The sequence below is a fragment of the Hippichthys cyanospilos genome, chromosome 9 (assembly GCF_059441005.1).
Source record: "Hippichthys cyanospilos isolate Australia breed blue-spotted pipefish chromosome 9, RoL_Hcya_1.0, whole genome shotgun sequence".
In the NCBI taxonomy this organism is placed as follows: domain Eukaryota; kingdom Metazoa; phylum Chordata; class Actinopteri; order Syngnathiformes; family Syngnathidae; genus Hippichthys; species Hippichthys cyanospilos.
Genome location: NC_142377.1, coordinates 9,775,477 through 9,839,261, shown reverse-complemented (window position 1 = coordinate 9,839,261; position 63,785 = coordinate 9,775,477). Strand labels below are relative to the sequence as shown.

The 63,785-nt window shown below is 39.0% G+C and overlaps 1 protein-coding gene and 1 long non-coding RNA gene across 2 annotated transcripts; both read right to left on the bottom strand.

Annotated features, from left to right (window-relative positions):
* Window positions 1–3,513: 3,513 nt before the first annotated feature.
* Window positions 3,514–24,301, bottom strand: wnt4 (wingless-type MMTV integration site family, member 4). The gene is made up of 6 exons (XM_088422897.1): window positions 24,063–24,301; window positions 10,142–10,223; window positions 9,537–9,690; window positions 9,043–9,174; window positions 8,478–8,620; window positions 3,514–7,477 (listed from the first exon to the last, which is right to left on the bottom strand). The coding sequence occupies exons 1-6, from the start codon at window positions 24,137–24,139 to the stop codon at window positions 7,007–7,009; spliced, it is 1,059 nt and encodes a 352-aa protein (XP_088279023.1). The 5' UTR covers window positions 24,140–24,301; the 3' UTR covers window positions 3,514–7,006.
* A 14,263-nt stretch (window positions 24,302–38,564) lies between these two features.
* Window positions 38,565–62,779, bottom strand: LOC148418766 (uncharacterized). The gene is made up of 3 exons (XR_015866665.1): window positions 62,679–62,779; window positions 49,703–49,758; window positions 38,565–40,377 (listed from the first exon to the last, which is right to left on the bottom strand). It is a non-coding gene; the product is annotated as an uncharacterized LOC148418766 (long non-coding RNA).
* Window positions 62,780–63,785: the final 1,006 nt, after the last annotated feature.

The following is a 63,785-nucleotide window of genomic DNA, read 5'->3' as shown; positions in this document are numbered from 1 at the left end:
CGTGGGGGTCTGTTTGCGTGGGGATGGTGTCTTCAAAAGTCTTTGTTCTGCCGGCCATTCTTTGAAGCGGGAGGAAGTCTGAGCACCATAAAACCCTGACTGATATCTTCTCTTGAAGGCCACACCTAGCCTTTTGTTAAAGTTGGTTGGGGGATGCCATCTGTTCCTTTTGGAGGTGCCAACTTGTCCCCACTTCCCCTGGGCCAGGACCATATCTGCTTTATACTGACATTACATCGTCTCAATCTTTATTAGAATAATACAGTTCCATGTACACACTATTTTATTGATATATTGAATTTGAAAAATATGAATTTCCTTCATATTATAATTATTTTCCAATTAATTTTCTCTTTATTTGAAAAGAAAAACGTGATGTTACTGTCATGACAGCAAAAAGCATTCATATAAATTTGCTGCTACCTTCAGAAAGCCTGTTTGGATCTCGCGTACCCCCAAAGGTGGGTTCTTATTTAAGAACCGTAATGCAAGATATTATCAACTGTGCTCACTTTGAATTTTTTTTAGCTATATGCAGTCAAAACCTGGCCTGTGTTTTTGAAAGAAAATATAGGATGATATGAATGTCTCTTTTTGTGAGAGTTATATGTATGAAATGCGTGATATAAACAAAGCTGTCTTTCTCGTCTGTATTTCCATCCGAATCTAGTTTTCTCAGTCTAGTTTCTAGGTCTAAGTCAGAGTCTGATTTTATGAGTCTAGTATTTAAGGTCTAGTTTTGCATGCTCACTGTGGTCACTTTTGATTTCTGTGTTTAAAGACTCTATTTTGCTCACTGTGCTTAGGATATTTTTGTATTGAGATTAATGCTCTACTTTTCTACTCCCGTGTTTTGAATGTTTAAGAGTCCAAATTCTGCTCCACATGGAACAGCCCTACCCATCCGAGTGAAAATATAGAATGTGAAAAAACAAAAGGTGAAACTAATGAAAATCGTTTTTGGCAATCGGCCGTCACCATTTGTCAAAAAAGAAAAATTTACAATATAAGAGTGATTCACGTTATGTTTTTTACTTAGACAAATGCTGATTAACTCGACAAAACCATCAGGCCTCTGACATTCTTATTTGCTCAGCTGCATTTACCTCAGTAAAAATATGAAGGCCCACCCTCTATCTCCACCCATCTTGCTGTGAACTATTGATGCTCTCACTTTTAAATTACCCAAGTGTGTATTTTGCGCAGCTCATCGCCTTCGACAGCCAGGTGGCCATCATGTGACACTTTTACCGGTCACTGCGAGGATCATTTTGACACGGTCGATTGCTGTTGACTTAACGATACATGTAACACACACACGCACACACTCTGCTTCTCTTTTCACCTGTAGCCACGCATGTCTTCTGGTGTAGAGCACATTTTGTCTCCAGGTGTGAAGGGAAGGTTCTTTGTAGTTCATCTGAAATCTCGGTGGTGACGGACACACGGCGATAGCATAAGTAGGGTGTGTGTTTGCAGGGTTGAAGTTAGGGCAGGTAAAACCCACATCAACATTCTCCATCAATCCTAATCTGGGCCCAAAAAGCCCAGAGATGAGTGCTAAAAAAAATTGATTTGCGTATTGAACTGAAAAGGCTGAAAGGGGGATTTGGACGGGTGCAATATACAGACCTGTTTGGAATTCACATTTTGGGGGAACTGAGTGCAGGCTTTGTTTGACTTTTGACTCGGGTCCAGTTCAAGTCTGCTATTATTCCCGACTAATCAAAATCTGGCGTATTTATGAGAACAGAGGGTCTGTTTTCACAAAATGCAATTGCATTTGAATAACATGAGAGGCAAGATTTCATCATCACATCGTCGCCAAATTGTACTTGTCAATATGTGTGCGGATCAATGCATGTGCAGCATGCAGCAGACGCAAAAATAATGTCAGCCCCCAAAGTCATTAACTTTGGAGAACATTTGAGGATAGAGAGTTGTGTCTGAAATAGGGGCCCGACCTGGAATTTTTTTGTGACGGATTTAATTTTTGGCAGAAAAAAAATAAAGATGACCAATTAATCAGATGAGGTCAATAAAACAACATTTTATATATATATATATATATATATATATATATATATATATATATATATATATATATATATATATATATATATATATATATAAAAAGCAAAGACATCTGCAGAAAAAAAAATGCTGAGAGGAATACGACAGAGGGTGCAGGGGGGAGAAAGAGGGTTGGAGGTGGGAGAGCTGGAGGAGAAACTAGTGCAACTGTCATCACAAACAAGAACCATCTGTCTCATTTGTGTAACTTGTTTTCTTTTAATATGAGAACTATGCCTGAGAAGATCTAGGAGTTTGAGAGGGGCCAAGGAGAAGGCTGCTTTAAAGCCAGTCTTCTTCTGGAGTCTGAGCGAGTGGATGGCATTAATATCCAGCCAACCTGTACTGTTAACCCTTCAAATGCAACTGGGCTTGCTTAGGATTTAGCTTTCTGTCTCATTGCCCCCATGGCTGGGTTGTCAGTGGGCTTCCGCAGCACAAAAGCATAGTGAGTGCAGAAATTCCAAAGTTACTTGATTAAGACTTGATTTCTTTCCATATATATTGACAAAGCACAATTACTCAATTACGTAAAAGGATTTGCATGTGTATTTTTTGCCTGCAAAAGTCAAAGAGTAGCTGCCTTAAACACATACATATTTGGCTTTGGATGGTATGTTCAACGAGAATAGCAAAGGTCTTGGTACACTGCCAAGAGGGCCTTCATGCCCATTATTAGGAGGAGGACAATTTATTATGTCTAATACACCTGTCATGCATGTTTTTGGAATGTGGGAGGAAACCAGAGGGCCCAGAGAAAACCCACATGGGCTCGGGGAGAACATGCAAACTCCACACAGGAAGGCTGGAGCGAGGTGGATTTTAATTTGGGTCCCAGAACCGTGAGGCGGACGTCCTACCCACTGCTCCACCAAGGCGCCTATATATGTTTATGTAGCTGTGTTCACACCCACAACGCTGCAATCTTCCCATTATCTTGCATGAACGCATGTTCTCAATCAGCTCATATAGGCCATCTTGGTGGCTTAATGAAGGCCAGATCCCAGTTGTTACAGACACACTTTCCGCAGTGGGGGACCGCAATGGAACCAAATGCAATTTCAAGTTATTGCGGAATATCGTGTGCGATATGGAAGGGGACAGAAGCAAAAAAAGCTTGTGCCATGTGGTCTGCATTTTGCTGAAATCCCTGTCTATCCCAGTGTTCCTGCCTCCGTACTTTCATGAATCTCAAGCAGAGCAGACAGTTGAGAGGCTGCCCTGATTCTTCCAAATCCCACTTATCTATGTGTGCTTTTGTGGTAGTACACAGTATTTTGGTGGCAATAACATTTTTTTACTCGAGTAAATGATTCATGTGTTGTTCCATAGCCTGGACAACCACAGCAATGCAAAATAAATAAAAACAAAATTGGAAGATGTTTCCAAACTTTTGACTATTTTTTTTTTCGACGACACACACGCAGTGGAAAAGAGCAGTCATTGACAACATATGTATTTGACACAGCATATATTCAACATGAACATACATTCATAGGCAGTATAATCTTCAGTGTATAAGTCTTTACAGATATACATTATGATTATTATAATGGTAGCACATTATTATATGCAAGCGTGGGTTTTGGGAGGTACAAATTGGCCATATGTGGTGACATGATAGCAGATGCACAGGGTGAGGGCTTTATGTGCGGTTGGAGAGAAAGTGCTTCAGTCATCATGCATGGTGAACATGCTCGGCAGACCCCATCATGTTTTTATTATCTTACTGTTTGAATTGTGGTTCATACACATGTTTTTTGTCTTCTTTTTCTCTGTGTGTGGTTATTATTTTGGGGTCAAACTATGAAATACAAAAGGAGATCGATATCCACCTTTTCAGATGTTGTTGATTTCCAGTTCCTTAATCTGGTGCCCATTTTTATGTAGTGTGGGATGAATGCATCCCACTAGTGCAGTGATTCTCAATTGGAGGGTACTAAAGGCACTTGGTGAGACTTTAGCAGGGTTTCTGCAGGTATCAAATCTAATTTAAGGCTTGTACAGAAACAGTACCTGTCTTTTCAAAATAAGAGTAAATGAACTGGAACACGAAGTAACCACTTGTAAAACATTGTATGCCTTTATGAAGTTTTAAATGGACGTGGATTATCATGAAGTCATGTCATTTTTGATGATGCTACAATTAATTAAATGCAATATCACATTCATCAGAAACAGAGCACATACAATGGGAGTAATTCTGCATAAACAGCTTAGATGACATCAATTTTTATTTGGATCTATTTTTCATACAAGAAAAATCATAGGTGCACATGATTTAGGTTTGTAATTTCTTTCCAAGCGGTGTGTGATATATTATGGTGGTTCTCAAAATGGGCCACTAGTACCCCTGTAGGGAACGGGAAAGCACTTCATGGGGTTACACGAGTTTTTATCATAGTTTAAGCAAGTGCCAACAAATCTAATTTATCACTTTGTTTTCTTTTCAAATTAAGAGCAAATTAATTGGAACACGAAGCAGCTTCTTGCTAGTTTGTGTTAAAATAACTCCTTTGCAAACCGTTGCAAAATTTTGTTAAGTTTTTATACTGATGCATATCCAAAATTCATAATTTGATGGCAGACGAATAATTTAAATAAAAGCAGATGAATAATACTGTCTATTTTTTGGAAATGCTGACTGAAACAGCCCATGTTTTTTCTCTTTCTGTTTGACTTTTGATTAGGCCTCATTCAGTCACGGATTAAAGGTACTTTACTCATGGTAAGTTTTTCTGGTGATTTTGTTGTCAAATTTTGGAAAGTTCTAAGTTCAAAAATGAAATGACTGCTTCGTATTTAACAGCAGTGCCTCTGCTCACCCAACGGATCTGGTATTTTACGATTCAGTTGTTTCAGGTACCCAGCATAAATTTTTACAATGGAAAAACTTCATTTTATACGATCTGAACCAAACCATGCCGCTCGCTGTGAACAGAGTTGAGGTGTTTTGGAGAAATATTTTCCGAGTGTTTTTTGTTTGTTTTTTTTTAAACATTTAGTGTCAGTTTTTAAAAAAATCGAGGAAGGAGATGATAGTGGCTTTCACTCGTCATCCATCTTATCTCAGTGCAGCCATGCACACACAGAAAGCAAATCAAATAAAATCCACGTACACTGTAAAAAATGTGGCGTAAAATTTACTTTTAAAAAAAACTAGGAAAGGTTTTTGACTCAGATATTCTAAGTGTTTTTTTCAAGGACAGTTTTGGTAAACTTTACAGTTAAAACACAGTTCATCTGTCATTCCCGAAGATGTATTTTTACGTCTTTTTCGAACATGTCCAAAATATTTGTGTGGCAAGAAAAAACATTAAACCTGTTGGCAAATGTTTGTCAACTGTTTGGCGAACATTTGAGATCTTGAACGACCATGTTTTTAAAAGTTTTAACTGCACATAAAACTGAATTAAAGCCACTGTCCCACTGAAGGGCCAACGTTCATGAATGTCAGCAATGGTGGCGTCTCTTCTGATCTCGGTCACACTAAAACGTGGCGAACGTTTGGCGAACGTTTGGCGAACGTTTGGCGAACGTTTGGCGAACGTTTGGCGAACGTTTGGCGAACGTTTGCGACCTTGAACAAACACTGACGAACCCCTGACGGGTATGTGAATTTGCCGCCTTCGCCAACCCTCGCAACGCTCAGTGGGATAGGGACAAAAAGAGTTCTTTTATTTTCATCTGAAAAGCAGGTCCTCCAAATCAAATGACTATAGTCAGAAATATCCACTTACAGGTGGGAAAGCATTTATTTGAAGGTACCGAAGGTAAATCATGACCGTAATGGGTTAAAACATTTTACGCTTACTATTGGTTAAGGTTAGGGTTGGGATTTGGAGAAGGACAGTCTCCGACAATTTGGTTTTTAAGGAAATATTTGGCAGACGTCTGCCATTACCTATAAGGCCAACAGGACTCCCGTACATTTCAAACGTAACGATCGGTGCAATTTTGCGAATGTAAAATGACCTATAACATAAGTGGACTATCCCTTGATCTCGTTCAATGCTAGTTATGACCAGACACTCGTTTAGTATCTGAAAAATATAACGATTCTGTAAATAAGTACCGCATTTTTCGCCCAAAAGGTACGTAAAAGCCTTTTTTCTGAATAATCAGCAGTGCGGCCTACAATCCAGTCCAAAATCAAAATCTTACCAAGCGACTTTGATAAGCCCTTTGTTTGATTGATTATCAGTTGGACTTGCACAGGTACGTGAAGAGAAGGAACACGCACAGTATGTACGCGATAAACCAATTAGAGAACATTACGTAATACGTAATACGGCGGCAGTGATGAAGGAATCGGTGAACGTTACGTAATCTGTGTGATACGTACGCTGGCAGCGATAAACCGTTCAGAGAACATTAAGCCTTTTGATAATATTGCGTCTTGCGTTTGAGTTAAGTACGGAAATAGACCCCATTATCGAGACTGAATCTAATATGGTGCGGAAAATCCGGTATGATACGGTATGAACCTTTAAGAAAACTCAAAAACTCTCCTTGCAAAATCTATTTAGAATTCCCAAGTGAAAAATCCTTCCTAGGTTGTTTTGAGCAGATGTTAGCCGAAATTTGTTACAGTTCCGACCGGTTCAGTCTTTGCAGTGTCTTTGTATTGACGTGCAGCTCTCTGACATGAGTCCCAGAAGCAGCAGCAGCAAGGACGGTGGGTCAGCAAATATCGTGGAGACCCAAACCCCCTTCATCCCAGTCATCCATGGGTGCTGTTTGTCCCACCTTATCTCCACCAGACTGCCCTCGCCTTCTTAGTCAATTCCAGATAAGCTCCTCAGTCTCAACAAATAAGTTAAAGATTACAAGAAGGCTTGAGGGGAATCGAGAAGACACAAAGCGGGCCTGTTCCCATTTACAAGTCGTAGAAGCTTTGGTCCTAGCGTGCGCGCACCGCGGGAGACGTTCATCATCGACATGTGTGCATCTCCTCCATTTTGCGGCACTGCTTGCATTTGACGTAGCAGCACCAGTGGAACTTACAGCTGCACCGGTCCACGACCTCAACTTGCTGCGTCTGAAAACCGCGCCCGCAGCACATCAGCTCGCAGCCGTCGATGGCCTTCGAGGTTCTGTTACACTGGCGCCCCACCGTGCCCAGCATGCCCGGCGTGCGGGGGTCATGGTCGCAAAAATCCGGACTGGGTTCCAAGTAGACCAGATCTTCATCGGTGTGAGGTTTGAACTGGGAGTTGCGAGGCACCAGGACTTTGGCCGTGCCCATTTTACGCTGCTCCACCTCGGTGGCGCCGTCAAACTTCTCCTTGATGACGTTGCCCACCTTGCGAAAAGGCGGCATGGCCTTCCAGCAGGTTTTTACCTCACAGGAACCTGACACGCCGTGACATTTGCACTCCACGCGCATGTGAGCCAGAATGGCCTGAAAAGATTACATAAACTCCATTAGCTGGCAGAATTATTATGTTAAAAAACGATTTCACTATATATCCTTCTGAGACACACTCTATTCATTTTTGTGTCCACGGCATTTTAGATCTTTTGATGAAGATTCCTTAATAAGTTCTCGTGTCCTCATTAAAAGACAACTTGCCCTTTCCAGACATGTCTCACAAATTTGGGTGGGATGAATTTCACTTTGCTGTCTTGCTGAGACAAAATGGACACAGCAGTGGACACAAATGAAAAGCTTGGGTCTCAGGAGAAACTGACATAAACTGATTACCGTATTTTGCCGTGTTTTTTGTTTTTCATGCAGGTTTTTTTTTTATTATTTTAACATATTTTCATTTACTGTTTTTGTCATTTATTATGATTTTGCCTTTATTATAGGTTTTTGTTTGATTTTTGTTTAACAGATATGCTTTTTCAAATGTATTATGCTGTTTTCATATCTTCTTTTTTGCTTATAATATAGTTTTTCTTTTATTTTACTGTCTTTTCATGTAGTAGTTTTTTTTCTTTTATTGTGTTTTTTATCCGTTTTTGTTTTCGTTTACAAACTTTTTTTCATTTATTATACTGTATTTTTATTTATTGTTTTATTTTTCATTTCTTATATCTGTTTTGGGGGGTTTAAATCCACTCTCCACATGACACACTTTTCTCAAGAAGTCATTACAAGTTCTTTGTACACGTTTTTTGTTTGCCAGCAGTGTAGGCAAAAATCATAAGTGACCACTGTACCTCAAAATTGATATAAGCCACAAGATGAAAGTGTTTGGGGTGACTTTTTTTTTCACAGAAGAAATATAAATTATTCTCAAGAAATCTTCCGCTAACTTTGAGATTTCTGTTCAACAGCAAAACAAAACAAAAAAACAACAACAAAACTTGCTATTAAGCAACGTGGACTAATTTTGCGCAAACGAGACAATGAAAAGCTAGACTTTGCACGGCCCGCAAATGGAGCCCCGAGTCACCTTCCTGCCGGCCTCATTGTTGTGCAGGTTCATGAGAGCCCGACTGGAGGACTGGCCTTTACTCCTCTCTCTCACATCCACAAAGGATTGCGAAAAAGCCACTCCGTAGGCAATGTTGTCACTGCAGCCCGACCACTGGAATCCTGCGACAAGACATTAGAATATCATTGAAACACACCACCCCCTTCCCCCAAAAATATACCGTATCAAATGTCTGAGGTGATCCTCATAGTGTTGAACCAGCAAAGCGTGAGCCACAAGTCAGCAGCTTTGCATTTGACTTATAAGAGGTCTCATTGTTTTGCTGTGTGGCTGCAACCGCAGTCTGACACCAGCACAACACTGACTCAGTGATAATAGGCCAACGATAATCACACAAGCACCACTTTTACTTAATACACATTTTTTTTCGACTTAAGTTGTTACTTTTACATAGCTACGGTTTTATGATGGAAGAATGAAACCACCTAGTGTATTTTCTGACCTTATTTTTTCATCAGAATGATATAGAGATTGATATGTTTTTGTATGTGTGTATTTGCGAGCAGGAGAGAGTGATACACACCCTCTGGACTGATTCCATGTACATTGTGGTCACAGCCGCATTTTTCGAGCTCGCCGCTGCTGCAGGCCCTTGTGACCGCAAACGCCACACTGGCTGCTGAGATGGCATACACAAAGGCCGCCTCGCGGGTGCCTAAAACACACAAATGCAGTCACGCCATTATCCAAAGAACCAACAATGAATGTGTTGAAGAAGAGTTCAAATTAATATCGACTGAAGGATGAGCAATAGATATGCTCAAGAAAACAAATCCATATAATAGATGTAGATTTTTTTATAATTTTTTATAATTAAATTTACTATTTTTTTTTGTTTACTGATCTGCCTTAAAAGGAAGAAAATGATTTAAAAAAAACGGTGCTGTAAAGCTTCCATGGAAAAAATAAGGTCATAAATGAAAATCCACCTCGATGAAGCCACAAGAATCGAACCGCAATTAATTATATAGCATAATTAAGGCGTGGCGTTACTGTGCTCTTTTATGGTAAACATACCCTGTGTGACCACTTTGCCAAACACAGGCATGCTCTCGAGAGTGGAGCAATTCCACCGACGGTTACGGAACTGGAACTGACACTCGTCAATGGCCAGCTGAGCGCCACGGCGCACGGCGTCCATCACCTCCACGCTGCGCTTACAGATCTGAACCTGCAAAACAGTTGGTTCATGTAATTGAGCTATGTGTATATTTGAAGACACTTCTGGGGATGCGAGAGACTTTGACAGAGTTACTTCTGGTATCATGATGCAGTTTTTTGATGCAGTGGTCGAGGAGAACTTGGTTGAACATAAGTGTAAAAATTAATTTTAATATTAAATTGAGTCATACTTTTCTTATTTCCTATTAATAAAGCTTGACTGGCTTTTCTGATTGTTTTGTTGACATTTCCTTTAGCACAGTTCCATCTAGTGGATGCATAAGGCAACCCCAGCCACCACTGTAGCTTCTATTCTAAGCACCTTATAAATGAAAGCAGTTTAAAAAAAAACATTCATTGAAGTTGCGCCTTATAGTGGAAAAAATGCGGTAGTAAGAATATCTCATTTTATCAAATTGCGAGTGTGTACAAATATAACGTAGCCTCATCAGTGAACGCACCTGTCGCTGAATGAGGCCTCGTAATCTCTCACACGTCTCTTCATCCCGGATGCTTCCGACTGACGATAGCTTGGCCAGGTATCTGATGGAAGAGAAAATAGAATATATGGAAATGTTTGGATTCATTGACAGCCAACAGCTATTCATGATGCAAAAGTTATTGCATGTCATTTTTGTTTGCAGTTGAAAAAAAACGTTGCTGAAAACCGCCATTGAGTTTCTGGCGGGCGGGCGGGCGGGCTCAGTTCCCATGTTGTTGTGAGAATGTTTTGGATGAAGGTCTTCTTGTGAGTACACAGTAAGGAGGGAAAGTGCTTTATCGCAGAAAGCACCTCTAGGCCAGACAGGTCAGAAAGATATACTACAGACACACACACAAACACAATTGTAGACGTGTGAGAAAATGACATCGCTCCTGACCCCCTACATGCACACACAAGCGCCCCAACGCACTTCACTCTCATATCTCCGGGCCCAGCTGTGCTTTACAGAAATAGGCTTCCACAATTTCCGACACTAAATCCCCCTTTGAGGTCGGAGCCTTGATGATGTACCGTCTAAACTGCTCAGAAGGTTCCGACATGTCATGTCTGATTGCTTGTTGAGTCTGAAATCCAGTCTACTGCTCTTTTTTTTCTTTTTTAATGTCCCGAAGCACCACTTTGTATCACCGCAAAACTATGACAGCCAACAGTGATTTACGTATTATCAAGTTGTTGTTTTTTTTTTTAATTCTATGATTAAAGCTAATAATACATTTATTAGAAACAGCATGTGCAGTGGGAGAAATTCAAAAATTCAAAGCAAAAAAATGAAAAAACCAGAAACAAAATACACACCAAAAACATCGAACTTGGACTAAACAAAAACCAGGAGACTAAATACAATCCAGCAAAGGAGACAACGAGGAACTCCTGGAAAGGCAAGAGTGTCCAAGTGAGCTGATTGGAAGACACGCGGGGTCCGGTTTACGAGCACAGGCTTCAAGTTTTGGAAGGAGAAGGCGAACAAATGGCCCTCCATCTGACTTGAATGCTGTTATTTTGTTTCGGCATACGGGGTTTTCCTTAGGGGTTCTGAAGCCCGTTTTATGAGTTCCCAAGACCACACATACTTCTGCAAAGCCCTCTTGGGGCCTTTTCCATGGAATGGAGTGGCACATGTCCAATGATTGGGGAATTATGCAGAAATTTGCGGGATACTCCAAGAAACTAAGAATTTCCATTTTCACAGTTGGTAAAATAAAAATAAAATAATAATAAACACAAAAAGCCTTTATACATTATGGGTGTAGAATATAAATAAATGAGTTATGAATCATCACTATTCAAGTCAACAACAAAAGAGAGGCTAAAAAAATCCCTATTGAGACAGTTTACAAAAAACATAAAATTACCCCCCAAAATTTACAAAGAACAAAATGTTTTTAAAAACTAACAATTTATGTAATAAATAATGTAATAAATGTCATATTTATAAATATAATAATATAACTTTATATAATAATAATATTAATATAACTACATATTACAACAATAATGAACAATTTATAAGATAACTAAAATAATAACTATAGTAATAATCATATAAATATATAAAATAAATGTATATAAATATATAATTTATAATTATATAAATATAACTAATGTAAACTACAAATATGTTTTTAATAACTTATAAAGACTGTGAACAATTTACTAAGCTTAAAATTTTAATGTATTATTTGAATAATAAATCAATGTAACATTCATAAATATAAAATATATAATAATAAATATATAATATATATAAATTCATAAGACACATATAATATAAATATTAGGAATAATAATATAACTATACTATATTACAACAATAATGAACACTGTACAAAATAACTAAATACAAATAATTTAATTATAACTACAGTAACAATCACATAGATATATAAAATATATAATTATATAAATATAACTATGTTAACAAAATAGAAGTTACTTATAAAATTAGTAATCAATTTACTAAGCTTAATTTATGTTGCTTGATCTATAGTACCATCTTGAGCTTGTCATAGTTTAACGGAATAGGAGACTAAAAATGACCACTGTTTGTCCTCTGAAAATGGGTGGGGCTACTAAGCACAGCATGTGTGTAAGTGATAACACCATTTTTCCTTCACTTCCACTTTTCCTCCGACTGAAATAATTTCTATGTATATTTGTTGTTGAGAGCGGGCAATGTCCTTCCAGACGTCTGGAAAGCCAGCCACCTCTTTCTTTGCAGGTGCCCTGTCAACACCGCAGATAATGTTCCTCCGGCTGCCTCTTTGAAGGCCGCGCTCCCACCGAGCAGACAATGTCAGCAATGGGCACTCATCACTTGCGATAACGCCGCTCCCCGCCACTCCGCGCCATCTCAGCCGTATCCACCGACATCCACCGGCAGGTCACCTCGCTTGATAGAAATGTACTTAGAAGCTCTTCATCATTAAGTTTCCATGATGGGAGCCTGTTATGCAGCCACACAAACTATGCGTCTCCGTGTATGAAAATGAGTCCATTTTGACCCCGGGATACATAGCATCGTACATTGCGTATTGTTTGATGTAAATGGGGTGCGATGATGGATCCGTTAACTCATTGACTGTCATTGACGGTAATTGATGTCAAAATTTACTGGGCTGGCAGTGAATGAGTTCATTAGTCAACTTCTCACGATACGTCGAATAAACACAGTCATTGTGTTTTTTCTGTCTTCTATCAAAGCAGAGTGAGTATTGTCATCATTGGGTTTGGTTTAAAAAAAATGCACATATCTCTTTTTACGTTGGAAAAAGATGCTTAACATTTTAGACCATTTTCTGACAAACCAGCTAACCCTAACATGAAAAACCTAACATGAAAAAAAAAAGTGTTTGCATTGTCAATTTGAAAACATGTCCTATTTCCTCAATAAAAGGAAGGAACTTATAAAATTCTATTTTCGTTCATATTAACTTTTTTTTAATTCAAATATAAAAATTATGTTCAGCTTGATTACAATCTTGAACAAACGTTTGTGAGGTCTGATTTCTATACATGTGTATATACATGTATATATATATATATATATATATATATATATATATATATATATATATATATATATATATATATATATATATATATATATATATATATATATATATATATATATACTGTATATATATATATATAGAGAGAGAGAGAGAGAGAGAGAGAGAGAGAGAGATATGATTGTATAATCGTAGATATGTATGATTGTATATTTGTGTTTCTCATGTTTTGTTTTAAAAAAAGGTTTAAAAATTAATATATAAAAACAAATTAATACTTCCATATACAATATTCTTGCATAAATATCTGTTGACCTACGGCTTCTGCCAAAATTGTTTTTGTGTCGCAAATTTTTTGCTGCTGCAGCTTGTATACCAGTGCGGCTTCTAGTCTGAAAAATACAGTACGTATTTGACAAGAACTCTAAAACTTTTAATTTTTATGACTCTTTTAAAAGACGAGAATTCCCCTCCATGGCACAGAAAGAGTTAAATGTAGCTCCGTGAAACCGAAGCCTCATGAACCACCTGTAATAAATCTTTACTCCTCAAGATGGTGCTATAGGCACAATATCAATAAAACTAAAGGCCTCACTGTCCCAATAGTTTTACATAGGATTTAGATCGATGTTCTTCATGTGATTTTTGGGATGGGTGGGGGGAGTGATGTAAAATCATGGGAAAAAAGCAGACAGACCTTGAGCGAGCACGATTCATTTTCAGCCCTCCATCCTCTTATCTGCTCATTGTGCGCCGTATACCCTTGCTTCCCTCAGACGAGGTTAACAAAACACCTCAGCCAACAGGCAGAGGAGTCAACCCATAGAAGGACAGAGCAACACACACACACACACACACACAGCAGCGGTCTCTTCACCGTCCTTTCGGGCTGCGCAAATCCCCCGGGCCTAAACCCGGTGGAGCCGGCGCTTGCGCGAAGGCCGCGACGCCTAATGCAAGACAAACACACAAGCGGCCCGCGGATGCTCTTCGGTCCAGGTGGAATGAAGCAAGCCTCCCACATGGAACCCCCCACAGCCTTATGAAAATAACAGATAAATCCAAACAGGGGAGACTTTTATGACATATCTTGGGCAGAAAATACTGACGAGAATGAAAATTGTAGGACATCGTGAGAAAATATGTTTACCACTTACTAAAACAGGAAATTCATATTGGGCTTCTACAGTCCAAAAAACAGTATTTCCATGCATCCGTTTTGTAAATAATTTCTCCCATTCAGGGTCACACTCGGACTGGAGCTTATCTTGGCGGTTTTGGCCAAGATACCACCTTTTTGTGTAAACCGTGCAGGAATGTAATAGAGAAAGTTCCGTTGGGCAACTTTGCAGGGGAGACTTGTTTTTTTTCTGGAACTTTCTCCAATAGTTATAGAGCATCAATCCAGTTAAATCTGGATTTTCCATATTTTAGGATCCCAACAGCCAATTACAAGTCATATAAGAGCATAACAGATAAAAAAGAAACTAGTGATTTATCAAATGACGCTCAATTAATTCATGTTCCAATTAATATGCTCCTAATTTGCAAAGAAAAACACACTGTTCCTGTCAGGCCATTAAAAAGCATTTAATTAGATTCCTGCTGATACCTGCAGGAACCTTTTTAAAAAAATCTCACGTGAGAACCACTGTTTAAAGTCACTATTGTTTCCCATCTAAATGCTTTGTGCTGGTTTGGTGGTACTTGGCTGTAAAAATATGTCACATGGGGTACACCATTGAAAAACGCTGAAGAACCACTGCTATACAATTTCATCCGAGATAGTGTAGTGGTTAACACGAAAAATAATAGCCACCGGAAGAGGAATGAGCAAATATTTGTTTTGTTTACCATGAAAAAAAAATAATGACATGAATAATCTGCTGCATTTAACCTTTGACTGAAAGTGTGTGTCAAGCCGAAACTAACACGCATTTTCATTTATGAAGAATGAGTTTACTCGTCCTTTCTATCTTGGGTTCTGCAGATAATCAAACTTGAGACCGTTCCAATGAAGTTGTCAATCGTACGGAGCTGTACAGGCCTACGACAAGCTGGAACCTGTAGAGGGCAATATTCCACTAGTTTATTATGGGCTGCTCTTTCATCTGCCTTGATGAAATCCCTATTGCAGGAATAAAATTCTAAATGACCTTAGTGAAGGATGCATGAATAGCAAAAGTATGGGATGGAATAAAAAAGGACAAAATACATTTTACAGTCAGCTGTGGAAGTCAAGTGGGCGTGAACTAAACATGCGGAAAAATGTGAGGCAACCCCGATACTATGGTAATATGTTTGTTTGTTGGTGTGCTTACACGTGTCTGGGTGTATTTTTAATGCCGGTGGCTCCACGAGAGCTCATTGCCGCCTAAAAATAAACATGCTCTGCCAACACCACAAGCCTCACACGCACGCATAGACTGACACATCCACATATGCCACGTTTCATGCCAATTTGGGAAAAATAAATTCAAGACGGTCAAATCCTTGGACTAACCTCTCACCTGGTATCAGTGCCATTGCCCAAAAAGGCTTGGAATTATTGTGCAGGTGGCGTGTGTGTGTTTGAATGTAATCAGCCCCGTTTAAAGCCGGTATCCCTCTGAGGGGTGAACGCTGGTGAGTGTCCACGAATCTTTTGATCTCTCCAGCGTTAGTTCAAGGTCTCTGGAGGTCACTACAAGGTCGCCAGAGATCACCAGACATTGCCCTTTTCCATAGAAAAATCTTTAAAATGTCCCTGTGAAAAGAGCGACGTCTGTCAATCTCTGGCGAACTTGTGGTGACCTCCAGTGACCTTGAACGAACCTGGACACTTATTGCTCCACACTTTGGTTTTCCCTACTGCAAACATACACAGAAACGATTAAACTCTGATGAAATTTTTCAGTGAAGTAAACACTACATAATGTATCGCTTACCTCCATGCCGGCTTGACTGTATTCAGTAGCACCGCCCCGTTTCAGATAACAAACAGTCATCATATTTAGTCTCCTATTTCTAGCGACTCTTTAATATCCTCCGGGGTTCATTCAAGGTCGCCAGATGTTGCCAGAGGTCACCAGACTTTGCACTTGTCACAATGAACGTTTGAACAATCTGGTGACCTCTGGTGACCTTGAGAAGATCAAAAGTGAAGCTACCTTGCTCACTTGAGGGTTCGTTCAAGCCGCAAATGTTCTTAATATGTTCTTGAAAATCCCTGAAACTGTCTTAATTGTTTTGAAAAATTATTAAAGCCCTATCTCACTGAGGGGTGAATCCTGTCAAGGTAGCAGCACTTTTGATCACATCCAGGTTCATTCAAGGTCAACAGAAGTCGCCAAAACTGTTGGCGAACATTTGGCAACCATTTGGCGAAGTGACAGTTAGTCCATTCATATATATATACAGTAATTCTAAACTATAAGCCAATACTTTTTCTCCCTTCTTGAACCCTGAGGCTTACAGTCCAGTGCGACTTATCTGCCGTTTATTATGAGCCACCAGATGGCAATTTCCCAGAAAATAAAGGGAGACAGTTGAAGGCTATTGGAGAATTGAATTTGAGTTAGGACTGGTGTTTTACTCGCCACCAGGAGGCACTCTCCACTACGAAACACCATTAGGCACTTACTGTTGTGTTGGTACAGTATTCTGACAATCCGAGTGTGTCGTGTTATGTTGAAAATGTGTTGCTATTATCTCTAAATGCGCAGGTATGTTCACTAAATTGAAGGTGTGCTGGAGCATGCTAGCAAATAATTTTACACATGATATATTCATTTATGGTCAGACATAACATTTTAATTGTGTGGAATTGGTGAAAGAGTTTTTTTTTTTTTTTCAATTTAGAGGAGCTTTCCTACAACGTAAAAGGCTCACATTCATTCATTGGCAAGATGTGGAAATGCCCTCGCTTGTGGAATTGCGATCATTCATGCAAAGTGGGCAAGTTTGGACACGCACCATCCAGCGTTCTATTTACACAGTTATCGCACATGTGTAAACTATGTGTTGTACACACATATTTGTATGGATAAAGACGTATCTGTGTAGGAGGCTAGAATACATATTTGGTTCTCTCCTCATCACCGCTGAGTCTCCTTCTTTAAACTTTGCCTTTTCAATGTGGGATCAGGATGAAATGTGGATGGAGGTCAGAAAAGGGTCAGATGGGTTTACACACTAAGGCCAGTTCGTATCAGGAAACAACGTTGGCTAAAACATTACTCAACGCCATCTGTGTCAAAAATGTATTAAACTTTAGAAACACATTTGTAGTGGTATCTCTAGGCGCATTTTGTTCAGCTAGAGATCATGGGATATCATTTGCTTTATTTCTGGCTTGTCTGCCGGGAAATATCCCATCTAATGAGAGCGTGCATCCTAATATCTTACAAGGTAAAGGCGTATAAATTCTGCCATATATATATATATATATATATATATATATATATATATATATATATATATATATATATATATATATATATATATATATATACTGTATATTGGGACAAGAGCAAAACAAGCTTTAAAAAAAATCTGACCTAAATGAATCACTTGGTGCACGACAGTGGCCCTTAAAATATTAAATAAACAATAATATTAAAAACATAGATGCATAGATGCTTTAAAAGACACATTTCGAGCTTTGTCTTTATGCAAGCATGCAAGAGATGGAGCTGTGGGCATCTCCAATCAGCTGTTGACAGCCGTTGTACTCCCAGAGCGTTAGCGCCACCAAAGGGTGTGTTATGTCTCCCCAAAGCCCGCCGCACTTGAGCACAAAGTGCCACAATTATATCTCATCTTTCAGTGGGGCCGCCCGCTCTTCCCCTGTCGGTGCGATCTGCCCTCCACTAATCCTAGTCCTCATCTGCTCATCCATCTGATTCAAGTGTGCCATGATAATTGCACACCCAGTGGTGACAAGGGGACTTGAAATAACATGTCGCAAGCTCGTTGCAGTCATGTGAATGTGGACAAAGTGTGAGGCGCCAGCGTGTACTGCCAAGGTCTCGCCTTTCTCTGGTTACCCTGCCATCTCTTTAGCACCTCACCATGGTTATACCGGACATGCGCTTGACTGCTCACACGCACACTGGAGCCAACAGGGACATGTAAAACACCTTCACGCTACTAGTGAGGGGCATATTTCCGTCATATTGCGGTGTATTAATACCGATATCTGTCCATATAGTCATGTTGGAAGCCTGCTGACTTTTTCTCTTCACCGCGTTACATCTCAGCTACGATAAAATAGGACATCATTGTCATTTGTTAATAATACATAGGAATCAACGATAAATAGTTTCATTAACAATGAATACACTAACAATATTTCACATGAAAATACCTTAAGAAACGTCATTTAATACAGTGGTTCTCAAATGGGTGTTCGAGTACCCCTGGGGGTATGTGAAGGAACTTCAAGAGATTTTAAATAAAATTATAAATAAAATTCAGGAAAATATAAGTTCAAAAAACAAAGTTTATGTTCAGCAGGTTATTCAATTTCATTATTGTCAAAAGCCAGATCATCCCCCATACTAGAATGGTTCGACCCAACTTGTCATGTGCCACCTCTCGATACCTGTCAAGTTAATGATTTATTTTTGTGAACACATCTCTACCATGATCCCAAAAGCGGACACTTTGATTTGAATTTTTTTCTGTGTGCAAATATTTATTTATGATAAAAAAAAAAAAAACAACTTGATGTTACACGATCTATCTTCTAGAGCAGAGGTGTCAAACTCATTTTTGTCGCGGGCCATTTTGTAGCGAGAACTTCCTTCATTGGGCCGATAAGCTGAGAAAACCAAGACGATTTTAAATGGTCTCATAGTATAATTACTGTACACAGCAAATTGATGGCTTAGTTGTTTTGAAATCAGAAGTAAAGCAGTCGAGTTTGTTCATTTATTGTTTACATTACTGTAACAGAACAAACCAAAAAATCTCAACATTATTTTTCATTATACACAACAAGCGAACGTTTTGGAACAGAGTTTAGCAAGGGTAATGGAAACTTACATGATTTGCTTTCACGGGCCACATAAAATGACGTGGCAGGCCAGATTTGGCCCCCGGGCCTTGAGTTTGAAACCTGTTCTAGAGAAATATGCCTAGAGATATCATTACAAATTTGCTGATTAACATGCAGTATTTTGACAATTGTTGAGTCATTTTCTTCCACATCATTCTTTCAGTATTTCAGCTAAGGGATGGCACACCCCTGGTAGTGTGATAATTTTGCCATGTTGTCAACCATCTAGGTGAAATTTCAGCTCCCTAATGTTTCTAAAGAAACACAATTAATTACCATTGTACTTTCTTCAGTAGAAGACATTTCCAATGACGTCTTATGTGTTTGGGTGGGACGCAATTCACTTTTCTGTCTTGCTGAGACAAAATGGACACAGCAGTGGACACAAATGAATAAAATGACTCTCGGGGAATATAGACCTCCATAAAATGACTAGTAAAAGTCAATTTGAGAAAAAAAAGTGATGATGCATATGACAAGTTGCCATAAAATGGAGCTAAAGTTTTTATGGGTCACTTAAATCCCTGAAGTATTTATTAGCAGCAGGAAATGTTGTTCAATCTGCACTCTCCGTTTGGAGCAAGTGGCACCACATACATTTGTACATGAGTAATCCACTAGGCTGGGACCAGACAGCAGCAATTCATTCAAGGACATACTCCACCTTTTAACTCATTGTATTTTCTCCATCCCTCCCACAATTTTCAATCATATAAATCACCAGAGCATACAAAGTGTCCAAACACACGTTTATGGTTAGTTTAGTGATTTAGATTCAGACTACATCAACAGTCAAATTGGGGAATGAGTACCACTTTGGGCACATGAGGGCATATCAGGGGGTGTTTCAACAAGGTTTTTGCAGGTGTTGGCATATCAATTTTTTTGCAACTTAATGCCCTCCTTGTATGCATTCCATTCATCTGTTATATGGGGGGGGGGGGGGGGGTTCTCTGCATTGATGAGTCATCTTGTTTGATTTATTTTGTTTCCTTTATAATTGAGGACTCACTTGAAAACACGATGGCTCATTTCAAGGGGTTTATCCTCACGAAAAATGAAATGAAACGACTGACATAAACAGCATTTTTTTTTTAAATTAAGAGCAAATTTATTGCTAGAGAACGTTGTGGTGTCTTCTTTGCAAGATGGTAAATGCATTTATTTTGCATTTATTTTATGGGTGCGCATTGCTTTTAATGATAAAATTTTCCGGAAGATGAGCCAAAAATAAAACAAGCGGTGTTACACAATCTCGCTCCTTGGAGTTGTTCAATAAACCCCTGCAGGTACGTTAAGACACTTCAGGGGGTATGTCAGGTTTCTGCAGGTATCAGCAAATCGAATCAAAATAAGCCAAACATATGCCAGGGACGCCATAACCCGGGGGTCCACTGTATTGCAGAACGATATATAACAACTGGTGACCCTGACGTGATCTGCACCAACGCCTGTTTTGCTGGAGGTCTCAGGTCTGACTTTTCTTTTATTTCATCGCCAGATAATTCCGATTATTTTATTTTTTTTACTTGACACTGGCCATTTCTAATCTAAGGTCTCTCAGGGTATGTGGTACTCTCTGTATGAATTGAGACCTTAAGGGACAGGATATTGTTTTTCCTCTTGATCCTATTACTTAAGTTATATCTGACCCTTTGCTGCTCTGTGTTACTTGCTGCTGCAGCAAGACTGAAATGAGGCCCCGCAGGTCCAAAATTCTTCTTTTACACAGCTGTTACCTACACTGCACCAGGTCTACTTAACACCTCCACTGTAAAAACACGCACATTTCTCCCGTAGTAAATCAGAACATTTTGCCACGACATTCTGTGCACACAGACACATAAACATTTGCAAATTAGTGCACATGTGCCGATATTAATTTTTGTATGTATCAAAATGGTATTTAAAGAAGCAGACATTTCCAGGAACGCATAGTTGGGTATAATCCGTGTCCAAGATTCTCTGAGAGAAACTCGCTCAAAAAGCTCGTAAGTCGAGCGCCGCTGCAGGCGGAGGTGAAAGTGAAGCTTCGGCGTGTACAGTCCACCCGCACAGCGGAGTAATCCGTGCACTGAGCAGACTGTAAGCTCGGCAAGCCTGCCTGTACATGCCTACTGTCACCACGCCTTCAGTCACAAACAGCGCAATTACTCTGCACTCCGTGACACACTTCAAGGTGTTTGGCCAAGCTTTCAAATCGCCGGGACCTCTCCTTCTCCTTATACGCTCTCCATCTTAATGTCAACGTCGGCACACTTGCTTTCGAGGCTATTTAGCAATAATTACAAATGACAGGTTGCGAGGTTGCTCGTGCGCAGACTGCTGTAACATTTTCCCAATCGGTGGTCATCATCTTTTAGGCCGGACCAAAAGATAAGTCACGCTAGAGGTACACTTTTGTGGAATAGAATGGAAGGGACCACTCCCTTCCGAAGATGATCAACGCCACTCGTGAAAGTGTTGGAAGATAAACAGTTTACACACACACACATAGCAATGAGTGCGGAGGAATGCGAGAAAGCCACCTAAGCGTCCCATGCATCCGCCTCCCACCGAGAGCAGGCACACACATGCGACCTGAGCAGACATTTTGCAATTGGTGCAAGGTGTACTACAAAATGCATTCCTCAATTCTGCCCAGGATTGCTCTGCACTTGCACATTTAATAAACGTCTTCCACATAAGTAATTTGCTATCACGTGTATCATAAATTATTAAATCATTTTGCCAAGGGGCTAGTTTATAGCCTAAAAAAAAAAAAAAGCCTAAAAAAAGAATCAGACCTCCCTATAACATCAAAGTGCATTTCGCCGATTGGAAAGCCAACAAATGGAGAAGTACTCTAAGTTCATCATTAACATGGCGTGCAAGATTTGTGGTTTTAATTATCTGTTGCCTTCAACCTGTTCCTACATCATCCGCAATACTCAATTGTTGGTGCAATGCATGAGAGCTATTTCATTCATTCGTCTGTACTGCTCTTTACTGAGATATGCTGTACGACTTTCGTATTATTGCAGGCAAAATGGCAAGTTGTCTAAAAGCAGCTTGGTCAAAAATGGCACAAGTTGGGCAAAAACAGACCTGACCCAGCTTAGTCAGTTAACCTCCAAAAAATTGGATCTGATAAAGAATCCACATTACCCCCCCCCCCCCCCCCCGAAAAAAAACAAAACAAAAAAAACAACAAAAAAACACACACAAATTGGGTTGTTTTGTGGATTACTCATTCAACAACACCTAACTGTTTGTGGTTGAATATAAACAGGTTTGAGTTATTTATAATACCCTAACTTTTTGTATTCAATGAAAAACCCAAATGATTATCTATTTAATCCCAAAAGTTAAATATATAAACCAAAATAGGCTGGTAAAATAAGCAAATCACAATAATGCAAAACTACAATAATTTTAAGGTTGTTTTGCGGGTCATTTATTCGACCCAACTTTTTGGGTCAAATGATTAACCAAAAGTTGGTTCAAAAGTATTTGGCAGTTACTCTTTCATCCTCGGAATTTGGGTCCATTGATGAACACTAAAATTTAGATCAGTCCCTTTTTGTCCCAATTTGGGTTAGTTTGACCCAACGATTTACACTCCAAAGAACACTGAGTCAATCAAATACTCTAAAAACTTACAATGGTCCATTTTTGCCCCAATGTGGGTAATTTTAACCCACTAACGCTTTAAGAACATTGGGTCAAAAAGAATCCACTGTCATTCATTTGAGCCAAATTATTGGGTTAAAAAATCCCAAATTGGGTTGTGCATGTTTCTATGTAACCCAACTTTTTTTGACCCAACATCTTACACTCTAAAGAACATTGACAACAAGAATAACCTGAGAAGGATTAAAATAACATGGGCCCAATCCAATTTTGGGTTAATTCTTTTACCTAAGCGAATAACTCAGGTCTAACGCAACCTGCAGAACAGCCCAATTCAAGAGGTTTCTTTTGTGTTTATTTATTTGACCAAATTTTGGGGAAACAAAATAATATACTAATATGTAAGGTTGATCCTTATTTGAGCCATTTTGGAGGAGTTTTGATCCAAGCAACCCAACTTTTTACACTCTCAAGAACATAGGGTCAAAAAATAACCCAAGGATATTCATTCAACTCTATTTATTGGGATGAATAAAATACCCTGAAAAGTGTTGGTCATTTTCTTTTCAATCCAACCTGGGGTATTTTGGCCCAACAGGTTAAGTTGTTAAGAACATTGGGTCGAACCAGGTCGAACACCCCCCCCCCCCCCCCCCCCCCCCGAAAAGATTGGGTTATTTTGACCCAACGTATTACACATGTAAGTAACAACAGGTCAAAAATGATTCAAGTTAGATTAAAAAAAGATTGGCCTACCCAATTTTAGATTCAACTAAATAAATCTTCTTGAATGAATGACCTGCAGAACAACCCAATTTTGGGACTTTTTGTTCATGGTTATTCTTTTGACCACATATTTTGGGGATAAAATATAACATCCAAAATGTTGGGTCAAACACTTTTTGACCCTGCCTCGATTATTTTAAATCCCTTGATGCACATCTACATCCTTGCAAAAAAAAATAAAAAATCATAACAACATTGCATGCTCAATTTTGCACAAAAGCAACTTTTGCAGGTATATACAAATTGAAACAGCAAGCATGCTGTTTTACAACAAAAACAACTAAACTCGAACTTCTACTGCATAGGAAAGATGACAAATAACAAGATGACCAATGTGAAGATGAGCAATGTAAAAGAGACCAAACGTGGAGTTTCCCCGGCCTGCATTTCTTAGCAAAAAAAAAAAGGAGTAAAACTGGACTTGAACTTACAGCCAGTTGCTGGCATTGGCCGAGAGGAGCACGCAGCAGAGCATCAGCACACACCGCAACACACACTCCTCTGTCATCTCAGCTCGGTGTGGAGGAGAAGGTGCAGGCCGAGAGCGGAAATAATCCCGTGATGGAGAGTCGCCGTCCGGTCCGGGCTGGCAGTCGAGGCAAACAGCGGCTGCTGCTTAATCCATCGCCTTCGCATCCAGCGGCCGCACAGGCGCGCAGCTTCACGGCGCGTCCGCGCACTCCTCCCTCCCTCCCTCCCGTCCGCCCCTCCTCGTGCGCCTCCACTCCCGCACCAACTAAGATGTGATGTTCTCCCCAAAAAAGCAGGCAAACTTTGCATTCATCAACACCCCCCTCAGAGTGCACCTATGAGTTCCGACGGTTCTTGCGTTGCGTGGTTCTCCTGTCATCCGGGCCCACTGAGTGAACACACACACTCACACACACTTCTGGTGCGTCTGGCGGAGAAGCGAGCGTGTGTGCTGACTTCAGTGTAGGGGCGGTGCGAGGAGATGTGGAGGTATGGCAGAGAGATGGGACTTTTACAGGGATGAGGGAGGCGGCTTCACCAGCCAGTGTGTGTGTGCGCGTGTGTGTGTTTTAGAGGTCTCCTGGGAGGATGCAATAGCACAGCCATTGACTAATGCCCTCCCCAGCTATCCCCACTCCTCTCCAACTCACATAAACACGCTGGCTTGCACGTGCACGCGCGCGCGCACGCGGCGAAACCACTTCTTGGCAGAGGCTCACGCGCGCTGTCACTCACTCGAGCAAATTTTCTGCGGTCAGCGGGCTATTTAAAGCTTGGCAGGGAAATGTCTGAGTTCGAACCCCGAGAATCCCAAAGAACATGACGAATGTTGGGGATGCGATATTTTTGGGGAGGGGGGTCCAGACACGAGGACTTGAAGTCGTCAGAGAAATGCTTTCATTCAGGACGATTTGAATCCTGAGTGTCACAGAAGACCTCAAACGCAGCCCCATTTTGATGGTGACAACCCATGTCGGTTTGAGTGATTGCATCAAATGAAAAATGATCCATAAACATGAACAAAGTGAACAAAATGAAGGGGTAAAACATTTTGCAAATGAGTAACTATAACATACTTAGGCAAGAATTTGATGCCTGTTCCCATCAATGTTCTCTTAGTTTGAAAAGAGAATTGTACTGCTCTTGTCCCAGAATCAAAGAAACTTTGAATTATTTCTGCTGATTGTAATCAATTGGCCTCCAAAATAATGAAATAAAAAATAATAAAATAATTTCTGTCAAAGTAGTAATGAAAGTAACGATCCAAAACAAAGTTTGTTCTTTTTTGTTTTTTTTCAATCTTTTTTTCACTCATTTTTTTTGTGATCCTTCTGATCCACACTTTCCACAGTCCGTTGAAACCCATTCTCTTAAATTTGTTTTTGGTGTCTGTCATATGACTGATTCAAGGTACACTACTATATCCTAGCATCCTCACTTGGCAGTAATGTCTTATATGTTTGGGTGGGATTAACTTTGCTGTCTTGAGAAAAAATCGACACAAGAGTGGACACAAACGAGGAAACTGTCTCACAGGATGATATAGCGAAGGTAGCAAATTGATTAATTAACCCTAACCAAAAAGAATTGTATTGTGTTGTGGTAGTCGTCTGGCGTTATCTTCATTAGCTGTACTGCTGGTTGGCCAACAGAGGGGGGAAGTGAGCAAAGCAGCCCACTAATGAAATTTAATATGCCTCCTTGGTCATTTCACAAATCAGAAAAACTTTAATTGGGACAATTGGTAAATCTGTGAACGAAATGCTGAGAATCAAACTACAAAGAGCTGCTAGATGCATAAAATGTGCACACAAATATTGTAAGCAACTATAAATTAGGTTCTATTTCAACTCTCCGTTCCAAGACTTTTCCCCCCACCTAAAATGGCGGTGTTATGTTACGAATAATGCTATCTTCTATTTTCCTGTATCTCTCTGTCAATCAGATCCAGATGTACATTTCTGGAAATAAAAGCTAGAATGGCGATAATGGCGAGATGGTGTCTCATATTCATCTTTTGAAGTCAAACACAAATGTTTCTAATCTTGCAGCAAAAACGAAGGAATTTGTGCTGCTGTTGCAATTCCTTTGGAGGGGAACTTCACCTAGTAACACATGCACTTGTTGTGTATACAGCACATCTACAAACACACACACACCTATGATGCACACGCACAACACATATTTTAGCTAGTTCCCCAGTGAATTAAGACAATCAAATAATCAAATACATTTACTTTCGAAATTCAAGTGTATTCTCTTCTGTTTTGTCACAGTACACACGTTAAGTCTGTGGTTCGGACATTTTTATTTTCAAATTAAGAGCAAATTCATTGCAACATGAAGCAACACATTGCTAAATTGTGTTAAAGGGACTCATTTACAAAACTGTGTGTGCTTTTATTTTGTTAGGTTTTATACAGCTGAACATAATCATTAGTGATGCAATTTTTCAGGGTCACATATAAAATTTTCCGGAGTTGCTGAATAAAATATGCCAAGAGATGTCATTAAAAATGTACTTGTACGTCTACTAAATAAATAAAAATCCTGTTAATTTCTTTTTAATGCAGTGACAAGAACTGTCCAGATTACTTTTCAAATTGAGAGCAAAATAATTGCAAAATGTAGGGAGCCTTGATTTTGTGGTTTTACAAGGATGCACTTTGCTGTCAGTGATTACATTTCTGGCAGATGAACCAGAAATAAAAATCGATCACATGACACACCAATTTTCTGGAGCTTCTCAATAAAATAGGCCAAGAGAAACCACTTATGGGACAACAAATATCATTTTACTTCTATTACTTTTTACTTTTATTCTATTTTAATGACACTTGATCATTTAAAAAAAAAGGAAACTAGCACTTATATAATAATAGAATAAATACACCTGAGTGCACATCTGCGTATGATTGCGCGTGACAGAGGGGTCATGAGAGAGAAGGTCCGAGCCAAGACGCGTTACCCTATCGACCTCTGATCCCTATGGCAACAGGATGTGGCACACACAAAGGCATTCTGGTCAAGCGCAGGTTTTATATTGCTGCCGGCTTTACACTCCTGGGCAGTCGCCTCGGTAACGCGGGCGCTTCTCAGACCGCTAACATTTACTTTGCTGTGAGACGCACAAGCGCGTTCACACATACACGACAACAATACGTGAACGCAAGCAAGAGTTATGTCAGTTCTGACAAGTTTTTCCTTTTTCACTTCATGACCCTTTTCCTGGTGTCAGTCTCGGGCTAATTTGCATTTGAATTCTGACGAAAAGCAAAACTTGGAGAATAGTTGGAATTGTCACTTTAAAGTGAGAATCCCGGCTTTCTTAAAACTCCTATTTCAAAGTCAGCATTCTGAATTCTGACTCTGTAGTGAGATCGTGAGAATAGTCTGAATTCTCTGTCAGAAAACTTTGACTTTATTCTCAAAATTCTCATTTTAAAGTCAGAATTATTAATTTCGACTTTAAAATGAGATTATAGTCAGAATCCTCCTTTTAAAGTGAGAATTCTGAGAAGTCCGAATTCAGGGAATAATGTCAGGATTTTCACTTTAAAGTGAGGATTCTGATTTTATTCTCAAAATTCTCATTTTGAAAGTATGAATTTGGATTCTGAGTTTGAAGCGAGATAGTGAGGATAAAGTCAGAATTCTCACTTTAAAAGAAGAAGTCTGACGAAAGTGAAAATGATTAAGTTTAGCTAGAGTCAGAATTTGGGGGATAAAGTCAAAATCTTCCATTTAAAGAGGGAATTTTTTATTTTATTCTCAAAAGTTTCATTTTAAGTCTGAATTCTGAATTACAACTGAAGTGAGATAAAGTCAGAATGAAGTCAGAATTCTCCTTTGAGAATAGAATTCTCATTGTTAAAGCAAGATTTCTGATTTTACTCTCAAAAAATGCTCATTCACGTCAGAAATCTGACATTTTAATCATACTTACTTTAATCATACTTACTTTCAGTCAGAATTATGATTTCATGGAAAATTCTGAGGCTGAATTGAAAATCCTGATTTGAAAGTGATTTCTGCTAACAGAATTCTCATTTCAAGTCTAGAATTCTCACTCCAGCGAGAGATCACTTGAAACACAGATTTTTGAGAACAAAGCCAAAATTCTCACTGAAGTCAGAACTCTAACTTTAGAGTGAGAATTTTGATAATAAAGCCAGAGCCTGAGAATAAAATAGGACATCAAATAAATGCAGATTTCTTGGGTTCATGGTTTGGCCCTATGCCATTAAAGTAATGTTAGATATGATTAAAATGCACAGTGTTACTTCAAAAAAAGTCTCAAAATTTTTAGCTGGCCTCGTTGCTGTGGCGGGATTTCTTTTCATGGGGCACCAAAATCCCTGGCAGAGCCTCCGAATGAGCGGATGACCGAAGCACCGACTGAATGTCTTGCGAGGCTTCAAACGCGGCTCAATTTGACATTTCATCGCTTTGACAGGCAAGATTCGCTTGCCGTCACCCAAATGAATCCGATTGAAATCGCGTTCCTTCTTCCTTTTGGGTCTATTTGCGTGTTTTCCCTAGCGTGTAGTTACTCATTAGCTTGGGTTGTTGTGTCCTATGGCCCCCGGTGAGCCACCAACAACACAAAGGTCACAGGTCAAATGCCCTTTGGCCTGCCCCTCCCTCGCTTTGTGACCCCTCCTTCTCATCCTCCTGTTGTCTTCATCCTCTGTTCACCTTCTTGGAAGATGTGGAGATTTTCACTCGGTGCATTCAAGTAGAAGAGTATGACTCGTGTGTGTGTGTGTGTGTGTGTGTTGTCAGGGGTTAGGTCAGTCAATGAACAGCTGAGAAAGGTGATTTAGTCTGTATAGAACCAGCCCAACTGTCATAACAAAGACACAATCTGACAGCAGGCCAAGCAGAGACAAAGAGGAGACCCTGGCCCCCGGGAGGCATCCAAAGACACAAATTCGCACACACACAATCACACACACACACATACTCATGCAGACAATAGGGAGAGGTCTTGTGAAGGTCCGGGGGCCAGACTGAGCTCGGTTGAAAGGCCCAAAGCGGTGTCCATTACAAAGCTTGGCAGATATCAGCGGACCACAGAGAGTGGGACCGTCTTGCCATGCGTCGACACGCTTCAGTATCATACCAGAAATATTTAAAAAAAAAAGTCTTCAGCCGCATAGCGTAATTGCGTAAAAGTCATAACTCAACAAGAAAAAAGACCATTTTTAGCACACACATTGGGATTTTAACTGGATCGTTTGCATTCTGGTTCTGTTTTGTTTTTTACATTTGACAAAAATGCACTGAGTTATCAACCTTTTTCTCAGTAGGCCAATAATAATGCATGCATTTTTTTTAATTGTTTTTTTTTGTGCAATCGGACAAGAGCCCACCAAATGAAAGATGGATCAAAATTTTCCTCAGCAGATAGAAAAGTTCAGAAAAATGCTATAACTTGTATAAAGAATAGTTTCTAAATTTATTTAGAGGTGAAACAATTGATTGTTTAGTGGTTAGTCACGTATTGATTAGTGATTGGTTGTTATCTGATCCCTGAGAACCTGTGATAAAGTAATCAATTACTTGATATATAGAAATCACCTTTTATAGGAATCAATTACCTTAGTAGTTAATTACCTAAAGTAAATTATTACTTTGGTTGTTAATTCATTTAGTACCAGCCATTTTTCGACCTTCCTCTAGACAAAACACATGATTTCTTTTATTTCTTCTTTTTTTTAACATAAATTAATTACTTGGATTAAATGACTCCTGAAAAACGTACAAATACATATTTGGGACTGAATGAATTCAATACGCCTTGTAGCCTAATGACTCACTCGTCCTAAACAAATGACAACATTGTGTAGCTTATAAAACTTTATGATCGTTTAACATTGCCAGTCGGTGAATTTTCTGAAGGTTTCCGTATTTTTCATTTCATGGTGTTAAGTCTGAGTTATACGGGAGGTGAGTATTAATGACGTCGCGCAATCAGGTGCAGATCTAAATTTAGAATTGTTCTGCAGTGGCAAACCTTTACGCTCCAGTGCGTGCCATTCTCGTTTCGTTGGGTTTCAAAAATAGCATCCACCTGCAAATTATGTTTTGGTTTGTGTTCAGTGCAGAAGAAAGAGGCCCAGTTCCTTTTCCAAACCACATTACAATAAAGCTGTCACATTAGATCAGCTTGAAAACTTGGCATGTATTTTGACAACAGCCTGGTAATATTTTCTTTGCTTCTCATTTTAAAAGGAATAGCCTATTTGTTTGAATGTAATACTGTATACTGTATATAACGTTGAGTATATGACATATGAAAAAAAAACATTGTGTTATTGTAGCAGATGAAAATATTAGCATGGTTTATTTTTTTTCGCTACATTAGCATCTTTGTTGCTATCGTTAGCTGTGGCTGCAGTCGCAGCTGGATGCTTCGCATTGATGTGGTATGCTAAACTTGAGCTCTACCCTTATCAAAGGTTGGACAGGGCATTTTTTTAAAGTTAAATTTGAAATTGATCAGACCGACAATTCTCACAAAGACTGACCTTTGTTTATCATTTACCAACTACTCAAGCCATTGCATTAAACACAGATCTAATCAGCAAAGGTTAAGCACAAATGTAGATTTTTGAGAACAAATTACGTTTTTACCACGACTGTAATAAATTTGTTGTTTTGACACCCCTATTGATTAATTTCAATTCCGATTTTCAATTCAGCAGACATGATGGGAAAATAAGGACTTTACTGTTCACCCTGTGAGCGAAAGGAGCTCTTTTCCTTCTTTTCTTCTGGTATTGCGTCTCTGGTGTCCTGAGGGCCTATCCCAGAACAGTGAAAGGGCAAGTGTGGCCCATCCATCCTACTAGGTTCCGATTAATCAACCTTTTCTTCAGAGTCGAGGAGCGTGATGAGGCACAGAGCCTCCTGTAATCCATGCCCCCCACCCCCCCCTCCCCTTTTACTCGGCAGTGCAAGCCATCCACCTGCTGTGGCTTTGTCTGTGGCTTTGGCTCGATGCAAAAAAGCCAGCACTGACCGCACAACTCCAACACAACTACATGCACTCGAGTGGGCATGAAGGTTGGGAAAAAACGCTTCGTGTCAGGGTATAAATGCCACTGGATATGTGTTTGGACCATGGAGATGGTATGGGTTGTCCTGGTGATTTTTGCAGACAAGGTTTCCAACAAGCTTCAGAGCGTTCAAATCTATTCATAGCGCACCACATTGGAACCATTAAATGGAAATAATTATGTGTTAACTTTTTGGTCAAAGGAAATGATAGCACATGGAACTAATTGGTGCTAACCTGAATTGAGTCGTGAAGTGGCAGTATTTTCCCATTTGACTCAAAGGCGGCATTCCGTTTACTGTCAGAGATTAGGTGTTTGTGTGCATTTTAGCTGACTGATGAATAATAAAATGTTGAGTAATAGGTCAATGAAGGACAGCTAGGCATCCAGGCTTTACCGTGCTTGTATGAATCAAGTTGAAACTTGGCCGCTGGACTGATCAAACCTTCATTTGTTGGCTTAGCACTACCTAGCTTCCATGATATGGGCGACATAGATGAATTTAAAAGTTTCCTAGACGCAAAAAAATGCCCTCTGTGCTGGCCCCGTTGGCCAGTGTACGGCAAAGAGTTCTGGAGGTTCAATTAAGTCAGACCTTCTCAAATAGTGGGATGGACTCCCTTGGGGGTTGCGAGACAATGCCGGGGGTGTGCCAATGATCCCAGGGAAAAGGCTTTGTTTTTGGAATCTCAAATATAGTAATTGTTATAGTAATATAAAAAAAATAAGGATTAGCATCTTTTTTCTTTAAATTCCAGCCACTTTGTGTTTTTTTTTTCAGTTTTATACTAACCTGTACAAACGCTGTAAAAAAGTAGTTAACAGTTCTGAAGAGTTGATTCATATTGCTTTTCTCTTTTGTTAATGTTAGAAAGAAAATAGTTTTAAGTACACTTATCCAGTTTTTATACCGGCGGAGGATGTGCAAAAGGTTTTCTCTTTCCTGGGGGCTTTAGACAACATTTGTTGGAAATAAAGAGCAAACCATTTACCGTTATGATCAAATGAGATATTTCTTTTGTTGGACTATGATAGGATTTTCAGAAAAAATCTTTTTTTTTTTGGGGGGGGGGGGGGTTAAATGGTAAGAAAACAGCAATTGTGACACCTTTGACACGGGTATTACTGTATAAATAAGAATTGAAGTAGAAGCAGACAAGCAGACCCATCTTCTTTGGCACGCAATAAAAAGTCCAATGCACTTGACTACCTTGGTCAGCCCTCTCCTTCCACAAGTTTACTGGCGGTGACTTCCCCTGTTTTGAAACAAAAGCCACAGCTATGCACGTGTTTACTCCGAAGCATCACTCTGCAGAAAATTGTTTTCTCACTAGAGAGGAAAATGTGGCAATAGCATTCATTTGCATTATTCTTTAGCCGGGGGACTTTGTTTCAGCCGTAAGTTCCAATTTCCTGTGTGCAGGAAAACCAGCGATGAGGCTATAAGGAGCGTATTACATGGTCGACGATCCAGTTCCCTTGGGCAGTGGTTTTCAAATGAGGGTACAAGTGCTCATGGGGTATGTGATTTTAACAAGATTTCATTTGATTTATTTATTGCTTTTTAACTCTTCTGCTGTATTTTGTCCAATCCATCTTTACATCAAAGGCATTTTACATCAAAGGGAAAAAGGACACATGGGAGCTGAATTTTCACCCAGATGGTGTCAACATGTCAAATTTCAACACGGCAGGAACACTTAGTCATTACACTACCAGAAGAGTGCCATCCCTTGGCTAAAATACTGAATACTGAATACTGAATAAAATACTGAGAATGATGTGGGAGAAAATGAGGAATGAAAAAAATAGTCAAGGGTTAATTTCAGGAACAGGCCGTTTTTCTTTTCAAATTAAGAACAAAATAATTGGAACATGAGTCGTGTTGTTGGATCTTTCAAGTTTTATATTGATGCACAGTGTCAATATTCACACAATGTTCCAATAGACAAGCCAGAAACCAAACGGATGTTATACAATGAGTTATATGATGAGTTGAGTTTTTCCTGTTGTGGATTTGTGAAGCCCTTTTGAGACTCTTTTGTGATGAAAGGCTCTATAAATAAATTTGACTTGACTTGATACTATCCATCTTCTGGAGTAGCTGAATAAAATGTGCTTTGAGATACCACTACAAATGCATTTCCAAACGTTGAGAAATCAAACACGGATGGCACAGCACTCAGTTATATTTTTCCTTTTTGCTCCAACTTTTTGCTTTAGTGCAGGTAGGGAGGAAATGGCTGAAAAAATATTTCACATTACAGAAAAACAGCTTGAGAACCACTGCTTTATGATACGTCCAACAATGTTATCAAAGTGGAAGAGGAAATCAGATAGTTGTACTAAGCGGCAAAAGTCTGTCCAAGCATTTCATCCATACAGGAGAGGAGCGCTGTGAAAACAAAAGACGACAGCTCGTGGCTTTCCCATTCGCCATCCAAACCCATGTCATTTTGGCCCACACAAAAACACACAGCGCAGAATTTAATTTTCTTCCGGCTAATGTTTTCTTAGGGTGCTGAACTGCGTCATTTCTCACTGTTGCAAAGACTTGGCCAAGGCTTGTTTACCGCAAATCATGCACTTTTTTTTTTTAAGTAACCCAAAGACAGCAAAAACCAACAAAATTGACAATTTAATAATATTTGCTAATGATAATTGCCGGCGTACGTTGGCGGGCGGAGAAGCGATTGACTCCTTCTGACTTTAACTGACAACTACTAATATTACATGTCATGTTGGCATAGACCAAAGAATAAAAATGCATTATTTGTAGTATCGTAAAAACCTGAACCCACCACTGCTATAAGTTGAAATCTCCATTTCTTTTCCACCAAGGGCCATGCGATGCCATGATGAAAATACATAGAAATGCATATTTGTGTCATCTAAAAGTAGGCACATTGCTGATGCAAATGCTAACCACTCTTCTCCACACCTCTTTGCAACTCCCTGTTATGCTATCAGTTGGCAGACTGGCCATTCCATTTTGATCTTTGATGTTTGAGGTCACGGCTCTGGCATTCCCAGTCAGACTCACAGCATGGAAAAACGCAGCGTCAGTCAGACGATCCCCAATTACTAGTGCACGCACATGCACACACGCACCCCCCCCACACACACACGCTTTACTGACATAATTTACAGCACAAGTTACCTCAAGTACTTTGCACAGTTATCATTTTAAATCAATGGAATTCCATGGCAGAATTCCTACAATATGCACATGGTGGTAATGGTGCCTTAATAAATCTTTAACCTTCATTTGTTTAAATGATCTACTAGAAATGCATTTATTCTTGCATTACCTGTCTTATAAAGAGTAGATATAAACACACACATACACACACGCTCGCACGCACGCACGCACACACACACACACACACAGGAGGAGCAAGCTCAGCCATAAAACCACTGGGCTCCAGAGAGAAAAGCCATGGCAAGCTCTGCTGGGGGCCCGTCAGTAATCCTGACAGCCTTAGTGCGCGTGCACACACACACACACACACACACACACACACACACACACACACACGCACAGTGCCATTGCCAGGGATGGTGGATTCACTGTCTCTAGTTCTTTCTCACTTTCTCACACACGCACACACACAGTGGTGTTGTATAACCGCCTGGCTGGGTGTTAAGGCCGACTAGAGCTACTGGCGACAGGTTGGAGCGTGGAGATGGCTCACTAAGCCTAATCATATGGGGGAATGTTGTCTGGGGCACCTGACCATCAGACCTCTCAGCGTGCGTTTGTTTGCGAACATACTTGCTCGCTTACATGTATTTTTGCATGCGTGTGAACTCCCCGAGAGGACGACTCATAATTGGGGCTTATCACCTTGAAATGGCAGGAGGAGAGGTGCCAGAGCGGGATTGGGGCCGTCTGACCGCCTCTGCAGTTGCTTGGGATGCTGCTAATGAGTCATTCAGATTTGGTTGGGGGAATTTGGAAAGAAAAGAAGGAGAAAAGAACCAAATGTTGTGTTTTTGTTTCTTGTCAGGGGCGGCGCTATGGGGTGGCCACAGCCACCCATCACTCTCTATCCATATCTGTGATTGCTGTTTTCATATGCATGCACTTTTCTTAGACATCTTGATAAATGCCAGTAATTTATATTAATGGCATATTTACTATTGATATTCAGTGCAGGACAGACCAAGCCTCAGTTGATTATATTGTTGGTTCATTTTAACGTATTGTTCATCATACTCAGGACCTGTTGTTGTAGTTTAATTGGTGTACTTGATCGGGCTTTGTTTTTCTGTTAACTAAAGAACAGGCGTTACTCTCGCAAGAGAAGGGACATAAGTATTGTACATTGTTTCTTATTTACATAGTATTTGAACTACACACATACTGATAAAAGGGTAACATTGCTAAATGGTCCTCTTGTCTATTACAAGTACATTTTTTTCCTAACTGCTTGGTCTTGAACACTTGATGGCGCTATAGAGCAAATGAAGCAATATGAAGCCTTCAACCATGTGTAAACGAGTTGCTTGGAAAGATTGAGTGCTTCAAGAAGGTTTATTTCACCACTGCTCATTTTTACATTTAAATTGATATAATAAAACACTTATTTCATGTCATTTTATTCTATTTTACCATTATATTATTTAATTTCCTGAAACGCACGGCACCACTGTCCACTCGATCAAAAAGGTTTCCACAACGGTCCTGTTACTTGTAAAAGACTTTCTCTTTTGGGTTGAAAATCACATTCCATTATTGCTACAAAGAGTAAACAAGAAAAAAAAAATCACAGAAATATTTAATGAAAACCTCTGGTAGTATTGCAGTCAAGACTACACCGAATGAGACCAAGACATTCTTGAAACCACAAAGTATCTGGACCGAGACATTTGGAGATTATGTATAAAAAACAAAAACATGTATTTTTTTTTCCATGTTTGCAACTAAACCCATTTCCACAATCTGAAGTAGTACATTAAAACCAATCTCAAACTTAAGCAGGCGACATTACCAAGACAGTGCAGCACCTGCATTGTGCATTTTTCACTGATCCCAGCAGTACTGGCCTGTTCTCGAGTCTATCGACTGGTCTTTACCAAAAATCCCAAATCCATCCAGTCTGAGACCGAAACAAAACCCGGTAAAAAATCCTGAGCTTCCAAAACGAAACCAAGACCGATCTCGAGAAGTACAACACTAATTTCAAGTCATAAATTATATGACAAGAAGCAAAACAGCAAGTGAAACAATACTCAAGCAGTTTCCCCCAGCTGGAGCTGAACCTTAATAAAACCCAGACTTATTGGTGACAGGTGCATCTCAGAGACTCCGCCCACCAATTAAGATAGTTTGCAGGAAAAAAAAAATCACGCATGATCAACAAGCCAAAATGTAAACGCTTACAATTTTAATCCATCAAACTGACATTTCCCGTAACTCATGCAAATACTTTTCTGAGGGCCAAAAAAAAAAAAAACTACACCAGGAAATCATATTCTGGTCACCACAAATGGAAATCCACCGATCTGGATTTTCTCTCCAGCAGATGCTGGAGGCATCTGCTCAAATGTCTTGATTTCGCTGTCTTCGTGTGATAACAGCCAGGACTGGCCACAGTTGAATGGGAAGCCATTTTGGACATATCCTTGGATTGGGTCAGATGATGCAGACACAGTAAAATGTCAGCGCAGAAACAAACAGTCTGGCCGTCTGCTCACTCCTCAGTGGGGTGGAAGCCATTCATGTGGTTGGAATTTTGAGTTTGCACACATTATGTGCATGTGTTTTCGCTTTTTTTTTTTTTGGTTTACATTTATAAATTTGCAGTTGTGTTTTGGGTTTGCGATTTTTGTTTTGCAATTGTGTTTCATCATTTCATTTGCAGTTGTGCTTCATCCTTTGTACTCTGCTTTTTTGGGGGATTTTTCCTCTGTTTGTTTTTGGTCTTTTGTAATGTTTTTTTTTCTTTGCGGTTTTTATTTTGCAGTTGTGCGTCGTTCTTTGTATTGTTTATTTGCTTTTGCGTTTGTGATTTTTCTTGTGGTTGTTTTACTTGTTTTGTAATGTGCTTTTGCTTTTGTGTTATTTACGATTTTTGATTTGTAGAAGTCCTGTGTTTGTTAAGTGTTTTTGCTTATTTGTAATTTGTTATTTTCGGTTGTTTCATTCTTGGCAATGAGTTTTTCATTTTTTTTTACTTATTTTGTACAATTTTTTATTTGTGGTTGAAACTCGTTTCATCATGTGTAACGTGTTCTTGTTTTTTCTTTGCTATTCATTAGTTTGATTGTTATTTTTTATTCATCTTTTGTGTTGTGTCTTTTGTGATTTCTTCTAGCTCTTTTGTCTGCAATTTTTGTTGTTTTTACTTTTGTTTTTATTTGTTTTTGCACTTCAGGGCCACCTTTGTGGCCTTATGTGTTTACAATAATTTTTCATCAAGCAAAAAAAATAATACATTTTCAAATTGTATTCAAATACTAGCTATTCGGTTCAAATCTGCTGTATGATAAAACCAAAAACACTCAATAGCTGCATCCCTAATTTCATGTTTGTAAATGAGGAAACTGCATGGCTAAATATGCATAACTCCTCAATTACAATTCAAGTAACAGCATTCTCATCACCCAAGACCCAAAGGACCACCCGTTATTATTCTACCCCATGGCCGAATCCTGTCGTTGCCTGGTCCCGTCACCAATATGGTTATGATTAATCACCCAACCAGTAATCAGGCCGCCTCACTGGTCTTCCATGGGCTCCAGATGACTGTCTGGTGCACAGGGCACCAGACAATAAGATCCAGATGCGTGATCGATAGAGGACAGACAATGTTCGTAAGCTATGAGGCATTGTGGTTTCAAGTTACAGATATATGGGCCCATCCACTGTCCAGGTCTGTCTTGTGCCTGCGCGGGTGATTAATGGGACTTTACTGGTAGTCAGCGAGACTCAGACACACAGGAATAAATTGCGTCCAGAACATGCGAAGAAATTCTTGAATGCATATATTGGGTCATCAAATCGGGTTTTGCAAGTCACGGTGCAGCATAAATCCAATGGGAAAGTCAGCAAAACCCCAACATGATAAGGTTCTGCCGCTTTTTGATTTTCTCAAACCTAATGGCGCTATATGTGTCCGTGCCACTGACTCATTTTTGCCCATGGATCAGACAGCATAGGCCTGCTCCCTTACCGCACTCTATGTTATGGCTGCATGGTCATATGCTGAGCAGATGTGCTTTTATGGAATATCTGGGTGGCTCGCATCACAGCTTTTGATAAGCAAAGAATCACATCTGACTGCAATAAGCACAAATTTGAGTTTTTATTTGCAATGAATCTGCCTGTTTGGCATAATGTAATAAACAGTATGTTGTGGAGGGACCATCAGAAAGATTCATGATATACAACGATTGTTATAGCTAATAATTTGCTACATTAAAGAAAAATGCGTCTTTCCTTTTTAGAACAGATCCTCTTGTTGAAACATTACTGCCGTTTAAAATCTTGTGTAGCGTTCGCAATTAATTCATCAAACAGAGCACGTCCTTGTTAGGAATTAAATTTCAATGTAACTTTTTAAAAAGCGAAAAATTATTTCAGTTCACACAAAGTGACCTGAATTTGCCATCTGGAGTGGAAAAAAAAAAAAATCTGTCATCTGCGGTCAATCCTTGGCCAATTCAACATCCAAATGTAGAGAGCTTGCAGATTGATATTAGCAGACAGAGTCAATACTGATTCCACCATGTTAAAAACTGTGCCGATTTTCAGGGAATTGGTACGCATTTCAAAGCGTATTCACAATGAAAATATGAATTTTAAGAGCCCCTATGAGTTGACACACTCAGTTAAAAAGCATCTTTGACGTCTATAGACATCAATAGCATTGAATGAGGTAACTTTAACCTTGAACCAGAATTTAAAAATCACTTCACTCAATTCGCACACAAAAATCATTTTTTTTGCATCTGAACTCATGTGTGAGTTTTACACTGGACTTTCACCAACTAACCCTAAACATGTGGATCTTATTACATATATTACATGTTCGAAGGAAGAGGCAATTCATCCCACTGAACCAAACCAAATGTTTTGTCTGAAGCCTGGTGGGCAATCAAGTTTCATCATCATAGAACAATATTTTGACAGCATATTTAATCCTTGTGCAGTATTTTGACAATTTTTGGCTCATTTTCTTCCACATAATTGTCGCCGTATATTAGCCAAGGGATGGCACACTCCTGGTTGTGATAACCAAGTGGCCATGAGAAGTTGATCTTTGACATGTTGTCACCGTATAGGTGAAATTTCAGCTCCATTTTGTCTTCTTTCAAGCCTTTCCTTTGATGTGAAATGCCTTTGATGTCAAGATTAAAGCATTGGACAAAATAGCGCACAAGCGTTGAAACGTTCCTTTCAATAACAATACTGTATGTAGCAGCTCCACCTGGATTAATTTGAATAATTTGTCAAAGGCTTTGATCAAATTCTTATTTTGTGTCGAGTTCACACAAGCTTCACAAAATATTAATTTGAAGGTCAATGTAAAAAAAATGCAAAAGTGAAAGCCGTCCATAACCAGCCAATAATCACAATGTTCTTCAGCGTGCGTGATGAAGTTAATATTTGCACATATTTGTTAAGTTGAGAAGTGTAAAATAATTTCTCCTGTTCATTCAATTAGAAAGTCCCCTTATAATGTGTTGCTTCCGTGTGTGTGTGTGATATTTGTATGCGTTGCGGTTGACAGTGTTACTCGCTGTGGGTGTTTTGGCTGAGTGTATGTTTTGGCTTGTGTGCGGCCTCAGGCAGGGGGAAAGGAGGTAAGGGTCAGTATTGTGTTTTGGGGTCACTTTGAGGGTCTCGGATGGAATTACCAAGTCCCCTCACACATTCACACACATAGACCAGATTCTTAGTGGTTTTGCTTAAGTGTGACTATCACTGCACGGAAGCTATTCTTCGTGTTTGTTGTATCCGTCGCTTGGATGAGACTTCTATCGGGAGCCTGATGATGTGTGTGTTTGTGTGTGTGTGTACATACATGACTGTGTATGTGGATCTTGCCACCCATGATGAGACTATCCTTTTGAGAATCTGCCTCAGGCACACTTTTTATATGCATCTGTGTTTAGGGTGCCGGTCAGTCACAAGTCCTCAAAGCTTTGCTGTCTGTCTCGGCGCTACATGGTGGCCCCTTGCCATTCTTTGGATCCCCCAAATCTAGAAGAAAATTTAGAAATGTGTCATTTTTAAGACGTGTTAGTTTTCATATCAATTGCTGGTTTAAAGGTGCAGTGTGCAAAATGTATTGCCATCTAGTGGTGAAATAAGAGAATACAATGATTTCCAAACACTGCGCTGCCTCAAAGAGACCACCCTTTGAAAGGCTACTACCACTATATTCAGGAACTTCTACTTCGGGTATCGGGAGAAGAAAGACGGCAGCCTTCTGTAAGGTACAGCACCACCAATGTAATATAATTTGGTTAATATATAATTGATGAGATGTATCACAAGACAGAACATATATTTTTCAGTTTTCAAGAAATGCATACAGCTCCTGTTAGCTGTAGAGCATGCCCCCCCTCCCCCTTTTTATTTTTGCAGTATTTAGAAGCCATCTTTGTCTCATCTGCCAACAGTTGATCATCCTTTTCTTCAACTGGAAAACCAAACTGTCACGAAATGTTTTAGAGAGTAATCGGAGTATCCTGTATATTTAATGTAGAGCTGGAGAAATTGATAATTTAAGTATTCACTAAATCCTTTTTTTGTGAACAAAAATACAAACACAGAAGACCAAAGACCACATCAATTTTTTTCACCGAAATGACGTACCAACTTTTTAAAATATTTTGATAATTAACACTTTTAGTCAAATATATACCTAGATTTCCCCATACATTTTGGTCGAGACGAAGTGCTGTCAGAATCAACGTGTGCAGAGTAACTTACCTCTATTAAACTGCTTGCTTTTCAAAGGTAATCTGACTGCTTTCACCCCCTGATATAGAACGCTTAAGCACTGCTAGCGGGCTAATTTATGCCAGTCTGTGCTAAATACTGCCAACAAGAACGTACAGTAAAATTTCTTTCATGTTCCAACTAATTTGCTCTCAATTTGAAAATAAAATCATCTTGCTCCATTCTTGGCAATAGAATGAATTAAATTTGATATGCTGATACCTGCAACAACTCACAAATACCAATTTGAGGCCTGATGTTCTAGTAAATAAAACAATAAAACAATACTCAAGTGTGTGATGGGCATTGCTCTGGATATGTGTGAATTTTATTTTCGGAAAGCCTGACTGTAGATGATCACTCTGGCCACCCCTGTGTTTTACATGCAGAACCGATGAAGGTCTTTCGATATGGCTGCATTTGAGAGGGTCAGTAATGTTTTGGCACTGGCTGTGTTGAGACGTGCGATTTTATCTGTGCACTTATGTATTAGTGTGTTATGTGTGTGTGGTGTTTTGGGCCTGTAGGGTAGATTTAGGATGACTGATGTCTTCTGAGTGTTGCCGAGTGACGCCTGAGACACCTCGCAATGCGAACGGATATCACTCAATGCATCGTCAATACTGTCTCTGTCTTTTTCTTCTTCTCACACACACAAATGCACAAGTAATCACGTGCACGTGCAAAAAAACACAAATCAGATGAATCGGAAACAATGAGATTGGATGAGACAGCATGCAAGGGGGATGGGGGGGGGGGCATGCATGTCAGGTCGGAATGTGTGCGTTGGGCAGGTGAAAAATGAGGAAGCTGTTTTGTAGACAGAACGAGTGTAATTAGTACCACACACGCTGACACATCTTCCGACATTTGGAGAGGCCTGGGATCATGGACTTATTTCTGTTTGAAATTCAACACAAACTGTTTTAGTGTCACTTTGAGAAACATTGAAAAACCTTCATGCCATGAACAAAGTCCTCTTCCAAAATGATGCGTAAGGTAGTTTCTTCCTAATGTGCAAATGTGACCTGATTTGCAAACAAACTCATTTGGGTTGCCTGAAGTTATTTCAGGAGCTAATTTGACTTTCGAATTAAGAGCAAATAAATTGGAACACGATTTATTGCTAAGTTTGATTATATTCATTCATTTGCAAAACATATTTACACCATTTTGTTGTATACATTTTCACATTGTTATTAATGACCCCATTGTGCATATTAATGAGCAAATGTGATCATTTGTGATCAACCTCATTTGGGGTACATGTACCCCTGAGGGAACATGCAGGCACTTCGGTAATGATGTGAGATTTTGATAAATATAACTGGATGCTTTTTAAAGTCGTGACAGGAACTGTACATCTTTCCTTTCAAATTGAGTGCAAATTAATTGAAACATGGAACAACCTGTTGCTAAATTGGGTGATCATCACTCCTTTGCTACCCTTTGAATAGCTTTTAATAGCTTAGCTTTGTTGTGTATGACTGCGCATTTTAATTAATGACCTTTCCATTTCCCAGCAAACGAGGCAGAAAAAAAAACAAGTGATGTTACATGAGCTATCTTCTTGAATTTTCCATCTGCATTTACTTACAGTGACTAAGACATTCAGATGTAAACTTAGAAAGCCTGACATTTGAAAAGAATCCTGGCAAACACCATTACTTTATAGTACGTACTTGTAATAAATCTAACACTCTGGAACCTCTAAAAGCTAAATAGCCCTGAACTCATACAATCAGGAATTCTAGCAAAACATAATATGATACTAAAGTCGCACAAAAATTTGGGGTGTGAACCACCGGCATGCATGACACCACACGAGATGTCAGCGAATCTCGCTTGACCGAAGTTCAACTAAGATTGATGGCTGAAGTGTCCAAGTGTGTGTGTGTGTGTGTGTTTTTTCTTTTTCTTAAGCTTATAGCATTTTTTGTTTGCGTGTGGATTTTATGACAAAGAAGGACAGGCTTCACAAAGTGCTGAGAAGAGGAAAACAGAAATTACACCGAAACTGACTCACTTGACTCGTTGGAAGCATTTCGGGTGGTTTTGAAGTTTAAAATATTGCTCTTTCTGTACTCCCAGTGATTTTTTTCTCAAGTACTCCACAAACCAGCGCAAAGGATATAAATAAAAAATAAATAAAAGATTCAAAACTTTCATTTATTAACTGCAAATTTAGCAATAAGTTGCTTCATGTTCCTATTGGTTTGTTCTTAATCTGAAAAGAAAAACATACTGTTCCTGTTACAGCTTTATATTAGGGGTAAAACATATCACAAAGGAGTCACTATAACACAATTTTATAAAAAGTTCATTCATGTTCCAATTAATTTGTTCTTGAAAAGAAAAATGTACTGTTTGTTTCAGAATTAGATTAGGAATAAAATGTTTCCAAGGGAGCCACTATAACAGAATCTATCAATAAATTGCTTCACATTCCCATCGTTTTGCTCTTAATTTAAAAAAACCTAACCAGCGCAAAGTTGTATGTATAATGTTGTGCATTACTCCTCGTGAATTTTCTCAAGCACTCCCCTAACCAGCGCAAAGCAATTTGAAAGAAAACTGAAAAGACTCAAAACATTGATTTATCAATACAATTTACTAATAAGTTATTTCATGATTCAATGTATTTGCTCTTATTGTCAAAAGAAAAATGTACTGTGCCTACTACAGCATTATATTAGGCATAAAACATTTTACAAAGGTGTTACTACAACACAATTTCACAATAAACTGCTTCAACTTCCAATTAATTTGCTCTTAACTTGAGAGGAAAACTGTAGCGTTCCTGTCACAGCAGAAAATCTGGCATAAAACATTTTACTAAAGACCAACTCAATAAATCCCTTCATGTTCCAATTCATTTGTTCTTAAATTGAAAATAAAAAATGTACAGTTCCTGCCACAGCATTAAATTAGACTTGCTGATACCTGCAGGATCCCTGAAGTGCCTCGGCGTGCCCCCAGTAGCATACAATCCCCAATTTGAGAACCCGTATGCAGCAGTAGAGCGTTATAATCCAGAAATGACACATTATAATATTAGAGTGGGGGCAGGAAGTTAGCTAAAAGGCGATGCAAGGCAACTAATGAGTTACTGCTAAAACATGTGAAATGGTGTCGATGAATGAATTTGACTTGCGCGAGGTCACCGGCTTCTGACAATATGTGTGAGTGTACTTGGTGTGTGTCAGACTGTGCTATTGTGTCAACAATCCTCGGGCGTACAAAAAGCAGACAGATTGAATCAGAGTGAGAGAAAGAGACGGCGGAAGAGGTTACTAATTCTCAACAAATTGGCTCCTGTTCAGGACACGCAATCTTGCCGACGACAGACCCTCACGTGAGGAAGCTGACCTCGAATGGTCTTTTCTCCGGACTTTTATTTTTTTGCCTTTTCGGTGTTTCCCATTTGAATGTTCTTGTCTTTTCTTGAATCTAATTCAAGGACACGTTTCTGTTGGAGGTTTTCGCCTTATGAATTTGCAACCGGGCCGGGCCGGGTCGCAGTGATACTGCGGTGACACAGGCCTATTCAGCGGCAGACACCTGACACTGAGCCACTACGCTCTCACACAGATTAACACTGGCATATATCCATGGCTCACATATGATGCCTCCACTCTCTAACACACCACTTGACCACAGGTCCTCGCTTTCCCTCACTGCATGATTATTGTTTGTTGTTGAATTATACACGATGGAGTTTCAGCACATTGGCACATTTTTAAAAGAATTCTGACTTCTCAAAATTCTCACTTTAGAGCAAGAATTCTGAATTCTGACTTTAGTCACACTTGAGTGAGAATTGTTTTGAATGTCTTATTAAAGTTAGAATTTTCACTTTAAAGTGAGAATTCTGACTTTTTCCCAGTTTTCAAGTGAGATAAAGTGAGACTTCTTCTTTTAGATCTCATTTGCAAAATACTAATTTTCTGAATTTTTATCACACTTTAGTTCACTGTGTCTAAAGTGTGATTTAACTGAAACTTCTCATTTTGATTCTCATTCAGATTTTAAAGAGAATTCTGAAAAAGAAATGAGAATTCTACATTTTACATCTTCTCTGTCACCGACAATTTGTAAAATTCAAGTCAAGTCAGATTCAATTTCGATATTCAAGACATAGATCATGTATGGACGTCACCTTGTTTAAAGACAAAACCAACACAGTGCATGAATTTCACAGATACATCATAACAAAAGGTATGGACTTTTCTAAAGATGACGTTTTTTGCTCCTCATAATATAAATTATTAAGAAAGAAATGTTTCCTGTCTTATTTTACTTTTTTTGTTTGGTTTTATTGCCTACCTTATTATTTGCTCGATTATGAAATGTAGTCTGCTTGGGTAAGTGAACAGAAGGAGAATTTCATTGTGTGGTATTACTATGCATTTGACAATAAAACTGACACCATACGCGTGTCATTCGTTGACGACTGATCGCCATAAATTCTTGGCAGCACTGATTATCCTAGCAACATAATGCGATTATCCGTAGCCAGATCATCATGGACTGACAGGATGAGTCGTGTGTTTCTTGACATCAGCGGCGGAGCCCTCGCCAACTCACCCAACCCTCATGCTTCAATCGAACCCAGTTTATGAACCGCCGATTTAGGCCTTCAGATTCGAATCAGGCGGTGAATTTCAGTCTAGGAATATCTCTGTGCGGAATTTGCATGTTCTTACTTGCGTAAGTTGCCTTTGGGTACTCTGTCACCCGCTACCCTAGCAAGCGTTAAAAATGGATGAATATTTGTCCCAGACAGGTGAGACAGAAGGGAATTTCAGTTATTTGCGAAAACGCGATAACGTATTAAGATTTCACTGTCAAACGACGTTAGTGCGTCCCTTTGGAAATTTACGGAAAATATATGAGTGGATTCTCTCTGTGGCTCATCACTCTGTGTCTGTCTGTTACCACCTGAGTCCTCTGCCGAGATCTTATCTCTCAATCATTGCATGGAGCGCATTCCTGTTAACTACACACACACCTGCATGTTCAAGGCAAAACATCAAAATACGAGCACTCAAGTTACTCTCTCGTTAAGAACCTCTTTTCCAAAATTTACCATTTTTCAAGGTCTGTTTAGTGATGTGAAACACTTTCGGTGAAAGAGGACATCAAAATCTATAAACTCGCATAATTAATTGAAAGTGGGCAGCTGACACGTTTCACTCGAATAAAAGCTGTTTCTCCATGAGGTAAAACACGCACAAACACACACACGACCGAGTCAAATGACGTGAGTGATGAGTAGCCGAGCGTATTATGCTAATGGGGACTCCACCGAGCTACCTGAGACGAATTTGACCTGGGCTATCCAGACTAGCTGCGGTCCCTGCAGATTTACAGGGAAATGCCCTGAAGTTAAAACATAATCCGACCCTTCAGCACCTTATACTCTTGCAGGCACACACACACACACACACACACACACACACACACACACTTTTTTGGTTAGTTCATCTTAGAGAAAATAAACGTTTGCTCAGTGCGGCACCATTTTTTAGATTGTTGGTTCCTGTATTTTTCCTCTGGACTGCTATTGCTCAAGTGTATCATTTAAAAAGAGTATTTTTTTTTTAGATATTCTTCAACTAAGTTTTGGAATATCAGCTGAGACCTGTGAATTCAGGATGTTTGTGAATGAGGCTTGTGTGGTTACTCCGAATCAAAAGAAGCTAATGTCTCCACAAGTAATGTAGATTTTGATGGAATATGACAAGGTGCCTCTCTGGAATTTTACCAAGCTTTCACAGTGGTCCACATGAATATATTTTGCTCTATATTATCAAGATTTTCATATATGATCATCTGAACCGAGTGACATGCAGGAGCTTCACAAACGGCGAATCCATTTGCAGGCTGCGGTTATGGAATATTTTGGTATTCAGATATCAGACTGAAAATTCTATGGAATACTTGGGTATTCATATAAGAATAAGAAATAAAAATAATTTTGCTTGTTTAAAAAGAACAAATTTGAATACAGAAGACAATAAAACTCATTTACACTTAATAATAAATGTAGCATTTTCAGGCAATATTTTATTTGCATAACAGCATAGGAGCATATCATTTACTCTCTAAACCAAACGAAACTAAAATATGTGTTAAAGGTCGGCGTGTATTTTACTCATGCCCGGGCAGTACGGGGGCGGTGTAGGGGAGGCACGAAATGCTTCTGTCCCCATAGGTTTTCTTCGTCATATTTTTCTGCTCTGGTGTGAGAGCACAGAAAAAGCAAGGAAAGCCTAGAAATGGATCAATGAAAGAAAATAACTTTTGGGGATTGGTTAGGGAGAGAAATCAACTTTGCAATGTGGTTAAAAGCTCCAAAAAGTTGACTTTTCATGATAGGGTCCCTTAAACATTTATTTTGAAGATTGCTAAGTCATTTCATGATCTTGCTCGGATAAATACGAGGTGACCCAAGTATTCTGTTTGTCTGAGGTTGTATCTCCGTGGACAATCTGGACTAGCTCATCTCCACCAACTTTCATAGGAATCACCGTTATACGTCTTAGCTCAAGTTGGAAAAATGTGCCTGTGAGTCAGCTTCCCTTTTTACGGAACTCATAATGAAATGTTTAGTAGTTGTGTGTCTATCCTGGCAATTGAGTTTAATGATGAAAGATGTTGAGGCAGCCTGCATAAAAATCTGTCTTCTTTGTTTAGGCAAAACTGAAATAAGCTTTGGATAGTGATCCCATTTGGTTCCATTTGGACCGATAATGTGAAAACATTCTCTCATGTTGCTCTTTTTTTAAAAATCTTCCTTTCGTTTGAACTTGTTTCTAAAATACCATCGTTCGTAGACACAGGCGTAATTATACAATAAATAAACAAAAGTGCAATCAAAATATTTGACATGTTTACTACTGCAGCGTTTTTTTCTAGAACGCGAGAGATTCGTAAGGTGTTGAGCAGCTGCAAGGCATTTGTGTTACATTTCCAAAGTGCCAAAATTCAAGTGATGTTCGGTAAACAAAATCACATCTGCAGCAAATTAAGCAAGCTGGGGAATCTAATTGGATTGTGGTCAGCTACTGATGAGGAAAACTTTCTGCTTTTCCGTTCTGTCTTGAACTGGCCTCTGTCATGAAGTTTGACAATTATCTTGAGCTTTTCTTCACAATTTCCAGTATCACTCTCAATAAGTGTTGATGGAAATGGAAAGCTGTGGTGGTTCACTGCATTAGATCTAAATCTGACAGCAGCTGATTAAAAAAAGCAATATTAACATTGATAACGTCTTCCAACGGTGAGGTGAAAAATCCAGATGAAAAAATAAAAGCCTCGCTACAGCTTGGCTTTAGCAACAGGTGCTTCCACTAACAAGCTATTTTACCTGCTGATTAAGTAGAAACACTTGTGTGTGGCACAAGCCAGTGTGCTGTTTTGACTTTCATTCATGGGTTTATTGAAAGTGGCAAATATTTGATTTTTGAAATATTTACGCTGCATTAAAGGATTTGAAAAATGTTGGGATATGTTAAAGTGTATTTTGTTTAGTGTTTATGTACCGCTTTTCCTGACGCAATTTGTTATTCATAAATGCAGTCGATCTAGTCTCTCTCAACTGATCTGCCGTTGGACTCTCATTTTAATGTTTACAAATTTTGAAGCAAATTTGGTCAAAATGTGTAAAATGAATTTGCACCTTGCCGTTTGTTCTTATTTTGCAAACATTTAAAGAGGATGAATGTGCGATTATGTCATCTAAGAGTGTCTCTCTGCCAAATGATACTTGGCTAACTCAACTAAAATAATCACAGGCAGATTTTTGATTGTTTTTTTTAAACATATATTTGATTTAAATAATAAATCCTCTTAAGCGTTCCTTCACATCTGTATTAATCTGTTTTGTGGGTCTGTATTTGTCTGTATTTGGTACACGCAGCATCCACTTCAACCTGTTGAGCCTGGAAGGGGGCTCCTCCTACCTGTGGTCCCTTCTGAAGGTTTCTCATTTTCCCCAAATTGGGTTTTTGAGTTTTTCCTTCCCCTTCTGGGAGCTTTGAGCAGGAGATGCTGTTGTGTACCTACAGTATAACGAAAAGGTGTCTCTGTACGACTTCTTTTTTCAAAGGAAGTCTCCACATGACCTCTTTTCACCTGTGAAGCCCTTTGAGACTTCGGTGATTCAGGGCTATACAAATAAAATTGGACTGATTGATTGAAGCGTTAAATTAACACACACTTTTCGAGTATGTGTTAACTGAACGCTTACCGTTTTTTTGCCTGCAACCTAATCACATTGAACAAAGATACAGAATGTACAGATGAGTGCACACTAGCCAGTAGCCATAGTCCATAGTGTGTATAAGTCCAGACACACACTGAAGAGATCCAGCTGGGCAATAAAGGAAAGGACAGGGGAGGAGATAAGATACAGCTGGAGCCGAACACTTAGCACAAGGTCTGACCCATCAAAGTCTTATCACTTTACAAAGTGTAATGTGCCGCTAAATTTAAGATAACGACGCCGTTGGGACACATGTAGAGGAAAAACGAAAATAATTCACAAGCTAATTAAATCAATACATTTTATACTTACGTTTTTGTGTGTATGTAACCTTGACCCACAATTTACTCCAGTTCAGCTCCATGCACCTGAACAAGAGTAGAGGAAGATGTTCATTATTAATGGTAAAAACAAATCAAGAGGAATGTGAAGTTATTTTTTTTCCCATTGTATTGTATTTGCCGTAGCATCTTTGTTTTTAGGGCCCTATTTGTTTAATGATCAGCGCAAGTCTAGCACAAAATGCAGTCTCACTTTGCAAAAACGATTTCTTTCTTTTAGTATTCTCGTAGATGACTGCCGTTTGGAATAGGCGTTTGCCGCATGTTAGCTATATCTGACAGTTCGGGGACACAGAATTCCTGAAGCATACGGAGGTAATTATCGCCATTGACATTTACAGTGTCCTTCCCCATCACGGAAGAAGAATGGGCCAGTTACGTCACCTCAGCAGAAGGAGCTAGCACAACAGAAAATTGGACTTTGAGTTAGCTTATAGACCCCATGTAGCCAGAAGAAATGTTCTACATGTGTATTCAATTAGTATACCGTACTCATAGTATCCAGAGAAAATTAAATAATTGTGTCTGAAAAATATGATGATTTGTTACAGGCCTTAGCTGATTTAAAAAGATCTAACAAGATTTGCCTCATCAAGCTCATATAAGATAGATGAATTTAACATATTCTTGTCTGCACAAAGGTACTCGACACCTAACAGTCTACCGCTAAAGTATAGTTCTTAAATGTGTTCACAATACACACTGAGCATCGGTTTCATTAAATAGTAAATTGTTTGCTACAACGACACAAGGAATAATGTAGAGTTTATAGTCCACGCCAATTAAACTGTATGAAACGTTAAATATTCCAAACAAAGGTTCTGATTGACAGCACAAATGTTTTGATGTCAACAGCATATAATGGAAGGTCAAATATCCCTCTGGGGTTTACTGATATGAGATTGTTTGGATAAGTCAGATGTCAGATGTTAAAATGTTGTCAAGTCTTGTCGTCATTCGGGGAAATGCTGATGTTGCAGATCAAACTATCAGCATGGAACAGCTTAGAAGCAAGCTTTTCGTTTGCTCCTACGCACAAGTGCTTGTACAAAATATACTGTAAGTAGACAGAGCCCACACAATCACACACACAAGGGAGGAATGGACAGCAAATTCCATGTTTTTTTTTCACATTGATGTTTCTACTCAACTGTCATATCCCTACTAAAGTAGGAAATTTGAATTGAAGTATAAAAGGGAGTGAGCTCATAACAGGATTGCAATTTTCAATAGTAAGAACTGATTGGTGCTATTTGCCCACGGTGTTTATGGTAATACAGTATTAAGATTGAGTTGTGTAAAACCCAAACTTTCTCCAATAAAACAACCCAAACCGTCACCCTGATCCTAACTAACCATAAGCACGGTAAGGAACTAATGCTAATCTGTTAGTTAATGGTTAATTTAATTCAAGTTCATTTAGCCAGATTTAACAGCTGTGTTAGCACCCTCTCTTAGTAAAGGTTTGATACATTTTTTGACACCTTTGTGTCAAAACCATCTCTGTAAATTGAAATCTTTGTTCGCCCGCTTCATATTCTGTGTAGCAGATGGAGAATTGTGCAATATCGATATGGAACTTTCTGGCTACCATCTTGTCACTTCCGGTAGCCCTAGCAGTGGAATTGGCGGAACTGCACCTGCAATGCCTCAAACTGTTAGGTTCAGAAACAGCCTGAATGCACAATTAAAATTTTCTTTTGAATCAAACTAAGGTTGACAAATTTCTAGAAGTGAAAAAAAATCGTTTTTCTTTATTTGTCTTCTCAAGTTTTGTATCCATCTTCCTCTCCCTGTGTCTTTACCCAACATCCTTATTCTCCTTTCCAGCATATTTAAATCTGCGCTCTTCAGTATTTCATTTCAGTTCATTTTCAGTGGTGTTGACAGGTGGACGAAGTGGGCAATGAATTCTGTGTTTATGTATGCATATTCAGGTAAATGCTTGTATGAGTACGGTGATGATATGACGGATCAGGTAGAGAAGAAAAATCAAAATGAACATTTTGTAACTAAGTATTCATCAAAGATGATAATGAGCCAGACGAATGCTGTGCGCAATACAAAAGTGTGTATGTTTCATTGCTCTGGATTACTACGATTGAGTCCCCCCGGATTTCCGAGCACTGTGGGAAAACCACAGCATGAGTGTGTCTGTGAGCATGTGTGTATTTCTGTGGGTTTTAACTCTGTGAGAAAGGTGTGCTTGTGCGGAAGAAGCAGACTGGTTCAAGACCAGGGCACAATACATCCTTTTCTCTGTCATGCAGGTCCATGGAGTCATATTAAACTCAATCACCGTACCGTGGTGTTCTTTACACATGCAGGAATCTACACCTGTTTGTGTATAGCCTGCCTGATTATGATGATTTCAAATGTCTTATACTTTATCTGAAAGTTGTTGAAAAGAAAAAAAAATGAAAATCAGAGAGGAATGTCAAAATGGGATTAGTAACATTAACAGAAGCTTACATACACAGGCTGACATTTGTGTTTGGCGCTAATAAGGGAGACTGTGCTCTTGCGGATGATATATAAATTCATGGTACGTTCCTATTGGTTTGCTGTCAGTGCCCATCGCAGCAGAAATAGATCAAAACGCTATGAGATGATTTGCATTGCTTGATTGTCTGTTTCTCGAGCAATAAGTCTTTGTCATGTCTTGTCTCAACACTGTGTTAGGTAAACAGGCCTCTTGGGTTGGCCAGGTAAACAACAAACAATCCTATTCATTTTCACTGCCGTTTGCTGCCGCCCATAAATGATTTGTTTGAACGGGGTTCGCTGATGGATTACTTGCAGCAAATACAGTTACTTCCTTCTTTAAGCAAAGATGGACCCAAAGTTTGGGAATCCGTCCCAAACTTACACAGAAACTGCCAAAATGGAAAATAAAAGCAGATGCATAGAAGCACCGTAAACAGGTCATCAGCGGAACGGGAACCAAATGCAAGAGTTTGCCTGGTACGACTGTTAACAGTTTTTCAATCGTAGATATGATCTTTATAGGTATATCTGTTGCTTAAGTTCCACTGAGCTCCTGCTAATAAGGCTGAGTGAGAGCAGTGTTTAAAAAAGAGGGAGAGTAATGGTCCACTACTCATTTGATTTACGGCCTCCCTAATGAGTCTCTCTCCCTTGTGTTTGTGTCTTTGCATATCACCAGAATAATAAATGATTTCACTCAAGTTACTCCTTAAGTTTCAGCTATTTCTTTGACTGACAACCACACTAACACTGAAGTTACACAGAAATTGCAAGAGAAAGTTTTGCTTGACACGCATGAGCTTAATGGGGTACGGTTACCATGGTTACACTCTCATTTTATTCATCTGTCTGTCAATGTTGTTATCCTCACTAAATCACTGAACTTGGAACTCCTAAGCATTAAAGTGTAACCTGTGGTGCTATGAGAGAATGTTTAGAAGGAAAAACTGCATCCAAATGCATTTTAGGTTTTGCTGGTAGTATTAAAGCAAGCTTAATATAGCTCGGGGAAAGTATTTGTCGAGACAAAATGCACGCAGCTATACTTGCAGCCAGGAGACGAAGGCATGACACAGCATTGTCGGCAGCTGGTCTTTGCTGCCATTGTCCCCCATTCAATGGGGATTTATTTGTCAGATTCTGACGAATCTGAGTCAGTCTTGCAATATTCCAGAGTCAATCTTTACTAAAGGTCCTACAATCCATCAGTGTCGACTGGGAAATTATGAGACTGGCTCAGATTTGTCAAAATCTGACCAAGAAAATGACACGCATTGAATGGGAGAAAATGGAGGGGAAGACAGGCTGTCAACTATGCTTTGTAATGTCTCCACCCCCTCCTAACAAGTATGGCTGTGCACGCCGTCTCAGCAAATAGGTTCCCCAAACTATTATAAGCTTGCTGTAATGCAACCAACAAACCCCTCCCAAATGTGCTTGGATACCATTTTTCTTGATACATCATAGATATTTTTGCTTCCCTGCACCACAGGTACACTTTAAGTATTTCCAAACGGTATTTCAGAAAACAACTGAGAATCCTCCACTGAAAATAGAGTCCACTACCAGCGTGTGTGTGTGTGTGGGTCTATATGTGTGTGTGTGTGGGTCTATATGTGTGTGTAAGCTGTTTAGCTTGGCTTCTGTGTCTTGTATGTCATGCCAGCCAAAAAAGACACCGAGAGCGACCTTACACCGCACATGCTGAATGTGCGGCAGCTGCCTCTCAACGGCCTTTTGCTGAATGGCCCGAAAACCTCGTGGAGCCCACGTAGTGACCTGACTCACCCTGCAACACTTGTCTTGCATAATATTTTCCCTCTTCCCGGAGTTGTTGTGCTAGCTTCCTCAAACCTGTTTTATCTTTTTGTTTCCTATAATTTTGCAGCAGTGCGGTAACCGCTATGACAAATGGAAAAAAAATGATGTGGTAGCTTTATTGCCACTTTCTAATTTTATTAGGGAAATACGGCTCTCTTTAAATAAATACAAATCTTGGGTAGGCTTTTACTGGGGATGATGCAGTCCCCTGCGATTTTGTAATAAATGCCGGGGTGTTGTCTGATTTTTGACAGATGTTAGTCTAACCATGTTCACTCAAGCTCCATATCAGTATATTAAGATTGGTACATTCTGTAAATGTATCAGATGTGCTGGGAACCCCTTCTTAATACACTCAAATGAGCACAACCCAACAGTATTTCTATCCTTTACAGTACATCCACTAATCAGGATGATTTATAGAGTGCATGTACTCATGTGGAGATGGATCTGTTTGAAGAGAAATCTAAGGTATGCGGCTCAAGTCCTGTGTCATAAATTCTCGGTGTGACTTTTAAGCTTTAGGACCTCACACTAAGGAGGGCATAAGAAACCCGTGTCAGAAATACATTCACTATACATTTTGGATCTATCTATCTATCTATCTATCTATCTATCTATCTATCTATCTATCTATCTATCTATCTATCTATCTATCTATCTATCTATCTATCTATCTATCTATCTATCTATCTATCTATCTATCTATTTATCTATCTATCTATCTATCTATCGTAGCTAGCGTCCTTATACATTCACATCCTTGATTCCTCATATTATGGTGGTTCTCTTAAAGCACTGACTCCAGTCTCAGGTCACCCCATGTTGCCTTAAACTCCTGCATAGGTTTTACTTCAGAATCCTCTCAAGGCTGTGGTTATCTGTCAATCGGCTTCACTGCTGTTACAGTCTTGCGTGGGTTTTCTATAAGGTTAACATGCAAGCTAGAAGTAGGTCAAATGTGCCTGTGTTGAAATACCCTGGCCCCTGCCAGGCTAGCTCATTAAAACTGGTCTAGAACCACCATTGCCAAGATAGACAGCATCCCAACGCTATAATATTTGGGTTGTGTATCCAGACCGATGGCTTTAACTGGCAAGTTTATACAGTCACAGACTACTTGTTAATGCCTAATTTTTAATGTGGAGAACAAATCACAAATTCTTTGGTGCTGAACCAGTCAGGTTAGGTCTTGCTTAAAGCCACAATTTGACTTTAGAACAGAAAATCGTATTAACCACCTTCTTCTTGGATACTTTGGATATTTTTTTTTTTTTTTTGCACAGGATGCTTATTGACGTAGAAAAAAAAAAAGATCTCCAACAGACAGTACCACCATTGCATATATTGTAGTTCAGTTGTAGTCTAAAATGTCACTGCTGAAAAAACACAGACATTGTCGGACATTGGCATAGTAAGAAAATATTCTCCCAACCTCTGACAACCAACATAAGAGCCAACGTTCAACATTTGGCCATATAAAACAAAAAGTTGTGATCCACTAGAAATAAATCAATTTAGACATATGCCCCGTTCTTATTATAACACTATTACACTATTATAATTTTATAACACTGTATTATAGGACACAGTTTTAATGAATGGATCTATTTTTGGAAATTTCCATACAGGGTTATAAGGTGCATTCTCAATGAATGGGTGTAGTTTTTGAGATCTCTATATGCATCGTGTTAGAAGGTACATTACTGCATATTGGAGGAAATAAACCAGTTCACCAAATAATGCAAACATTATTATTATTATATATATATATATATATATATATATATATATATATATATATATATATATATATATATATATATATATATATATATATATGTAATCATTTTTAGATAGATGTAAAGCACCATATTTTATATAAACTATAAGGTAAAAGAAAATAGGAATACATTTAACTATAGATAAACCCAAAAGCCGACATCCATACACAGGTTGCAATTGCTTATAGAGTGCACTTTCAATTTTTGAGACAACTTTTTAAAAGTTTGCCTTAGAATGAAAAATACGGTCCCTTTTCAAATTCCTACTCGTACCTCCATCCGTCATGTTCTCTTTACATTTTCTTTTTTTCCCATCAATTGCCACCTCCATTGCCTTCCTCTAAAATAAACTGACTAACCCATCTTGTGAAACTCAATCCTCCATAGCACAACACTGAGAGAAGTACACCTCATAAAAGCCCTTGGGGCTTTACTCACTTCAAACACAGGCAACGATTAAAAGGTCATGTCTGTTTACTTACAAGCCTCTCTGTAGCTCTTTAAGTTCCTAACACTTCCTAATTCAATTACCCCGGGAAGCTGTAGTCAAGTCTGAATTTTCATAAAAAACGCGGCGTGCAAAATCCCACAAAGTGACAGAAACATTACATGCTGAGAGATAACTTAGAGGGACTGATTTTAGTTGTGGTTTCTTGTTAATAATTAAAAATGTGAAGGATTGACAAGGGCGTGTTTGCTTTTTCAGGGACATATCAACGCAGAATCAAAGACCATAGAAATATGATGCGGACAAAAATGGCTACCCAAAGGCTCTCTACAGAAGGACTTAGCTTTATGGTTAACAAAATGTAATTGTTCTAGTTGGTGGAGCGATGCTAGTATGGTTATTGAGCACTGCCCAGATGCCCTTGAGCAATGCCTCTAGGAATAATAATGCCATAGCCAATCACTCTGTGGCTGTCCTGAAGGGACATGAATCTGGTGAATTTCATTAAGCTGTTACATGTGATTGAAGAAGTGAAGAATACTCCCCCCAATGAATGTTGTACATGGGAAGGGGTTTAGCCCTAAAGCCAACGAAAGCATGTCACCTGTACTCCCACATTGGGAGTCTCACTTGTGAACGTAGCAGCGGTTGGTCCTCAAATTAGTACAATTTATCGCCTTAGTCCACACAAATGGTTCAGAGTGTACCTTGAAGGGTATAAACAGATTCCTTGGCCACATTTCCATCGGGCATTACTCTCGGTTTAAACAGAAAACTCTATCATCCTTCTTTTGTTTCCACTATGTGTTGTTTATGTGCGACGGCAACTGCTCAATCAGCCCTACTATATAAGGTGCGTGTACAAAGTGTAAATTATTTCTATTTGATTAATTTAACAAAACAGAGAAAGACATCCACCATTGTATGTTTTCTATAATACACGGTACATTGGTAGTAGTATAATTACAGAGAAAAGAGCAAAAGCTGGGATATGATTCCATTCAAACTTCAAAAAGGTGTTGCGGACATGCTAATCACTGCATCACCATGCGTTTCATTTTAATGTTTAGACTAAAAAGAGGTAGGCACTCTGAAAAATAAATAGAACTGTACTTTGAATAACAAAAGGGAACATTTGAACAAGGCTCTGAGTGTCCTAATGGAGTGTGTGCTCAGACCAGAGTGGGCTCTAATGTTCTCGGTTTTTGTGAAATAATACCCCCCCAATTTAATTTTGCTCCAGAGAGACTTATACTCAAATCCTATCTATAATAAAAATAATATTAATACTCAAATATTAGTGAATTCATTGTAATATAATGTATATATGTACACACACACACACAGGTAGGTATATATATATATATATATATATATATATATATATATATATATATATATATATATATTTTATTGTCAGCCCTTAGTGTGTGTGTGTTGTCAAAATCATAGATGATATATTCTAATTTATACCCATATTTCCCTTTAAAATGATATATATGGGGGTAGCTCAAAAGTTGCCGAATTGAATGTTGCCGAGCTGAAGTCCTTAGTTTTGAGAAAAACGTCTTTAAAGTTTTGGCGCATTCATCTTTCAGTGGTGCACATCATCTACTAATCCTTTATTATAATATACTTGAATTATATTACACAACTACTATCATTATACCATTTGAACCTTTTGACTGCTGAGAGATTAAAGTTGAAACCTTAAGGAGGTTGTTTTTTGTAGAAATCCCAAAATGGACATATATATGAACACAGAACACCTGAAATGCTGAGCAAAAGAATGCGCCGACTTCTTCAGAACACGTAGTCCATACCTTCTAACATGTATCTCTATTTCTAGTCTTATTTTTCTAGTACATATGGCCACCTCACAGTAGATATTAAATATACTGTCTAGTAGATTTAATGAAAAACCTGTTTGAGAGTTGGGCGGGCTAGGGCAGAGAACTCTCCATATTCAAGCAGTCCTTTGTCGTACGGCAACACCAAGCCCAGATTTAGTGGTGGGTTGCGGCTAGCATACACAGCTCCAATAGCCCACAACAGCTGAGAAAACACTGCTCATATGTAGCTCGGTGGGATGCTTGTATGGTTCGTATTAGCATAGCTGCTGTTTATGCTGTGCAGTAATACAGCAATTGAGCACCCACGCACACGTGAAACCTGCTGCGTATCCAGCGTTTAACCGTGTAGTTGACTTTCGACTCCTCGCATCTGCGGTGGCCACAAGTCACTTGCGTGACTCGTTTGGTCCAGTTTTGATGGCGGATGACCTTCCTGCCCGTTTCATCCCAGCTTGAGAGCTGCACTGTGGAGGGCCGCTTTCTGGGTGCTGCGGCATCGAACCTGCGCCACTTCTCCACCAGCGCATATCCTGTGTTTAACAATACTAAAGCCAAACCAAAATTATTTGGCCCTGCATGCGAGTGAAACCACAGGCTGTTAACCCCAAGGTACACACGAACACACGCTCACATGCTGGTCGACAGTTTCGTAATAAGGAACACGTTGTAGATGGGACACAGGGCAGCAAAATGATATTTGTGATGATGAGTGATACTGGTGTTTCTCGCTGACCTTATTGTAGTTATTGTTATTCGTTGTTTCTATCTGAGGTATCGATGTGGAAGTATTTCCCAGCTGGCTGTTGCGTTCTGATTTGTATCCATGCATTCACACAGAAGGGCGCGGTGCAACAGTGACGCAATATTCCCGGCCTTAAAATGCTGTTTAAAGAGACTAAAGAGAGGGACAGAAAAAGGCTGGTTTGTCATTAGTCTCTTCCCACTCATACCCATATATTTAAAGATTATCTGCTAAACAAATTATGCACTGTATTAAAGTCAATATTTGCATTGGCCTGGATAGTATTAGCCTTTCAAGCTGTTTATAACAGCATAGGCAGAAATTGATGACAGTGCAAAAATGGTAACGAAAGGGGAAAACATTTGGGTATATACGAAATACGGTATGGAGAATCCTAACCCTTTTGTCAGCATCGATCTCATTCCGTCGTTGTATTTAGCAGTGGTCAGTAACTTCAACACTTGTATTTACTGATCAGCTTCCTCAGTCGCTTATGTTTTCTTGTCCAAGTGTCCCATGTTGCCTCGTTAGTTGCTTGTAGTTAAACACAGTGGATATTTTTTCTGAACAAAAAGGCACATTTGAGTAACCGTCGTTAATCAAAAAGTGATCAGTAGGAACAGCAACTGTGTCAATTGAGTTGTTAAACTGCCTTTAAAATGTTATCCATCAGGTCTCGCCAGCTCAAACGGGGCAGTTGAATGCTGCTAGCTGCTAATGCTGCTAGCATTGAATGCAGCTTGCTGTTACCAGGGCTGCTAGCTGCTAACATTTGAGCCGCAGCTAATTGGTTACACAGTATAATACACTGAACCTACAGGATCTGTACATTGAGATTGCACCTTGTTTTTGAAAGAAGCAAAGCATTTATGACTTAGTTGGGTAACTAGAAGTGGGCATTTTATAATTCTTTTGATGGTCGGTCATTCATCATTTGTCAGTGACCTGGGGCCCCCATCGTTCACTGAACTTCATTCTGAAACAAACTGTAATTATCGTCTGTAGGTTTATGGTTTTAGTTTACCCACATTTTAACAGTTTTTGCTGGTCCATCATTCGTCGTTTATTGACCAAATGGGCTTCCATTAGTAACGGACAAGAACTGTTCATCTGTGTCTGACGGACTGCTCACCTTCGCTGGTGAATAAACGAATTCCTTGAAGGAAAGTGAGTTTTCCTCCAATGCTTTTTTTTTTCTGTTGTTCGTCGGCAAAACTTGCTTTCGTCAGTGACGGAACAACAAACAGTAATTTAAGAGTATTTTCAGTCGCTATTTCCTTTATTTTGGTGGAAATTACAGTAATTACTGGCTCTATTTTTTTTTTTAACTTCCCTACGCTGTCAGCATACAAAGTTGTTTCTTGGCACAGGGGGACTTGGTTAAACTGCCTCCTATTATGGAGATGCGCCCCAGTTTTGGGAAAAAAAAAAACTGAGCTAATCGACACATGTCCTGATCTGAGATCATAAGTCAAGTCGGGAAAAAGCTGCCTTAGTCCCAATAGAATCATAAACATACCGAATATAGGAATTACACGTTGTGCTCAACACGGACATTCACTCAGCGAGCTAGATGAGGTCAAAGCTGAGTGGTTCATTCATGAGGAGGTCCTGAGGGAGATGGGTTGTGCCCTGCGTCCTCATAAAGGAGGATTTATAGAGTGTCCTGCAGCGCGTCTCACCTTCTGACAGCTCATGACCTGTTTTACACATCTATCTCTGTCTCAACTCTAAACAACCAACACATGGCCTTGCCACAAGAGCTTATAATTACTCGCATTTCTGATACTTAATTGATTGAAGACTGTTGGTTTGTTTGCAGGCTAAAATGTCAGTGTCAATGAGTGTCTTTATGTCAGTCCTTGTGATTGACCTGTGATTAGTACCTGGGTGTTCGTGTAATGTTTCAGATCCATGTGGTGAAGTAGAAAATTCAAAAGGCCAAGATCATTCCAAAAATTCATTTACTGGGTTCAGCTTGCTAAAAGTTATGGTATTTTACAAGCCATTGGACGCACCGCGTTATGAGGCACAATATTAACAAAAGGACCTATTTTGAAATATTTTCATAGATTAGGAGATCTGCGTGCTAAAGACGTAAAGGCAGGTCAATAGTTTATTCTAATTGCCCTCTTACTGTTTTTATTGCCTATTTTATTATTTGCTCTATTGTCTGGAAGTCTGCTTGGGGAAGGGAACAGAATAAGAATTTCATTGTGTAGTGTTACTATGCACATGGCAAGAAAACTCTTGAATCTAATTCTACCATGTTTAATTGATGTATTTAGCGCTTATTATGCTAGGTCCATACAGGATAGGAAATATTAGGTAGTACCGTGTCACACTGGCTTTTTTTTTTTTTTTGGTCATGCAACTACACAGTTAGAAGAGCAGTTCTTGTAACAGAGGAAAAAATGTGAATATTCAATTGAGTCAAGTCAATTGACTGGTGGATGTGTTATAAAATTAGCTATTCAATAATCCTAAGCACATAAACAGATCCAGAAAGTCTAAGAAAATCGCGAATAAAACAGCTTCAAAAATTGTCATTGCAAGTTTAGAAAAGTACAGTAAGTACAAGTATAAAATAACTTTGGATGTTATATAAGTGCATATAGTACTCGTGTGTCCATTAAAAGGTGCTATGCGAATCTAAATGATTATTATTATCAAGATGATTATCTGGCAACCATTCTCAATAAATTCCTTGTTGAGCCAGTGAGTTATGCTAATCAAGACTGAAAGCTTTGCAGAGGTCCGGCCAACTTTTTAATTGACTCAATCTTTCTCAAGCCAAACGTCTGCAATTACTCAAACATTATTGCTCTGCAAAGCACTGCTCATGAATCACATTATGGAGTGATTCATGAGCAATTTAGTTTGACATTTACACAGACATGATATTTCAGTCTATATGTCAATGCAATAAACAAAAATGTTATGAAAACATTTTGAAATATGACAAGGTAACCACACAAACACTATTTTCTATATTATTACTCCTAAATATGTTCACAGGTGATCTGGAGTCTTTCCCAGATGCCTTTGGGTGTCAATCTATACTATAAGTCACATTGACATATCCACAATGTGGACATTAAAATGTATTACTTTTTTTTTGCAATAATTTGCTAAATAGGTTGTCATATCAGAAATGTTTCTCCACATCCACACACAGATCTTGAAATTAGAGAGCAATTTCCAGTTAAAACATGCCTATTTTCATGTTTATAGTTAAAATGCAGTACTGCGTGATATGTTGAACATTGGGCACTACCGCCAAACACAGCCCGGATTTAAAACCACTCGAGAAAATAAATAAAGTTGGAAAGCCCATACTGCTCTCACAGTTATCACGCTCATCAGATGCTCGATGATTTCTCGCAAGACACATGGCACACACAGCCCTCATGTTGACTATTGCCTTACTGTAAACTGCAAGGGAAAAGTAAAAGCGAGCAAAAGCCCGCATGTGCAACTTAAGCATACTTCAGCCTTAAGCCCTAAATTCAACTCATTCAATCTCAAAGACATATTTTGACATTTTATGAGTCCAGAGATTGAATCGCAGGTACTTACAGTATGTACATTTTTTTTTCAAGTGTTAGGCTATAGTAACAGCACTAAAGTACTAAAGTGCACCTAAAGTAATTGCCTAAAGTTATTAATTCTTAGTACTTGATTACTAATCAATACTTTCACACTTAGTTACGTACTCCATTAATCTATTTTCATCCTTAAGGACTTCATTTCCTAAAGTACTTTAGTAAATTACCTTTAGTACATATTACGTAAAGTCGTACAAAACTCACCATGTTTAGAATCTCCTTCAGACAAACGCTTAAAAAACTTCACTCACATCTCCCATCAAAATTTAAAGACGGTAGCGTCCTATAAAGTTGATCATAATGCATACTCCTTTGTGTGTAAATTAGATTTCTCCACTTGTCCTTAAAACATGAAAGCTTTGTTCGACCCATATCAACTGCAATGGCAAATGTTTTGAAAATATGTCATTTGTTTGAAAATAAATAGAGTAGAGATGAAAGCGAGATAGTTCCACTACCGTCAGAAGGTGAGATGAAGAAAAAGGCTTGATAGGACCTAATATATATATATATATATATATATATATATATATATATATATATATATATATATATATATATATATATAAAACTAATTTGAAATGGCAAATCATCTTATATTTCCCAAACGAAATCAAATCGTTACATTTTAAAATCCACCATTCCTGAATCACGACACACACCTTGTATTGATATGCATCTCGAATGGTCTTTTATGAGATATAGTTTGAATTTACCTGACATGAACGGAATGTGTGAAAAAGCTGGAGCATTCAGCGAAAATTCGCACAACCCCAGAAAGAACATGCAGGCAGGCCAAAGAGGAAACCTCTGGAATATGATGCAGACTTGCTAACCACTACTGCAACAGGCTGTCCATTTGTTTAAACCTTTGCAAGTATGGTTAGGATTATACCAATACAATTTCACTTATACTGTAAGGCAGGCATCCATATAGTCCCTCCCATGTTGCAGCCACCTATGGTTTTATGACCATATCAAAGTTGTTATCTCGTGGATCTCCAACTCGACAGTAGGGGCTGCGGGCATGCCTCAGTGGCAAATCGTTCTATGTTTGCATGTGTTTGTCTTTACCTCAGATTGAATGAGAGGCCTGTGGTCCCGCACAAACATCTTTTTGAGTGCCAGTTTCACGCTGAACGCCATCAATTCACTTTATCAGTTCATTTACTTAATAGGCCTCCTCACATTTCATGTTGAAGTATTTATCTGGCCCTCACCCAGCCAACTCTGCTCTCGCATGACAGCCAGCAAAATATTGCGCGTTTCATGAGCTTTGCAATCGCTGTGAGAGGGATGAGTTATCAGCCT

What these genes read in the sequence shown, in the direction of transcription:
- wnt4 (XM_088422897.1), bottom strand. Translation starts at nt 24,139, where the DNA reads ATGACAGAGGAGTGTGTGTTGCGGTGTGTGCTGATGCTCTGCTGCGTG. An exon ending in GCCAATGCCAGCAACTGGCT is followed by an intron (nt 10,224 to 24,062) that starts GTAAGTTCAAGT and finishes CTCTTCCATCAG; the next exon opens with ATACCTGGCCAAGCTATCGT. An exon ending in ACATGGAATCAGTCCAGAGG is followed by an intron (nt 8,621 to 9,042) that starts GTGTGTATCACT and finishes GTCTTGTCGCAG; the next exon opens with GATTCCAGTGGTCGGGCTGC.